This window comes from Syngnathus typhle, linkage group LG18 (genome assembly GCF_033458585.1).
Source record: "Syngnathus typhle isolate RoL2023-S1 ecotype Sweden linkage group LG18, RoL_Styp_1.0, whole genome shotgun sequence".
NCBI classification, from domain to species: Eukaryota; Metazoa; Chordata; class Actinopteri; order Syngnathiformes; family Syngnathidae; genus Syngnathus; species Syngnathus typhle.
Genome location: NC_083755.1, coordinates 10,100,159 through 10,169,136, shown reverse-complemented (window position 1 = coordinate 10,169,136; position 68,978 = coordinate 10,100,159). Strand labels below are relative to the sequence as shown.

At 38.8% G+C, this 68,978-nt stretch overlaps 7 protein-coding genes across 15 annotated transcripts; 4 read left to right on the top strand and 3 right to left on the bottom strand.

The window, feature by feature from the left end:
- Positions 1-29,649: 29,649 nt before the first annotated feature.
- cstf1 (cleavage stimulation factor, 3' pre-RNA, subunit 1) lies at positions 29,650-31,899 on the bottom strand. The gene is made up of 5 exons (XM_061264863.1): positions 31,326-31,899; positions 30,979-31,256; positions 30,699-30,896; positions 30,234-30,624; positions 29,650-30,169 (listed from the first exon to the last, which is right to left on the bottom strand). The coding sequence occupies exons 1-5, from the start codon at positions 31,492-31,494 to the stop codon at positions 29,910-29,912; spliced, it is 1,296 nt and encodes a 431-aa protein (XP_061120847.1). The 5' UTR covers positions 31,495-31,899; the 3' UTR covers positions 29,650-29,909.
- A 325-nt stretch (positions 31,900-32,224) lies between these two features.
- Positions 32,225-35,382, bottom strand: fdxr (ferredoxin reductase). 3 transcript variants are annotated; one of them, XM_061264073.1, is made up of 12 exons: positions 35,001-35,382; positions 34,832-34,920; positions 34,583-34,678; positions 34,342-34,455; positions 34,156-34,269; positions 33,984-34,085; positions 33,760-33,867; positions 33,451-33,535; positions 33,027-33,226; positions 32,784-32,955; positions 32,538-32,711; positions 32,225-32,443 (listed from the first exon to the last, which is right to left on the bottom strand). In XM_061264073.1, exons 1-12 carry the CDS (start codon positions 35,074-35,076, stop codon positions 32,313-32,315), a joined length of 1,461 nt encoding a protein of 486 aa, XP_061120057.1. In that variant the 5' UTR covers positions 35,077-35,382; the 3' UTR covers positions 32,225-32,312. The 3 variants fall into 3 exon arrangements, with proteins under 3 accessions (XP_061120057.1, XP_061120056.1, XP_061120055.1); XM_061264072.1 differs by having other exon boundaries at positions 33,760-33,864; positions 34,333-34,455; positions 35,001-35,381; XM_061264071.1 differs by having other exon boundaries at positions 34,333-34,455; positions 35,001-35,380.
- Positions 35,383-35,908: 526 nt separating this feature from the next.
- pemt (phosphatidylethanolamine N-methyltransferase) lies at positions 35,909-49,308 on the top strand. Of its 2 annotated transcripts, none has more exons than XM_061264078.1 (7): positions 35,909-36,180; positions 36,542-36,649; positions 39,202-39,317; positions 40,365-40,510; positions 41,422-41,533; positions 42,502-42,576; positions 48,349-49,308. In XM_061264078.1, the coding sequence occupies exons 1-7, from the start codon at positions 36,079-36,081 to the stop codon at positions 48,356-48,358; spliced, it is 669 nt and encodes a 222-aa protein (XP_061120062.1). In that variant the 5' UTR covers positions 35,909-36,078; the 3' UTR covers positions 48,359-49,308. The 2 variants fall into 2 exon arrangements, with proteins under 2 accessions (XP_061120062.1, XP_061120061.1); XM_061264077.1 differs by lacking the exon at positions 48,349-49,308 and adding an exon at positions 43,265-43,431 and having other exon boundaries at positions 35,910-36,180.
- LOC133142669 (dexamethasone-induced Ras-related protein 1-like) lies at positions 45,220-46,720 on the top strand. Of its 2 annotated transcripts, none has more exons than XM_061264076.1 (2): positions 45,220-45,629; positions 45,815-45,888. In XM_061264076.1, exons 1-2 carry the CDS (start codon positions 45,359-45,361, stop codon positions 45,886-45,888), a joined length of 345 nt encoding a protein of 114 aa, XP_061120060.1. In that variant the 5' UTR covers positions 45,220-45,358. The 2 variants fall into 2 exon arrangements, with proteins under 2 accessions (XP_061120060.1, XP_061120058.1); XM_061264074.1 differs by having other exon boundaries at positions 45,223-45,629; positions 45,732-46,720.
- Positions 49,309-53,361: 4,053 nt separating the features above from the next.
- LOC133142733 (5'(3')-deoxyribonucleotidase, mitochondrial-like) lies at positions 53,362-56,097 on the bottom strand. The gene is made up of 5 exons (XM_061264206.1): positions 55,453-56,097; positions 54,839-54,939; positions 54,620-54,680; positions 54,413-54,527; positions 53,362-54,328 (listed from the first exon to the last, which is right to left on the bottom strand). The coding sequence occupies exons 1-5, from the start codon at positions 55,732-55,734 to the stop codon at positions 54,189-54,191; spliced, it is 699 nt and encodes a 232-aa protein (XP_061120190.1). The 5' UTR covers positions 55,735-56,097; the 3' UTR covers positions 53,362-54,188.
- On the top strand, positions 55,523-60,871 carry cops3 (COP9 signalosome subunit 3). Of its 3 annotated transcripts, none has more exons than XM_061264203.1 (12): positions 55,523-55,656; positions 57,410-57,539; positions 57,813-57,925; positions 58,168-58,217; positions 58,438-58,530; positions 58,693-58,872; positions 58,991-59,131; positions 59,219-59,392; positions 59,515-59,601; positions 59,690-59,803; positions 59,882-59,962; positions 60,100-60,871. In XM_061264203.1, exons 1-12 carry the CDS (start codon positions 55,653-55,655, stop codon positions 60,151-60,153), a joined length of 1,221 nt encoding a protein of 406 aa, XP_061120187.1. In that variant the 5' UTR covers positions 55,523-55,652; the 3' UTR covers positions 60,154-60,871. The 3 variants fall into 3 exon arrangements, with proteins under 3 accessions (XP_061120187.1, XP_061120188.1, XP_061120186.1); XM_061264204.1 differs by lacking the exon at positions 55,523-55,656 and adding an exon at positions 56,287-56,394; XM_061264202.1 differs by lacking the exon at positions 55,523-55,656 and adding an exon at positions 56,444-56,737.
- A 254-nt stretch (positions 60,872-61,125) lies between these two features.
- usp22 (ubiquitin specific peptidase 22) lies at positions 61,126-67,737 on the top strand. 3 transcript variants are annotated; one of them, XM_061264775.1, is made up of 13 exons: positions 61,127-61,616; positions 62,396-62,528; positions 63,662-63,775; positions 63,950-64,051; positions 64,487-64,653; positions 64,759-64,906; positions 65,046-65,148; positions 65,340-65,501; positions 65,602-65,728; positions 65,842-65,933; positions 66,003-66,065; positions 66,380-66,498; positions 66,586-67,737. In XM_061264775.1, exons 1-13 carry the CDS (start codon positions 61,497-61,499, stop codon positions 66,750-66,752), a joined length of 1,617 nt encoding a protein of 538 aa, XP_061120759.1. In that variant the 5' UTR covers positions 61,127-61,496; the 3' UTR covers positions 66,753-67,737. The 3 variants fall into 3 exon arrangements, with proteins under 3 accessions (XP_061120761.1, XP_061120759.1, XP_061120760.1); XM_061264776.1 differs by having other exon boundaries at positions 66,349-66,498; XM_061264777.1 differs by lacking the exons at positions 63,662-63,775; positions 63,950-64,051 and having other exon boundaries at positions 61,126-61,616.
- Positions 67,738-68,978: the final 1,241 nt, after the last annotated feature.

The following is a 68,978-nucleotide window of genomic DNA, read 5'->3' as shown; positions in this document are numbered from 1 at the left end:
CCTTTGAGTTATTGAGTGAGCTGAGAATACTGGATAACTCTGAGAGCGTAATCTCAGAAAAGGTTAGCTTGTCTGATGAGGGAGTTATAGGTGTGGGTGGAAACGGAGGATCAAAGTGTTCTGTTAGTTCTTTAATAGAGGTGATGAAGTAATTATTAAATGCATTTGCAATCTGTTCCTGATCAGTAGTGAGTGTATTTTGTAAAGATATTTGTATGTTGTTATTTGTATTTTCATAAATTTGCCCAGTGATGGATTTTAGTGTCTGCCAGAGGATTTTGGGGTTCGTGGCGGCCTGAGTGATTTGCTTCTGGAAGTAAGTGGTTTTAGCTTTACTTATCTCTAAGGTGCATTTATTTCTAAGATGTGTGAGAGCTGTTTTATTTTCAATAGTTTTTATTGACCTATACAATTTCAGTGCAGTGGTTTTCTGTGCGATTAGATTGAGAATATCTGAGTTTATCCATGGTAATTTATTCTGTCGTAGACTGAGTTTTCTGGTAGTAGTGTATTTTTTCCGTATGGCTTCTATAAGATTCTGGAAATCTGCTGAGATTTGTTCTGGGTCGGTGAGTGCTAGTTGATTGCTCCAATCAATATTCTTTATTTCGGTTTCATACTGTGGTAGCTTAGATCTTGGTATATTTGAAATAGTGCACTGTTGATGATTTTTCCGAGGTTTCGGGTTTTTCCTAACTGTGTATATGAGACAATGGTCTGATACAGCTACGTGGATGACTCCTGATATGCTATATTTTGCGGGTTGATTAGTGAAGATGAGATCAAGAATAGAGCTGCGAGTGTGACATATTCTAGTTGGTTCTTTTATCAGTTGGTGGAGTCCTAATTTTTCTGCCATGCTTTTTAGCGGTTTGGATGATTTGTCTTTGTAGTCTAGGTTCAAGTCGCCAATTATGATATATTCCTTTGTTTTTATATTTTTTATAATGTTGGATAGATTTTTAATATAATCTGTGGGGTTTGAGTTTGGCGGCCTGTAACTGGCAATAACTGTGATTGCATGTTGGTTGGTAAAGCTGATGACCAGTTGCATTGTTTCAGTTTCTGTTGTGATTGGGGTTACTGTGTGTGCATATAGTTTGTATACTAGTAATAGAATACCACCACCAGGTTTATTTGGCCGGTCTCTTCTGTGTAGTTGATAATTGTCTATGGAGATAAACGAGTCTGGTGTGATTGGAGAAAGCCACGATTCTGTAATAATGAGAAGATGTGGTTTGCCTTGTTCAGTGAGTATTTTTATTTCATCAAGCTTTGATGTGATGCTTCTTGCATTGAGATGGCATATTTTAAAACCTTTAATCTTGCTTAATTGGGATATGGTTTGAATTTGTTTTATGTGATACTTATTTTTCCGTTTTGTCATTTGTACGTTATTATGGGTGCTAGATTGGGTGCCGGCATCTATTTGACTGGAATAAGATTGCGTGTTGGGCTGGGAGCGAACTCCAGAGGCATGTAGTTTTGGGCTAGGGTTTAGTGGGATATTTATGAGGTTATTATAATTGGTTAATTGTGCCTGAGATCGATAGCTGATGGTGGATACTCTAAAGGAAGTGTGGACATGAATTTTTTGCAGTGGAAAGGTAGTGTGTGATAGTGGTGTGGATTTTCCTTTGGTGAAGGTTGGGGGGGTGGAATAAAGGGGCCATGTGTGAGGACTAGCGTGTGGGGAGGCTGAGGGATCTTGGTTAGTCCGAGGTCTGAGGGGAGGTGAACTGTTGTTGTGATGGAGAGAATGGATCGGACTATCCTCGCGTCACGACTCATGGAGCCAGTCCAGGGATTCCAGATATAGGTTGATATATAGACCTAAAATAGACGCCTAAATTAGGTTGATTTATAGACCCTTAGGTTGATTTATAGACCTAAAGTAGACGTTTAAAATAGGTTGATTTTTAGATCTAAAATAGGTTGATATATAGACCTAAAATAGACGCCTAAATTAGGTTGATTTATAGACCTAAAGTAGACGTTTAAAAGAGGTTTAATTATAGATCTAAAATAGACCAGAAATAGACGTCTAAAATAGGTTGATTTTTAGATCTAAAATAGGTTGATATATAGACCTAAAATAGACGATTTATAGACCAGAAATAGACGTCTAAAATAGGTTGATTTTTAGATCTAAAATAGGTTGATATATAGACCTAAAATAGACGCCTAAATTAGGTTGATTTATAGACCCTTAGGTTGATTTATAGACCTAAAGTAGACGTTTAAAATAGATCTAAAATAGGTTGATTTATAGACCAGAAATAGACGTCTAAAATAGGTTGATTTTTAGATCTAAAATAGGTTGATATATAGACCTAAAATAGACTCCTAAATTAGGTTGATTTATAGACCCTTAGGTTGATTTATAGACCTAAAGTAGACGTTTAAAATAGGTTTAATTATAGATCTCAAATAGACCAGAAATAGACGTCTAAAATAAGTTGATTTTTAGATCTAAAATAGGTTGATATATAGACCTAAAATAGACGATTTATAGACCAGAAATAGACGTCTAAAATAGGTTGATTTTTAGATCTAAAATAGGTTGATATATAGACCTAAAATAGACTCCTAAATTAGGTTGATTTATAGACCCTTAGGTTGATTTATAGACCTAAAGTAGACGTTTAAAATAGATCTAAAATAGGTTGATATATAGACCTAAAATAGACACCTAAATTAGGTTGATTTATAGACTCTTAGGTTGATTTATAGACCTAAAGTAGACGTTTAAAATTGGTTTATTTATAGATCTAAAATAGGTTGATTTATAGACCAGAAATAGACGTCTAAAATAGGTTGATTTTTAGATCTAAAATAGGTTGATATATAGACCTAAAATAGACTCCTAAATTAGGTTGATTTATAGACCCTTAGGTTGATTTATAGACCTAAAGTAGACGTTTAAAATAGATCTAAAATAGGTTGATATATAGACCTAAAATAGACACCTAAATTAGGTTGATTTATAGACTCTTAGGTTGATTTATAGACCTAAAGTAGACGTTTAAAATTGGTTTATTTATAGATCTAAAATAGGTTGATTTATAGACCAGAAATAGACGTCTAAAATAGGTTGATTTTTTTAGATCTAAAATAGGTTGATATATAGACCTAAAATAGACGCCTAGATTAGGTTGATTTATAGACCCTTAGGTTGATTTATAGACCTAACGTAGACGTTTAAAATAGGTTTATTTATAGATCTAAAATAGGTTGATTTATAGACCAGAAATAGACGTCTAAAATAGGTTGATTTTTAGATCTAAAACAGGTTGATATATAAACCTAAAATAGACGCCTAAATTAGGCTGATTTATAGACCCTTAGGTTGATTTATAGACCTAAAGTAGACGTTTAAAATAGGTTTATTTATAGATCTAAAATAGACCAGAAATAGACGTCTAAAATAGGTTGATTTTTAGATCTAAAATAGGTTGATATATAGACCTAAAATAGACGGCTTAATTTTGGTTGATTTATAGACCCTTAGGTTGATTTATAGACCTAAAGTAGACGTTTAAAATAGATCTAAAATAGGTTGATTTATAGACCAGAAATAGACGTCTAAAATAGGTTGATTTTTAGATCTAAAATAGGTTGATATATAGACCTAAAATAGACGCCTAAATTAGGTTGATTTATAGACCCTTAGGTTGATTTATAGACCTAAAGTAGACGTTTAAAATAGGTTTAATTATAGATCTAAAATAGACCAGAAATAGACGTCTAAAATAGGTTGATTTCTAGATCTAAAATAGGTTGATATATAGACCTAAAATAGACGATTTATAGACCAGAAATAGACGTCTAAAATAGGTTGATTTTTAGATCTAAAATAGGTTGATATATAGACCTAAAATAGACTCCTAAATTAGGTTGATTTATAGACCCTTAGGTTGATTTATAGACCTAAAGTAGACGTTTAAAATAGATCTAAAATAGGTTGATATATAGACCTAAAATAGACACCTAAATTAGGTTGATTTATAGACTCTTAGGTTGATTTATAGACCTAAAGTAGACGTTTAAAATTGGTTTATTTATAGATCTAAAATAGGCTGATTTATAGACCAGAAATAGACGTCTAAAATAGGTTGATTTTTTAGATCTAAAATTGGTTGATATATAGACCTAAAATAGACGCCTAGATTAGGTTGATTTATAGACCCTTAGGTTGATTTATAGACCTAACATAGACGTTTAAAATAGGTTTATTTATAGATCTAAAATAGGTTGATTTATAGACCAGAAATAGACGTCTAAAATAGGTTGATTTTTCGATCTAAAATAGGTTGATATATAGACTTAAAATAGACGCCTAAATTAGGTTGATTTATAGACTCTTAGGTTGATTTATAGACCTAAAGTAGACCTTTAAAATAGGTTTAATTATAGATCTCAAATAGACCAGAAATAGACGTCTAAAATAGGTTGATTTTTAGATCTAAAATAGGTTGATATATAGACCTAAAATAAACGATTTATAGACCAGAAATAGACGTCTAAAATAGGTTGATTTTTAGATCTAAAATAGGTTGATATATAGACCTAAAATAGACGCCTAAATTAGGTTGATTTATAGACCCTTAGGTTGATTTATAGACCTAAAGTAGACGTTTAAAATAGGTTTATTTTTAGATCTAAAATAGGTTGATATATAGACCTAAAATAGACGATTTATAGACCAGAAATAGACGTCTAAAATAGGTTGATTTTTAGATCTAAATTAGGTTGATATATAGACCTAAAATAGACGCCTAAATTAGGTTGATTTATAGACCCTTAGGTTGATTTATAGACCTAAAGTAGACGTTTAAAATAGGTTTATTTATAGATCTAAAATAGACCAGAAATAGACGTCTAAAATAGGTTGATTTTTAGATCTAAAAAAGGTTGATATATAGACCTAAAATAGACGCCTAGATTAGGTTGATTTATAGACCCTTAGGTTGATTTATAGACCTAACGTAGACGTTTAAAATAGATCTAAAATAGGTTGATTTATAGACCAGAAATAGACGTCTAAAAAAGGTTACTTTTTAAACAAAAAATAGACGTCTAAAATAGGTTGATTTTTAGATCTAAAATAGGTTGATATATAGACCTAAAATAGACACCTAAATTAGGTTGATTTATAGACTCTTAGGTTGATTTATAGACCTAAAGTAGACGTTTAAAATAGGTTTATTTATAGATCTAAAATAGGTTGATTTATAGACCAGAAATAGACGTCTAAAATAGGTTGATTTTTTAGATCTAAAATAGGTTGATATATAGACCTAAAATAGACGCCTAGATTAGGTTGATTTATAGACCCTTAGGTTGATTTATAGACCTAACGTAGACGTTTAAAATATGTTTATTTATAGATCTAAAATAGGTTGATTTATAGACCAGAAATAGACGTCTAAAATAGGTTGATTTTTCGATCTAAAATAGGTTGATATATAGACTTAAAATAGACGCCTAAATTAGGTTGATTTATAGACTCTTAGGTTGATTTATAGACCTAAAGTAGACGTTTAAAATAGGTTTAATTCTAGATCTCAAATAGACCAGAAATAGACGTCTAAAAGGTTGATTTTTAGATCTAAAATAGGTGTATATATAGACCTAAAATAAACGATTTATAGACCAGAAATAGACGTCTAAAATAGGTTGATTTTTAGATCTAAAATAGGTTGATATATAGACCTAAAATAGACGCCTAAATTAGGTTGATTTATAGACCCTTAGGTTGATTTATAGACCTAAAGTAGACGTTTAAAATAGGTTTATTTTTAGATCTAAAATAGGTTGATATATAGACCTAAAATAGACGATTTAAAGACCAGAAATAGACGTCTAAAATAGGTTGATTTTTAGATCTAAATTAGGTTGATATATAGACCTAAAATAGACGCCTAAATTAGGTTGATTTATAGACCCTTAGGTTGATTTATAGACCTAAAGTAGACGTTTAAAATAGGTTTATTTATAGATCTAAAATAGACCAGAAATAGACGTCTAAAATAGGTTGATATATAGACCTAAAATAGACGCCTAAATTAGGTTGATTTATAGACCCTTAGGTTGATTTATAGACCTACAGTAGACGTTTAAAATAGATCTAAAATAGGTTGATTTATAGACCAGAAATAGACGTCTAAAAAAGGTTACTTTTTAAACAAAAAATAGACGTCTAAAATAGGTTGATTTTTAAACCGAAAATAGACGTCTAAAAAAGGTTGATTTTTAAACCAAAAATAGACGTCTAAAAAAGGTTGATTTTTAAACCAAAAATAGACGTCTAAAATAGGTTGATTTTTAAACCAGAAATAGACGTCTAGAATAGATTGATTTTTAGATCTAAAATAGGTTGATATATAGACCTAAAATAGACACCTAAATTAGGTTGATTTATAGACCCTTAGGTTGATTTATAGACCTAAAGTAGACGTTCAAAATAGGTTTATTTATAGATCTAAAATAGGTTGATTTATAGACCAGAAATAGACGTCTAAAATAGGTTGATTTTTTAGATCTAAAATAGGTTGATATATAGACCTAAAATAGACGCCTAGATTAGGTTGATTTATAGACCCTTAGGTTGATTTATAGACCTAACGTAGACGTTTAAAATAGGTTTATTTATAGATCTAAAATAGGTTGATTTATAGACCAGAAATAGACGTCTAAAATAGGTTGATTTTTAGATCTAAAACAGGTTGATATATAAACCTAAAATAGATGCCTAAATTAGGTTGATTTATAGACCCTTAGGTTGATTTATAGACCTAAAGTAGACGTTTAAAATAGGTTTATTTATAGATCGAAAATAGACCAGAAATAGACGTCTAAAATAGGTTGATTTTTAGATCTAAAATAGGTTGATATATAGACCTAAAATAGACGCCTAAATTAGGTTGATTTATAGACCCTTAGGTTGATTTATAGACCTAAAGTAGACGTTTAAAATAGATCTAAAATAGGTTGATTTATAGACCGGAAATAGACGTCTAAAATAGGTTGATTTTTAGATCTAAAATAGGTTGATATATAGACCTAAAATAGACGCCTAAATTAGGTTGATTTATAGACCCTTAGGTTGATTTATAGACCTAAAGTAGACGTTTAAAATAGGTTTATTTATAGATCTAAAATAGGTTGATATATAGACCTAAAATAGACGCCTAAATTAGGTTGATTTATAGACCCTTAGGTTGATTTATAGACCTAAAGTAGACGTGTAAAATAGATCTAAAATAGGTTGATTTCTAGACCAGAAATAGACGTCTAAAATAGGTTGATTTTTAGATCTAAAATAGGTTGATATATAGACCTAAAATAGACGCCTAAATTAGGTTGATCTATAGACCCTTAGGTTGATTTATAGACCTAAAGTAGACGTTTAAAATAGGTTTATTTATAGATCTAAAATAGGTTGATTTATAGACCTAAAATAGGTTGATTTATAGACCTAAAATAGTCAAAACTAAACTGTCGAGGTAGGGTCATTCAACAAAGTTTCCCAACCCTTATTAACTTGCAAAATCTTGATCTTGGCTCAATTTACTAGACGTCTAAATTAAAAACATTAAATATGATCATATTTTGGAATTTTGAAGTCTGAACAAGCCGTAAGTTGTATAAATAATGCACAGAAGTTGTTTGGGTTTAACAAGCATATTGATCCGTACATGTGAATTGGTTATTCCTGTACCACTGATAAAGATAAAATTAAGTTGATTTTCAGACCAAAAATAGACGTTTAAAAAAGGTTGATTTTTAAACCAAAAATTGACTAAACAAGGTTGATTTTTAAACCAAACATAGATGTATTAAATAGGTTGAATTTTAAACCAAAAATAGACGTCTAAATTAGGTTGATTTTTAAACCAAAAATAGACGTCTAAAAAAGGTTGATTTTTAAACCAAAAATAGACGTCTAAAATAGGTTAATTTTTAAACCAGAAATAGACGTCTAAAATAGGTTGATTTTTAGATCTAAAATAGGTTGATATATAGACCTAAAATAGACACCTAAATTAGGTTGATTTATAGACCCTTAGGTTGATTTATAGACCTAAAGTAGACGTTTAAAATAGGTTTATTTATAGATCTAAAATAGGTTGATTTATAGACCTAAAATAGGTTGATTTATAGACCAGAAATAGACGTCTAAAATAGGTTGATTTTTAGATCTAAAATAGGTTGATATATAGACCTAAAATAGACGCCTAAATTAGGTTGATTTATAGACCCTTAGGTTGATTTATAGACCTAAAGTAGACGTTTAAAATAGGTTTATTTATAGATCTAAAATAGACCAGAAATAGACGTCTAAAATAGGTTGATTTTTAGATCTAAAATAGGTTGATATATAGACCTAAAATAGACGCCTAAATTAGGTTGATTTATAGACTTAAAGTAGACGTTTAAAATAGGTTTATTTGTAGATCTAAAATAGACCAGAAAAAGACGTCTAAAATAGGTTGATTTTTAGATCTAAAATAGGTTGATATATAGACCTAAAGTAGACGATTTATAGACCAGAAATAGACGTCTAAAATAGGTTGATTTTTAGATCTAAAATAGGTTGATATATAGACCTAAAATAGACACCTAAATTAGGTTGATTTATAGACCCTTAGGTTGATTTATAGACCTAAAGTAGATGTTTAAAATAGGTTTATTTATAGATCTAAAATAGGTTGATTTATAGACCAGAAATAGACGTCTAAAATAGGTTGATTTTTTAGATCTAAAAGAGGTTGATATATAGACCTAAAATAGACGCCTAGATTAGGTTGATGTATAGACCCTTAGGTTGATTTATAGACCTAACGTAGACGTTTAAAATAGGTTTATTTATAGATCTAAAATAGGTTGATTTATAGACCAGAAATAGACGTCTAAAATAGGTTGATTTTTAGATCTAAAATAGGTTGATATATAGACCTAAAATAGACACCTAAATTAGGTTGATTTATAGACCCTTAGGTTGATTTATAGACCTAAAGTAGACGTTTAAAATAGGTTTATTTATAGATCTAAAATAGGTTGATTTATAGACCAGAAATAGACGTCTAAAATAGGTTGATTTTTTAGATCTAAAATAGGTTGATATATAGACCTAAAATAGACGCCTAAATTAGGTTGATTTATAGACCCTTGGGTTGATTTATAGACCTAACGTAGACGTTTAAAATAGGTTTATTTATAGATCTAAAAAAGGTTGATTTATAGACCAGAAATAGACGTCTAAAATAGGTTGATTTTTTAGATCTAAAATAGGTTGATATATAGACCTAAAATAGACGCCTAAATTAGGTTGATTTATAGACCCTTGGGTTGATTTATAGACCTAACGTAGACATTTAAAATAGGTTTATTTATAGATCTAAAAAAGGTTGATTTATAGACCAGAAATAGACGTCTAAAATAGGTTGATTTTTAGATCTAAAATAGGTTGATATATAGACCTAAAATAGACGCCTAAATTAGGTTGATTTATAGACCCTTAGGTTGATTTATAGACCTAAAGTAGACGTTTAAAATAGGTTTATTTATAGATCTAAAATAGACCAGAAATAGACGTCTAAAATAGGTTGATTTTTAGATCTAAAATAGGTTGATATATAGACCTAAAATAGACGCCTAAATTAGGTTGATTTATAGACCCTTAGGTTGATTTATAGACCTAAAGTAGAAGTGTAAAATAGATCTAAAATAGGTTGATTTATAGACCAGAAATAGACGTCTAAAATAGGTTGATTTTTAGATCTAAAATAGGTTGATATATAGACCTAAAATAGACGCCTAAATTAGGTTGATCTATAGACCCTTAGGTTGATTTATAGACCTAAAGTAGACGTTTAAAATAGGTTTATTTATAGATCTAAAATAGGTTGATTTATAGACCTAAAATAGTCAAAACTAAACTGTCGAGGTAGGGTCATTCAACAAAGTTTCCCAACCCTTATTAACTTGCAAAATCTTGATCTTGGCTCAATTTACTAGACGTCTAAATTAAAAACATTAAATATGATCATATTTTGGAATTTTGAAGTCCGAACAAGCCGTAAGTTGTATAAATAATGCACAGAAGTTGTTTGGGTTTAACAAGCATATTGATCCGTACATGTGAATTGGTTATTCCTGTACCACTGATAAAGATAAAATTAAGTTGATTTTCAGACCAAAAATAGACGTTTAAAAAAGGTTGATTTTTAAACCAAAAATTGACTAAACAAGGTTGATTTTTAAACCAAACATAGATGTATTAAATAGGTTGAATTTTAAACCAAAAATAGACGTCTAAAATAGGTTGATTTTTAAACCAAAAATAGACGTCTAAAATAGGTTGATTTTTAGATCTAAAATAGGTTGATATATAGACCTAAAATAGACACCTAAATTAGGTTGATTTATAGACCCTTAGGTTGATTTATAGACCTAAAGTAGACGTTTAAAATAGGTTTATTTATAGATCTAAAATAGGTTGATTTATAAACCAGAAATAGACGTCTAAAATAGGTTGATTTTTTAGATCTAAAATAGGTTGATATATAGACCTAAAATAGACGCCTAAATTAGGTTGATTTATAGACCCTTAGGTTTATTTATAGACCTAACGTAGATGTTTAAAATAGGTTTATTTATAGATCTAAAATAGGTTGATTTATAGACCAGAAATAGACGTCTAAAATAGGTTGATTTTTAGATCTAAAATAGGTTGATATATAGACCTAAAATAGACGCCTAAATTAGGTTGATTTATAGACCCTTGGGTTGATTTATAGACCTAAAGTAGACGTTTAAAATAGGTTTATTTATAGATCTAAAATAGACCAGAAATAGACGTCTAAAATAGGTTGATTTTTAGATCTAAAATAGGTTGATATATAGACCTAAAATAGACGCCTAAATTAGGTTGATTTATAGACCCTTAGGTTGATTTATAGACCTAAAGTAGACGTTTAAAATAGGTTTATTTGTAGATCTAAAATAGACCAGAAATAGACGTCTAAAATAGGTTGATTTTTAGATCTAAAATAGGTTGATATATAGACCTAAAGTAGACGATTTATAGACCAGAAATAGACGTCTAAAATAGGTTGATTTTTAGATCTAAAATAGGTTGATATATAGACCTAAAAAAGACACCTAAATTAGGTTGATTTATAGACCCTTAGGTTGATTTATAGACCTAAAGTAGACGTTTAAAAGGTTTATTTATAGATCTAAAATAGGTTGATTTATAGACCAGAAATAGACGTCTAAAATAGGTTGATTTTTTAGATCTAAAAGAGGTTGATATATAGACCTAAAATAGACGCCTAGATTAGGTTGATGTATAGACCCTTAGGTTGATTTATAGACCTAACGTAGACGTTTAAAATAGGTTTATTTATAGATCTAAAATAGGTTGATTTATAGACCAGAAATAGACGTCTAAAATAGGTTGATTTTTAGATCTAAAATAGGTTGATATATAGACCTAAAATAGACGCCTAAATTAGGTTGATTTATAGACCCTTAGGTTGATTTATAGACCTAAAGTAGACGTTTAAAATAGGTTTATTTATAGATCTAAAATAGGTTGATTTATAGACCAGAAATAGACGTTTAAAATAGGTTGATTTTTTAGATCTAAAATAGGTTGATATATAGACCTAAAATAGACGCCTAAATTAGGTTGATTTATAGACCCTTAGGTTGATTTATAGACCTAACGTAGATGTTTAAAATAGGTTTATTATAGATCTAAAATAGGTTGATTTATAGACCAGAAATAGACGTCTAAAATAGGTTGATTTTTAGATCTAAAATAGGTTGATATATAGACCTAAAATAGACACCTAAATTAGGTTGATTTATAGACCCTTAGGTTGATTTATAGACCTAAAGTAGACGTTTAAAATAGGTTTATTTATAGATCTAAAATAGGTTGATTTATAGACCAGAAATAGACGTCTAAAATAGGTTGATTTTTTAGATCTAAAAGAGGTTGATATATAGACCTAAAATAGACGCCTAGATTAGGTTGATGTATAGACCCTTAGGTTGATTTATAGACCTAACGTAGACGTTTAAAATAGGTTTATTTATAGATCTAAAATAGGTTGATTTATAGACCAGAAATAGACGTCTAAAATAGGTTGATTTTTAGATCTAAAATAGGTTGATATATAGACCTAAAATCGACGCCTAAATTAGGTTGATTTATAGACCCTTAGGTTGATTTATAGACCTAAAGTAGACGTTTAAAATAGGTTTATTTATAGATCTAAAATAGACCAGAAATAGACGTCTAAAATAGGTTGATTTTTAGATCTAAAATAGGTTGATATATAGACCTAAAATGGACGCCTAAATTAGGTTGATTTATAGACCCTTAGGTTGATTTATAGACCTAAAGTAGACGTTTAAAATAGGTTTATTTATAGATCTAAAATAGGTTAATTTATAGACCTAAAATAGGTTGATTTATAGACCTAAAATAGTCAAAACTAAACTGTCGAGGTAGGGTCATTCAACAAAGTTTCCCAACCCTTATTAACTTGCAAAATCTTGATCTTGGCTCAATTTACTAGACGTCTAAATTAAAAACATTAAATATGATCATATTTTGGAATTTTGAAGTCTGAACAAGCCGTAAGTTGTATAAATAATGCACAGAAGTTGTTTGGGTTTAACAAGCATATTGATCCGTACATGTGAATTGGTTATTCCTGTACCACTGATAAAGATAAAATTAAGTTGATTTTCAGACCAAAAATAGACGTTTAAAAAAGGTTGATTTTTAAACCAAAAATTGACTAAACAAGGTTGATTTTTAAACCAAACATAGATGTATTAAATAGGTTGAATTTTAAACCAAAAATAGACGTCTAAAATAGGTTGATTTTTAAACCTAAAATAGACGTCTAAAAAAGGTTGATTTTTAAACCAAAAATAGACGTCTAAAATAGGTTAATTTTTAAACCAGAAATAGACATCTAAAATAGGTTGATTTTTAGATCTAAAATAGGTTGATATATAGACCTAAAATAGACACCTAAATTAGGTTGATTTATAGACCCTTAGGTTGATTTATAGACCTAACGTAGACGTTTAAAATAGGTTTATTTATAGATCTAAAATAGGTTGATTTATAGACCAGAAATAGACGTCTAAAATAGGTTGATTTTTTAGATCTAAAATAGGTTGATATATAGACCTAAAATAGACGCCTAAATTAGGTTGATTTATAGACCCTTAGGTTGATTTATAGACCTAACGTAGACGTTTAAAATAGGTTTATTTATAGATCTAAAATAGGTTGATTTATAGACCAGAAATAGACGTTTAAAATAGGTTGATTTTTTAGATCTAAAATAGGTTGATATATAGACCTAAAATAGACGCCTAAATTAGGTTGATTTATAGACCCTTAGGTTGATTTATAGACCTAACGTAGATGTTTAAAATAGGTTTATTATAGATCTAAAATAGGTTGATTTATAGACCAGAAATAGACGTCTAAAATAGGTTGATTTTTAGATCTAAAATAGGTTGATATATAGACCTAAAATAGACGCCTAAATTAGGTTGATTTATAGACCCTTAGGTTGATTTATAGACCTAAAGTAGACGTTTAAAATAGGTTTATTTATAGATCTAAAATAGACCAGAAATAGACGTCTAAAATAGGTTGATTTTTAGATCTAAAATAGGTTGATATATAGACCTAAAATAGACGCCTAAATTAGGTTGATTTATAGACCCTTAGGTTGATTTATAGACCTAAAGTAGACGTTTAAAATAGGTTTATTTGTAGATCTAAAATAGACCAGAAATAGACGTCTAAAATAGGTTGATTTTTAGCTCTAAAATAGGTTGATATATAGACCCAAAGTAGACGATTTATAGACCAGAAATAGACGTCTAAAATAGGTTGATTTTTAGATCTAAAATAGGTTGATATATAGACCTAAAATAGACACCTAAATTAGGTTGATTTATAGACCCTTAGGTTGATTTATAGACCTAAAGTAGACGTTTAAAATAGGTTTATTTATAGATCTAAAATAGGTTGATATATAGACCAGAAATAGACGTCTAAAATAGGTTGATTTTTTAGATCTAAAAGAGGTTGATATATAGACCTAAAATAGACGCCTAGATTAGGTTGATTTATAGACCCTTAGGTTGATTTATAGACCTAAAGTAGACGTTTAAAATAGGTTTATTTTTAGATCTAAAATAGGTTGATATATAGACCTAAAATAGACGATTTATAGACCAGAAATAGACGTCTAAAATAGGTTGATTTTTAGATCTAAAATAGGTTGATATATAGACCTAAAATAGACGCCTAAATTAGGTTGATTTATAGACCCTTAGGTTGATTTATAGACCTAAAGTAGACGTTTAAAATAGGTTTATTTATAGATCTAAAATAGACCAGAAATAGACGTCTAAAATAGGTTGATTTTTAGATCTAAAATAGGTTGATATATAGACCTAAAATAGACGCCTAAATTAGGTTGATTTATAGACCCTTAGGTTGATTTATAGACCTAAAGTAGACGTGTAAAATAGATCTAAAATAGGTTGATTTATAGACCAGAAATAGACGTCTAAAATAGGTTGATTTTTAGATCTAAAATAGGTTGATATATAGACCTAAAATAGACGCCTAAATTAGGTTGATCTATAGACCCTTAGGTTGATTTATAGACCTAAAGTAGACGTTTAAAATAGGTTTATTTATAGATCTAAAATAGGTTGATTTATAGACCTAAAATAGGTTGATTTATAGACCTAAAATAGTCAAAACTAAACTGTCGAGGTAGGGTCATTCAACAAAGTTTCCCAACCCTTATTAACTTGCAAAATCTTGATCTTGGCTCAATTTACTAGACGTCTAAATTAAAAACATTAAATATTAGGGGTGTAAATCGCGGGTTTTTTCACGATACGATATAATATCGATATAAAGAACTACGATACGATATTTGCCGATATCTTAAAGCCTGCTGCGATTCATTCACGATATATCGCGATATAGTGCTCTACGATCGATTTTTTTTTTTTTAATAAAAAATATAGAACAATATCCTGATTTATAACAATTCATACGCAAAATCATCAAGGTACTGCAAACTCTTTATTTAGGAAATTACAAGAGTATTGTAGTATACAAAGTGCTTATTTTAACACTGAACTTTGATGTCGTGTTTTTTCTTTAAATGTGCGGCAGGATTTACAAACTGCACGTGTCTTGTCCGTTGAGCCATCTTTTCTTTGGAATCCATAGTGCTTCCAAACGAATGACTTGAAGCCTAAAGGGGAGCAAATTTCCTCGTCTCTTTGGACACTAGCCATAGCACCAGCCCAGGAGCCGCGTACTAGTTGTCGCCTCCCCTTTCACGCGCGTGCTCTGCTCACAACACAACAACGCCGGGCGCACTGCTCCCGGAGAGAGGAAGCAAGCAACAATGAACTGGATTTCAAAATAAAGTCGCGTCTAATGTCCGAGGTCAAACACGGCGATATAAATCGATGTTTACCTTAAGCATCGATGCCAATAAATCGTAGAGCATTATATCGATTAATCGATGTGTATCGATGTATCGTTACACCCCTATTAAATATGATCATATTTTGGAATTTTGAAGTCTGAACAAGCCTCAAGTTGTATAAATAATGCACAGAAGTTGTTTGGGTTTAACAAGCATATTGATCCGTACATGTGAATTGGTTATTCCTGTACCACTGATAAAGATAAAATTAAGTTGATTTTCAGACCAAAAATAGACGTTTAAAAAAGGTTGATTTTTAAACCAAAAATTGACTAAACAAGGTTGATTTTTAAACCAAACATAGATGTATTACCGTTTTTTTCCGTGTATAGTGCGCCCCCATGTATAGTACGCACCCCTAAAAATGGCATGCTGATGCTGGAAAAAAGCTTGTACCCATGTATAATACGCACCGAATTTTTATGAATTTTTTTTAAAAAAAAATTTAATTTCTTTTTTTTTTTTTTTTTTTTTTTAAGTCCCAATGATCATCACACACGCAGGGAGGCAATGGGTCCCATTTTTATAGTCTTTGGTATAGTCTTAACTAGGCTGGATGTAATTTTTTTTGTTGGCGTTGATTTCTCCGACTGCCCGTAAACGCACCACCGCGCTCCGTGCGCATGGAGCGTGTTTGAAGTGAACAGCAGAGAAGAAAGGAACAAGGCAAAGTGTTGTGAAATAAAATATTACCTGTAATACGGATTTAGGTAGAGAACTGAACTCTCGCTCTTTATATAGCTGACGTGTCTTGCTCATCCGTTCTGCGCATCTGTAATGGCGGCCTCCGTATGATATCCGGTTTGCGTGTGTGCGAGAGCGAGAGAGAGCGAGAGAGAGAGCGTGCGAGAGAACGCTCAACCGTAGCGCGCCGCCGACCGCCCAACTGCACCGGGCTGGCCGATTATTGTGATAGAGCCGTCGCTGAAATTTAGAAGATATTTTTAAAGTCCTGATGTACTTTCTAAAATTTAAGTGGACCTCAGTGCGCACTGCGCAGGGAGCTTAATTTGGTGCAGCGCGCCGGGCGCTCACTGTCGCATTGCTTAAAGAGCGCCTTTGTGTTTTAGGATGAACAGCAGAGACCAAAGGAACAAGGCAAAGTGTTGTGAAATAAAATATTACCTGTAATACGCATTTTGTTATTTGCTGATTGAAACTGCTAATTAAACTGTGAATTGAAACTAATAGGAAGAAAACAACTCTCGCTCTTTATATAGCTGACGTGTCTTGCGCATCCGTTCTGTGCATTTTATTTCACAACACTTTGCCTTTCTTCTCTGCTGTTCACTTCAAACACGCTCCATGCGACCGCAATGCTCTCGTATCAGACGCTTGCTCGATCACCTGCTCGTTTGCTGTCCCGTGCGCGCACGAAGCGCGGTGGTGCGTTTACGGGCAGTCGGAGAAATCAACGCCAACAAAAAAAATTACATCCAGCCTAGTTAAGACCATACCAAAGACTATAAAAATGGGACCCATTGCCTCCCTGCGTGTGTGACGATCATTGGGACTTAAAAAAAAAAAAAAAAAAAAAAAATTAAAAAAAAAAAAAATTTTTTTTTTTTTTTTTTGTACCCATGTATAATGCGCACCCCGGATTTTAGGACAATAAATTAGTAAAATTTTGCGCACTATACACGGAAAAAAACGGTAAATAGGTTGAATTTTAAACCAAAAATAGACGTCTAAAATAGGTTGATTTTTAAACCAAAAATAGACGTCTAAAAAAGGTTGATTTTTAAACCAAAAATAGACGTCTAAAATAGGTTAATTTTTAAACCAGAAATAGACGTCTAAAATAGGTTGATTTTTAGATCTAAAATAGGTTGATATATAGACCTAAAATAGACACCTAAATTAGGTTGATTTATAGACCCTTAGGTTGATTTATAGACCTAAAGTAGACGTTTAAAATAGGTTTATTTATAGATCTAAAATAGGTTGATTTATAGACCAGAAATAGACGTCTAAAATAGGTTGATTTTTTAGATCTAAAATAGGTTGATATATAGACCTAAAATAGACGCCTAAATTAGGTTGATTTATAGACCCTTAGGTTGATTTATAGACCTAACGTAGATGTTTAAAATAGGTTTATTTATAGATCTAAAATAGGTTGATTTATAGACCACAAATAGACGTCTAAAATAGGTTGATTTTTAGATCTAAAATAGGTTGATATATAGACCTAAAAAAGACGCCTAAATTAGGTTGATTCATAGACCCTTAGGTTGATTTATAGACCTAAAGTAGACGTTTAAAATAGGTTTATTTATAGATCTAAAATAGACCAGAAATAGACGTCTAAAATAGGTTGATTTTTAGGTCTAAAATAGGTTGATATATAGACCTAAAATAGACGCCTAAATTAGGTTGATTTATAGACCCTTAGGTTGATTTATAGACCTAAAGTAGACGTTTAAAATAGGTTTATTTGTAGATCTAAAATAGACCAGAAATAGACGTCTAAAATAGGTTGATTTTTAGATCTAAAATAGGTTGATATATAGACCTAAAGTAGACGATTTATAGACCAGAAATAGACGTCTAAAATAGGTTGATTTTTAGATCTAAAATAGGTTGATATATAGACCTAAAATAGACACCTAAATTAGGTTGATTTATAGACCCTTAGGTTGATTTATAGACCTAAAGTAGACGTTTAAAATAGGTTTATTTATAGATCTAAAATAGGTTGATTTATAGACCAGAAATAGACGTCTAAAATAGGTTGATTTTTTAGATCTAAAAGAGGTTGATATATAGACCTAAAATAGACGCCTAGATTAGGTTGATGTATAGACCCTTAGGTTGATTTATAGACCTAACGTAGACGTTTAAAATAGGTTTATTTATAGATCTAAAATAGGTTGATTTATAGACCAGAAATAGACGTCTAAAATAGGTTGATTTTTAGATCTAAAATAGGTTGATATATAGACCTAAAATAGACGCCTAAATTAGGTTGATTTATAGACCCTTAGGTTGATTTATAGACCTAAAGTAGACGTTTAAAATAGGTTTATTTATAAATCTAAAATAGACCAGAAATAGACGTCTAAAATAGGTTGATATATAGACCTAAAATAGACGCCTAAATTAGGTTGATTTATAGACCCTTAGGTTGATTTATAGACCTAAAGTAGAGGTTTAAAATAGATCTAAAATAGGTTGATATATAGACCAGAAATAGACGTCTAAAATAGGTTGATTTTTAGATCTAAAATAGGTTGATATATAGACCTAAAATAGACGCCTAAATTAGGTTGATTTATAGACCTAAAATAGACGCCTAAATTAGGTTGATTTATAGACCCTTAGGTTGATTTATAGACCTAAAGTAGACGTTTAAAATAGATCTAAAATAGGTTGATTTATAGACCAGAAATAGACGTCTAAAATAGGTTGATTTTTAGATCTAAAATAGGTTGATATATAGACCTAAAATAGACGCCTAAATTAGGTTTATCTATAGACCCTTAGGTTGATTTATAGACCTAAAGTAGACGTTTAAATTAGGTTTATTTATAGATCTAAAATAGGTTGATTTATAGACCTAAAATAGGTTGATTTATAGACCTAAAATAGTCAAAACTAAACTGTCGAGGTAGGGTCATTCAACAAAGTTTCCCAACCCTTATTAACTTGCAAAATCTTGATCTTGGCTCAATCTACTAGACGTCTAAATTAAAAACATTAAATATGATCATATTTTGGAATTTTGAAGTCTGAACAAGCCGTAAGTTGTATAAATAATGCACAGAAGTTGTTTGGGTTTAACAAGCATATTGATCCGTACATGTGAATTGGTTATTCCTGTACCACTGATCAAGATAAAATTAAGTTGATTTTCAGACCAAAAATAGACGTTTAAAAAAGGTTGATTTTTAAACCAAAAATTGACTAAACAAGGTTGATTTTTAAACCAAACATAGATGTATTAAATAGGTTGAATTTTAAACCAAAAATAGACGTCTAAATTAGGTTGATTTTTAAACCAAAAATAGACGTCTGAAAAAGGTTGATTTTTAAACCAAAAATAGACGTCTAAAATAGGTTAATTTTTAAACCAGAAATAGACATCTAAAATAGGTTGATTTTTAGATCTAAAATAGGTTGATATATAGACCTAAAATAGACACCTAAATTAGGTTGATTTATAGACCCTTAGGTTGATTTATAGACCTAAAGTAGACGTTTAAAATAGGTTTATTTATAGATCTAAAATAGGTTGATTTATAGACCAGAAATAGACGTCTAAAATAGGTTGATTTTTTAGATCTAAAATAGGTTGATATATAGACCTAAAATAGACCCCTAAATTAGGTTGATTTATAGACCCTTAGGTTGATTTATAGACCTAACGTAGATGTTTAAAATAGGTTTATTTATAGATCTAAAATAGGTTGATTTATAGACCAGAAATAGACGTCTAAAATAGGTTGATTTTTAGATCTAAAATAGGTTGATATATAGACCTAAAATAGACGCCTAAATTAGGTTGATTTATAGACCCTTAGGTTGATTTATAGACCTAAAGTAGACGTTTAAAATAGGTTTATTTGTAGATCTAAAATAGACCAGAAATAGACGTCTAAAATAGGTTGATTTTTAGATCTAAAATAGGTTGATATATAGACCTAAAGTAGACGATTTATAGACCAGAAATAGACGTCTAAAATAGGTTGATTTTTAGATCTAAAATAGGTTGATATATAGACCTAAAATAGACACCTAAATTAGGTTGATTTATAGACCCTTAGGTTGATTTATAGACCTAAAGTAGACGTTTAAAATAGATCTAAAATAGGTTGATATATAGACCAGAAATAGACGTCTAAAATAGGTTGATTTTTAGATCTAGAATAGGTTGATATATAGACCTAAAATAGACGCCTAAATTAGGTTGATTTATAGACCCTTAGGTTGATTTATAGACCTAAAGTAGACGTTTAAAATAGGTTCATTTTTAGATCTAAAATAGGTTGATATATAGACCTAAAATAGACGATTTATAGACCAGAAATAGACGTCTAAAATAGGTTGATTTTTAGATCTAAAATAGGTTGATATATAGACCTAAAATAGACGCCTAAATTAGGTTGATTTATAGACCCTTAGGTTGATTTATAGACCTAAAGTAGACGTTTAAAATAGGTTTATTTATAGATCTAAAATAGACCAGAAATAGACGTCTAAAAAAGGTTGATTTTTAGATCTAAAATAGGTTGATATATAGACCTAAAATAGACGCCTAAATTAGGTTGATTTATAGACCCTTATGTTGATTTATAGACCTAAAGTAGACGTTTAAAATAGATCTAAAATAGGTTGATTTCTAGACCAGAAATAGACGTCTAAAATAGGTTGATTTTTAGATCTAAAATAGGTTGATATATAGACCTAAAATAGACGCCTAAATTAGGTTGATTTATAGACCCTTAGGTTGATTTATAGACCTAAAGTAGACGTTTAAAATAGGTTTATTTATAGATCTAAAATAGGTTGATTTATAGACCTAAAATAGTCAAAACTAAACTGTCGAGGTAGGGTCATTCAACAAAGTTTCCCAACCCTTATTAACTTGCAAAATCTTGATCTTGGCTCAATTTACTAGACGTCTAAATTAAAAACATTAAATATGATCATATTTTGGAATTTTGAAGTCCGAACAAGCCGTAAGTTGTATAAATAATGCACAGAAGTTGTTTGGGTTTAACAAGCATATTGATCCGTACATGTGAATTGGTTATTCCTGTACCACTGATAAAGATAAAATTAAGTTGATTTTCAGACCAAAAATAGACGTTTAAAAAAGGTTGATTTTTAGACCAGAAATTGACTAAACAAGGTTGATTTTTAAACCAAACATAGATGTATTAAATAGGTTGAATTTTAAACCAAAAATAGACGTCTAAAATAGGTTGATTTTTAAACCAAAAATAGACGTCTAAAAAAGGTTGATTTTTAAACCAGAAATAGACGTCTAAAATAGGTTGATTTTTAAACCAGAAATAGACGTCTAAAATAGGTTGATTTTTAGATCTAAAATAGGTTGATATATAGACCTAAAATAGACACCTAAATTAGGTTGATTTATAGACCCTTAGGTTGATTTATAGACCTAAAGTAGACGTTTAAAATAGGTTTATTTATAGATCTAAAATAGGTTGATTTATAGACCAGAAATAGACGTCTAAAATAGGTTGATTTTTTAGATCTAAAAGAGGTTGATATATAGACCTAAAATAGACGCCTAGATTAGGTTGATGTATAGACCCTTAGGTTGATTTATAGACCTAACGTAGACGTTTAAAATAGGTTTATTTATAGATCTAAAATAGGTTGATTTATAGACCAGAAATAGACGTCTAAAATAGGTTGATTTTTAGATCTAAAATAGGTTGATATATAGACCTAAAATAGACGCCTAAATTAGGTTGATTTATAGACCCTTAGGTTGATTTATAGACCTAAAGTAGACGTTTAAAATAGGTTTATTTATAGATCTAAAATAGGTTGATTTATAGACCAGAAATAGACGTTTAAAATAGGTTGATTTTTTAGATCTAAAATAGGTTGATATATAGACCTAAAATAGACGCCTAAATTAGGTTGATTTATAGACCCTTAGGTTGATTTATAGACCTAACGTAGATGTTTAAAATAGGTTTATTATAGATCTAAAATAGGTTGATTTATAGACCAGAAATAGACGTCTAAAATAGGTTGATTTTTAGATCTAAAATAGGTTGATATATAGACCTAAAGTAGACGATTTATAGACCAGAAATAGACGTCTAAAATAGGTTGATTTTTTAGATCTAAAAGAGGTTGATATATAGACCTAAAATAGACGCCTAGATTAGGTTGATGTATAGACCCTTAGGTTGATTTATAGACCTAACGTAGACGTTTAAAATAGGTTTATTTATAGATCTAAAATAGGTTGATTTATAGACCAGAAATAGACGTCTAAAATAGGTTGATTTTTAGATCTAAAATAGGTTGATATATAGACCTAAAATAGACGCCTAAATTAGGTTGATTTATAGACCCTTAGGTTGATTTATAGACCTAAAGTAGACGTTTAAAATAGGTTTATTTATAGATCTAAAATAGGTTGATTTATAGACCAGAAATAGACGTTTAAAATAGGTTGATTTTTTAGATCTAAAATAGGTTGATATATAGACCTAAAATAGACGCCTAAATTAGGTTGATTTATAGACCCTTAGGTTGATTTATAGACCTAACGTAGATGTTTAAAATAGGTTTATTATAGATCTAAAATAGGTTGATTTATAGACCAGAAATAGACGTCTAAAATAGGTTGATTTTTAGATCTAAAATAGGTTGATATATAGACCTAAAATAGACGCCTAAATTAGGTTGATTTATAGACCCTTAGGTTGATTTATAGACCTAAAGTAGACGTTTAAAATAGGTTTATTTATAGATCTAAAATAGGTTGATATATAGACCTAAAATAGACGCCTAAATCAGGTTGATTTATAGACCCTTAGGTTGATTTATAGACCTAAAGTAGACGTGTAAAATAGATCTAAAATAGGTTGATTTCTAGACCAGAAATAGACGTCTAAAATAGGTTGATTTTTAGATCTAAAATAGGTTGATATATAGACCTAAAATAGACGCCTAAATTAGGTTGATCTATAGACCCTTAGGTTGATTTATAGACCTAAAGTAGACGTTTAAAATAGGTTTATTTATAGATCTAAAATAGGTTGATTTATAGACCTAAAATAGGTTGATTTATAGACCTAAAATAGTCAAAACTAAACTGTCGAGGTAGGGTCATTCAACAAAGTTTCCCAACCCTTATTAACTTGCAAAATCTTGATCTTGGCTCAATTTACTAGACGTCTAAATTAAAAACATTAAATATGATCATATTTTGGAATTTTGAAGTCTGAACAAGCCGTAAGTTGTATAAATAATGCACAGAAGTTGTTTGGGTTTAACAAGCATATTGATCCGTACATGTGAATTGGTTATTCCTGTACCACTGATAAAGATAAAATTAAGTTGATTTTCAGACCAAAAATAGACGTTTAAAAAAGGTTGATTTTTAAACCAAAAATTGACTAAACAAGGTTGATTTTTAAACCAAACATAGATGTATTAAATAGGTTGAATTTTAAACCAAAAATAGACGTCTAAAATAGGTTGATTTTTAAACCAAAAATAGACGTCTAAAAAAGGTTGATTTTTAAACCAAAAATAGACGTCTAAAATAGGTTAATTTTTAAACCAGAAATAGACGTCTAAAATAGGTTGATTTTTAGATCTAAAATAGGTTGATATATAGACCTAAAATAGACACCTAAATTAGGTTGATTTATAGACCCTTAGGTTGATTTATAGACCTAAAGTAGACGTTTAAAATAGGTTTATTTATAGATCTAAAATAGGTTGATTTATAGACCAGAAATAGACGTCTAAAATAGGTTGATTTTTTAGATCTAAAATAGGTTGATATATAGACCTAAAATAGACGCCTAAATTAGGTTGATTTATAGACCCTTAGGTTGATTTATAGACCTAAAGTAGACGTTTAAAATAGGTTTATTTATAAATCTAAAATAGACCAGAAATAGACGTCTAAAATAGGTTGATTTTTAGATCTAAAATAGGTTGATATATAGACCTAAAATAGACGCCTAAATTAGGTTGATTTATAGACCCTTAGGTTGATTTATAGACCTAAAGTAGACGTTTAAAATAGATCTAAAATAGGTTGATATATAGACCAGAAATAGACGTCTAAAATAGGTTGATTTTTAGATCTAAAATAGGTTGATATATAGACCTAAAATAGACGCCTAAATTAGGTTGATTTATAGACCCTTAGGTTGATTTATAGACCTAAAGTAGACGTTTAAAATAGGTTTATTTTTAGATCTAAAATAGGTTGATATATAGACCTAAAATAGACGATTTATAGACCAGAAATAGACGTCTAAAATAGGTTGATTTTTAGATCTAAAATAGGTTGATATATAGACCTAAAATAGACACCTAAATTAGGTTGATTTATAGACCCTTAGGTTGATTTATAGACCTAAAGTAGACGTTTAAAATAGGTTTATTTATAGATCTAAAATAGGTTGATTTATAGACCAGAAATAGACGTCTAAAATAGGTTGATTTTTTAGATCTAAAATAGGTTGATATATAGACCTAAAATAGACGCCTAAATTAGGTTGATTTATAGACCCTTAGGTTGATTTATAGACCTAACGTAGATGTTTAAAATAGGTTTATTTATAGATCTAAAATAGGTTGATTTATAGACCACAAATAGACGTCTAAAATAGGTTGATTTTTAGATCTAAAATAGGTTGATATATAGACCTAAAAAAGACGCCTAAATTAGGTTGATTCATAGACCCTTAGGTTGATTTATAGACCTAAAGTAGACGTTTAAAATAGGTTTATTTATAGATCTAAAATAGACCAGAAATAGACGTCTAAAATAGGTTGATTTTTAGGTCTAAAATAGGTTGATATATAGACCTAAAATAGACGCCTAAATTAGGTTGATTTATAGACCCTTAGGTTGATTTATAGACCTCAAGTAGACGTTTAAAATAGGTTTATTTGTAGATCTAAAATAGACCAGAAATAGACGTCTAAAATAGGTTGATTTTTAGATCTAAAATAGGTTGATATATAGACCTAAAGTAGACGATTTATAGACCAGAAATAGACGTCTAAAATAGGTTGATTTTTAGATCTAAAATAGGTTGATATATAGACCTAAAATAGACACCTAAATTAGGTTGATTTATAGACCCTTAGGTTGATTTATAGACCTAAAGTAGACGTTTAAAATAGGTTTATTTATAGATCTAAAATAGGTTGATTTATAGACCAGAAATAGACGTCTAAAATAGGTTGATTTTTTAGATCTAAAAGAGGTTGATATATAGACCTAAAATAGACGCCTAGATTAGGTTGATGTATAGACCCTTAGGTTGATTTATAGACCTAACGTAGACGTTTAAAATAGGTTTATTTATAGATCTAAAAAAGGTTGATTTATAGACCAGAAATAGACGTCTAAAATAGGTTGATTTTTAGATCTAAAATAGGTTGATATATAGACCTAAAATAGACGCCTAAATTAGGTTGATTTATAGACCCTTAGGTTGATTTATAGACCTAAAGTAGACGTTTAAAATAGGTTTATTTATAGATCTAAAATAGACCAGAAATAGACGTCTAAAAAAGGTTGATTTTTAGATCTAAAATAGGTTGATATATAGACCTAAAATAGACGCCTAAATTAGGTTGATTTATAGACCCTTATGTTGATTTATAGACCTAAAGTAGACGTTTAAAATAGATCTAAAATAGGTTGATTTCTAGACCAGAAATAGACGTCTAAAATAGGTTGATTTTTAGATCTAAAATAGGTTGATATATAGACCTAAAATAGACGCCTAAATTAGGTTGATTTATAGACCCTTAGGTTGATTTATAGACCTAAAGTAGACGTTTAAAATAGGTTCATTTATAGATCTAAAATAGGTTGATTTATAGACCTAAAATAGTCAAAACTAAACTGTCGAGGTAGGGTCATTCAACAAAGTTTCCCAACCCTTATTAACTTGCAAAATCTTGATCTTGGCTCAATTTACTAGACGTCTAAATTAAAAACATTAAATATCATCATATTTTGGAATTTTGAAGTCCGAACAAGCCGTAAGTTGTATAAATAATGCACAGAAGTTGTTTGGGTTTAACAAGCATATTGATCCGTACATGTGAATTGGTTATTCCTGTACCGCTTTTGCCAATCAACGGAGTGAGTTGAGCCAGTCTTGTTTTTTTCTGCTGCGGCTAGAAGTAGCTAGCATTGTCCACCAGAGGGCAGCCTTGTGCTGGGCCGAGTGCTCGCCGCTGCTGCACGTTCGAGACCCGCTGGAGGTTCGCATGCATGCACGCACGACAAATGACTGATTTTGTCTGGTGACATTTTTTGGGAAACGGGGCGGAATCACGACTGGAATACTGCTTCATGATTGGCTGAGGGCTCTAGAACTGTGTGGAGCAATGAGAATGAAAGGTTGAGAAAATGGGCGTGGAGATGCAAATTTGACAAATATTCTGCCTTTGCAAGCATTTTCACTTTCATCGACAGTGGTCTATTTAATAACCATAGACATTGTAAAGGCAAGATTTTTTTTAATCTCCACAAAGACAAAACAATGTTTAATCAGCAAAAAAAAAAGAAACTTAAGGTCTTGTGTATGACTTTTAAGTTTGACGAAATAGTATCAAAAAGAGAGAAGACAATTCCTAAGATGAAAAATGAAAGAATGCAAGATTTCACACTTCTTTCCATTGGCGTCATAAACGAGTCTTAGGTTTGTAGTGGCGGAGAAGGGGAGAGCGAGAGAGAGCGAGGGGGGGGGGGGAGTCAATCAATCTGTTGTAGGTTTATTTATAAATCTAAAATAGACCAGAAATAGACGTCTAAAATAGGTTGATTTTTAGATCTAAAATAGGTTGATATATAGACCTAAAATAGACGCCTAAATTAGGTTGATTTATAGACCCTTAGGTTGATTTATAGACCTAAAGTAGACGTTTAAAATAGATCTAAAATAGGTTGATATATAGACCAGAAATAGACGTCTAAAATAGGTTGATTTTTAGATCTAAAATAGGTTGATATATAGACCTAAAATAGACGCCTAAATTAGGTTGATTTATAGACCCTTAGGTTGATTTATAGACCTAAAGTAGACGTTTAAAATAGGTTTATTTTTAGATCTAAAATAGGTTGATATATAGACCTAAAATAGACGATTTATAGACCAGAAATAGACGTCTAAAATAGGTTGATTTTTAGATCTAAAATAGGTTGATATATAGACCTAAAATAGACACCTAAATTAGGTTGATTTATAGACCCTTAGGTTGATTTATAGACCTAAAGTAGACGTTTAAAATAGGTTTATTTATAGATCTAAAATAGGTTGATTTATAGACCAGAAATAGACGTCTAAAATAGGTTGATTTTTTAGATCTAAAATAGGTTGATATATAGACCTAAAATAGACGCCTAAATTAGGTTGATTTATAGACCCTTAGGTTGATTTATAGACCTAACGTAGATGTTTAAAATAGGTTTATTTATAGATCTAAAATAGGTTGATTTATAGACCACAAATAGACGTCTAAAATAGGTTGATTTTTAGATCTAAAATAGGTTGATATATAGACCTAAAAAAGACGCCTAAATTAGGTTGATTCATAGACCCTTAGGTTGATTTATAGACCTAAAGTAGACGTTTAAAATAGGTTTATTTATAGATCTAAAATAGACCAGAAATAGACGTCTAAAATAGGTTGATTTTTAGGTCTAAAATAGGTTGATATATAGACCTAAAATAGACGCCTAAATTAGGTTGATTTATAGACCCTTAGGTTGATTTATAGACCTCAAGTAGACGTTTAAAATAGGTTTATTTGTAGATCTAAAATAGACCAGAAATAGACGTCTAAAATAGGTTGATTTTTAGATCTAAAATAGGTTGATATATAGACCTAAAGTAGACGATTTATAGACCAGAAATAGACGTCTAAAATAGGTTGATTTTTAGATCTAAAATAGGTTGATATATAGACCTAAAATAGACACCTAAATTAGGTTGATTTATAGACCCTTAGGTTGATTTATAGACCTAAAGTAGACGTTTAAAATAGGTTTATTTATAGATCTAAAATAGGTTGATTTATAGACCAGAAATAGACGTCTAAAATAGGTTGATTTTTTAGATCTAAAAGAGGTTGATATATAGACCTAAAATAGACGCCTAGATTAGGTTGATGTATAGACCCTTAGGTTGATTTATAGACCTAACGTAGACGTTTAAAATAGGTTTATTTATAGATCTAAAATAGGTTGATTTATAGACCAGAAATAGACGTCTAAAATAGGTTGATTTTTAGATCTAAAATAGGTTGATATATAGACCTAAAATAGACGCCTAAATTAGGTTGATTTATAGACCCTTAGGTTGATTTATAGACCTAAAGTAGACGTTTAAAATAGGTTTATTTATAGATCTAAAATAGACCAGAAATAGACGTCTAAAAAAGGTTGATTTTTAGATCTAAAATAGGTTGATATATAGACCTAAAATAGACGCCTAAATTAGGTTGATTTATAGACCCTTATGTTGATTTATAGACCTAAAGTAGACGTTTAAAATAGATCTAAAATAGGTTGATTTCTAGACCAGAAATAGACGTCTAAAATAGGTTGATTTTTAGATCTAAAATAGGTTGATATATAGACCTAAAATAGACGCCTAAATTAGGTTGATTTATAGACCCTTAGGTTGATTTATAGACCTAAAGTAGACGTTTAAAATAGGTTCATTTATAGATCTAAAATAGGTTGATTTATAGACCTAAAATAGTCAAAACTAAACTGTCGAGGTAGGGTCATTCAACAAAGTTTCCCAACCCTTATTAACTTGCAAAATCTTGATCTTGGCTCAATTTACTAGACGTCTAAATTAAAAACATTAAATATGATCATATTTTGGAATTTTGAAGTCCGAACAAGCCGTAAGTTGTATAAATAATGCACAGAAGTTGTTTGGGTTTAACAAGCATATTGATCCGTACATGTGAATTGGTTATTCCTGTACCGCTTTTGCCAATCAACGGAGTGAGTTGAGCCAGTCTTGTTTTTTTCTGCTGCGGCTAGAAGTAGCTAGCATTGTCCACCAGAGGGCAGCCTTGTGCTGGGCCGAGTGCTCGCCGCTGCTGCACGTTCGAGACCCGCTGGAGGTTCGCATGCATGCACGCACGACAAATGACTGATTTTGTCTGGTGACATTTTTTGGGAAACGGGGCGGAATCACGACTGGAATACTGCTTCATGATTGGCTGAGGGCTCTAGAACTGTGTGGAGCAATGAGAATGAAAGGTTGGGAAAATGGGCGTGGAGATGCAAATTTGACAAATATTCTGCCTTTGCAAGCATTTTCACTTTCATCGACAGTGGTCTATTTAATAACCATAGACATTGTAAAGGCAAGATTTTTTTTAATCTCCACAAAGACAAAACAATGTTTAATCAGCAAAAAAAAAAGAAACTTAAGGTCTTGTGTATGACTTTTAAGTTTGACGAAATAGTATCAAAAAGAGAGAAGACAATTCCTAAGATGAAAAATGAAAGAATGCAAGATTTCACACTTCTTTCCATTGGCGTCATAAACGAGTCTTAGGTTTGTAGTGGCGGAGAAGGGGAGAGCGAGAGAGAGCGAGGGGGGGGGGGGGAGTCAATCAATCTGTTGTGGTGCGCCGGTACCAAAAACGGGCCCTGAAGTCATCGCTGCAAGTCATAAACCCCGGATTGGTGGGCGAGTGGACAATGCAGCGTACGATGTTGTTGTGACCCAGCGACAGCAGGTTTTTCCTCTCGGCCGTACGAGAATCCCAGCAGCACAGGCTGATGGTGCGCTCATCGGGAAGCAGAACGTAATCTTCCGTGTGGTTGAACACGCCCTGCGTGCGATGCATCTGACGACCGCTCAGGCCGGCTCCTAAAAGGCCAAATGCATGAATGACTTGAAGACAATTGCAAATGGAAGAAATTCTGGAAATCACCTGTGTATTTGACCAACATTCGGCCCGTGGATATTTCCCACAGTTTGACCACGGAATCTTTCCCACTGGAAAGGATGTACTTGGAGTTCTTGGTAAAGATGGCTGAGCAGACCTCGGCCCCATCATGAGCTTTGTCGAAGGTGGTCACGCAGCGATTGGAGACACCATCCCATAGTTTAATGTTGCCGTCCTTGCTGCAGCTGACATAGCTGTTGGCTGTCGGGTTGTAACTAACGCCGCTGATGGTGTCGGTGTGTTGGTCCGCCGGGTTGCAGGACACAAAACACTGGAAGGTGTTGACGTCGTAAAGACGCAGGGTGGGGTGCTGTGTTCCAACGAGAAGGTAATCTCCAGATGGGTGAAAAGAGATGGCACGCAGCATCTCTGCTTCCTGAGAAGAGAGGGTTGAATTTTGTTGCAATCATGAGCATATCAAAGCCGTCGGCTTTGTGGACAGTCGCTGACCTGTACGTATTTAAACGCTCGTTTTGCAGAAGGCTTTGAGTAGTCGAAAAGTTTCAGAGTGTAATCTCTTGAGCCAGAAGCAAGGATCTGTTCAGTTGGATGGAAAGCCAGGCATGTAACTTCATCCACGTGGTCATACAGTGTTCGAATCACCGGGTGATTCTCCATGTTTTGCTGAGCTGTCTCATTCATCATAACCTATACAAAAAAAAACAACAACAACATATTAAGGGTTAAGAATACCCTCATATATATATATATATATATTACAGCAACTGACCTCAATTGGCATGGCACTTTTTGCCAGCATACGCTCAGTGTCCAGTATCTTGATGGAAGCGTCAGCTGAGCCCGTGGCAATGAGCTGGCCATCCCGACTGTACGTGGCAACCCGACATGGTCCCTTATGGGACGTAACGTAGCACGTTTCATATTCCGATGCCTCTGGTGACATGGTCTGGACGTCAGCATCAAATTCGAGATCGATTCCCACGCCAGGCGCGACTGTATCAGAGCGCCCAATAGCATATTGCACAGCGCTGTCATCATTCTCCATGCCTGTGACACAAATGAGATGAATGCTTCTTGTCAAGACACACGAGCAAGAAACGAGGTCGAGTAACTTACCGATTTTTACCAGCTGGACAAGCTGTTCAGATGGCGACACCACGTTCGCAGGTTTAATTTCGTTGACTAAACTGTTGGCGATGCCGGTGTAGCCATCGTAGAGGAGCTGGCTTATGATGAGTTTATACAGATGCTGGCGATCTTTCAATGTTGGTTTTTGTCGATACATCTCGTGTCAAAGGCGAAAAAGGTATCCAAGGAAAAGCGAAACACACTGTTGCCAAATTGCTGGCGGCGCTTTAATCATGCACACGTACGATTTGGGATGAAATGACTCCAAATCTCCCTCTCAGCTTCTCTCTCTCCCTGCTAGCTAGCTAGCTAGCTGCACGTCGTATTGTTAGCTTTGCAGCTCGAGTTCAACCAAAAGCCAAGCACTTCCAATGACTTGTATCATGAAATGATCAATCTGACAACGTGTGGGGAAACCTTGTAATGTTTTCTACTCCAGACAAAAGTAAAACGACTTTTTGTCTCGAAATCACGCCTTGGAATTGCACTACAAGATAAGAGCATGCTAGTTGACGCGGTTGTTGCGCAGGCTTCGCTTCTTCTTCGTCGTCGTCAGCAGCTATTTGGGGGATCTAAGCGTATTACCGCCACCTACTGGTGACCTACATTACGCCATTCTATTTGAGATTCTAATTTGAAATGTAAAAACAACTCCAACAACGGTTGGAACTAAGCACGCTATTTGTAGGACGTCAAAGCGGACTTGCATGAGTAGCTTGCATTTTAAAACGTACACCCAGACAGTAAAGTGATTGACAAAAAGATTTGATTGTACATTATTATAATAGGTGCATTCAAATGGAAATATTTTCGAGTTTTCAACTAAAATTGTTGTACAGTTGTACGTTAGAAACAAAGACGACTGTAATGGTAAATGGCAAAAAACATGGTGGCTCAATGCAAATTTATTGAATGCATGATATTGTCATAATACGCATCATAGACAGACAGAATTTGAGAAATGATCCATGATAATCAAGCCCACGCCACCTCAAGCATATTTGCCACAGTCAGCAGTTTTTCTCTGGGTTTTCCAACGGATTCACCCCTTTTCATCTCCACACTGTCAATCTTTTCCCAATCCGAGAAGGTCACAGGCTTCACTCCTTTGGAGAGAACAAAAACAATGCACTTCAGTGACGGGAACGTTTTCCTTTGGAATGAATGAAAATCAATCCATCAGATTGACCAGAAAGGTACCTCTTTCTTCAAGTCGAGTTCTAATACTTTGTGCTCCGGGCTTAGCAGCAGACATGTCCAATTTCCCTGAATCCATGTCTTCCATTAGGGATCTTGCAGTGTCAAAACTATTATTCATTGTGGTGGCGATCACACCGGTCGGGCCTGTCTTCAGCCACCCGCTGCAATATAGACCTAGAGGCAAGGAGCGGTGTCGATCAACGTTTACTTGCTCAATTATTGCTGGTTTCATGTGTGGGGAGCTACCCGGTGCTTGCTGAACACGGCCCAATTGGTTCGGGACGATGGCTTTGCCACAGTCAAATGGGACTGACGGGTCAATGAGGACGCTCTTGTAGCCGACGCTGCTAATGACAAGGCCGCAGGTCACCTCCTCCACCTCGTCAGTGAGCACCGCGCGAGCAGCTTCACCTGAACCCTGCTCACGTGCAAGCAGACAAGTTGATTGAGCACGTCAATTGAGCAGGCAGGCAAGATGTTCAAATCCACCTCCAGTTTGTTGACTGCCAGTCGGATGGCAGCTGTGCCGGTGCCGTCACTATTCGGAAGGACCAGGACAGGGCTCCGGAAGAAGCGGAGTCCCCAACTGCGCGAGGCTTTGCTTCTTCTTTCTTCTTCCTCCTTTGTCGGAAGCTCAAGAGCTGCTTTTAACAGCAACTCTGTGAGACGTTTTCTTGGTCTTGGTAAACCTGAAAGGGCAAAGGCACTCTTGGCTGGACGAGACAGAGCAACACCGAGTAGAAAGTGATTGGGAAGTCACATTTCCTGTAGTGGTGTGAAAGTTGGAGAAGATTTTATTCAAGCACCCCTTATCCAACCACCTACCATCAATCAGCTCCGTTGTTATTTCTCTGGGCAAGGTCAGTTGAACGAGGACAGATAAGATATTGCGAATATTTAGATGACTTATCACCTGGAAGAGCCTCAGGGACACCCTCGAAATCGGATGGCAGCATCTCAGGTCTGGCGCCTGGTAGCTTGACAATTTCTCGAAGCTCCTGTTATGATATGCAGTATCAATGTTAACCTGGCTCTTTATATTCAGACATTTTTTCCGTGTTTCAATTTTCAACAATTTGTAATCATTATTTTCTGCCAGTCTTGTGGCACTACAAATTGGTACGGCAGCAGATGTCTGCTTTTGGGGGAGGAGATTCACCATTGCGTTGTAGGTATGGTAAAAGACTTCCTCATCAGTTGGTGTGATTTGCTACTCGCATACCTTGATCGTGCACGCAACCTGCATGGGTCCTCTTCTGCCGACAATAAGCACCCTGCGGATCTTGCTCTCCATCAGAGCTTCAAGGGCAGGCTGAGTGATGTCAGTCTTCTGCAGATAATCATCATATTTTCATTTGCGACGACGACAACAACAGGAAAACTGGATTCGAAATGCTGATTCAAAGTTGAATCCAACCTACACGATTCCATTATTTACTCACACACCTTTAAAATATCAGTAGGTGACAGTAATATTCGCGCTACGTCCAAAGCCACATTGCCCTGTCCCAGAATGACAGCTGTTTCACAACTCAGGTTAGGGCTCAGCTGAACAGGAGACAAAAAAACTTTATTTACAAAGTGATACTTGAGGATCAAGGAGCAAAAGAAGACGCACCTCTCGACAGTTTGGCAATCCGTTATACCAGCCCACAAAGTCTTTGGCGGAATATACATCAGCCAGGTCTTCTCCGGGTATCCCCATCCTCCTGTTTCCTTCTGCCCCATAGCTCTAATATAACATACAATAAATAAGTACAAATGCTCAAAGCTAGTTCGCCCCCGAGCGTCTTACCAGTATTACCGCATGGTACGCTTGCTGCAGCTCTTGTACGCTCACATCCTTGCCGACGTTGACGTTTCCGTAGAAACTACAGCGTGCGTGTTTTGCCGTCTGCGTGAACGTGTTGATGACATTCTGAGGAGATGAATTTAAATGCTAAATTCAATGAAGTCATGTTACAATCATAATGTGCTAGTATGATGAACTTTTGAGACTGAGAGGCTTTGCCACGGACAAATTCACTCCGTATCATTTATTTGACCTTGACTTCTGGATGATCAGGGGCAACGCCAAATCTGACGAGGCCAAAAGGGACAGGTAGTCGCTCGTAAATATCCACCTCAACATCTTGCCGGGCCTGGGGGGAGGAAAAAAAGCTTTAATTGTAGTTTGTGTTGGCCCCTGGTATCAGATGAGTTTTTAAATGTTTCATATGATCACCTGAAAACACTAGCACCTTGGTGTGACGTTCTATGACGTCATGAAAAGAATACATATGTACAGTATTTACCTTCATCAACTGCTGTGCTGTATAGAATCCTGCTGGTCCGCTGCCAACAACACACACCTTTGGCTTGCATGAGGAAAATGCTGCCACTCCTACAGCCAATACAAATACGTAAATGCGTGATCATTTATTGATAGAGCTCAGTATCAGATCATGCAATAAAGGGACTCACCACGTCGATTTATCCATCTACTTCTCCTCCACGTCCATAATGCGACATCGCTAAACAGCTTTTGAAAGCCAGACATTTTGGAATTTTCGGGCTTCAGATAAACATTGGTGTTCCAGTTAAGCAACACCCACTGCAGGGACCGAGAGCAAAAGCCAAGGTACCACCCAATACAACCCAAACAAGAGTTCTTTTGGTCGGATTTGTCCACTGGACTTGGTTACCGATGCAGCATGTTTTAATGAAACACTTATTAACACCGATGCAGCAAGTTTGAATGAAACACTTATTAACTTGATCACACTATGAAAACTGTATCTTCTAGTTTGCATTTCTTTGCTGTGTACCACCAAAGGTAGTTCCGCGGAAAAATAAAATCAGCGCAAACGTTCCCCCTTGACTACTTTAATCCATCCATCCATTTTCCGTATGAAATATTTAAATAGAATTAATTAATATGGGAAAAAATCTTTCCAAGTCTTTTTGTGGAAGAAATCATTGCAAATGACCCAATTAGAATTAATATGGGAAGAAAATCTTTCCAAGTCTTCTTGTGGAAGAAATCATTGCAAATGACCCAATTAGAATTAACGAGTGTTCATTCCATTCAATCTTGCATTTAAATGCAAACTTACAATTGAATGTTAATTTCTATTATATTATATTTATGAATTTATTTGTGTTATATACAATGTATTTTGTAATCGTACCTGCAATGTTCCTTTGCGATCATGGTTTTTAAGTGTTTACATCATCACAAACTACAATAAATTTCGAAATTTACTTATGACATTCTAATGAGGTTAATTTGTTCCGTTTATCTTCGGGTTATTTAACGCATTTTAAAACAAAACAATCCCCCATTGATTGAATGACAAATGTTGACTCAAGCAACCGTAAGACGAGTCAACTTCATTTCCCATAATGCAACAGCAGCTGCACCAAAAGCTAACTGGCCATGTTGAGCACTGAGTGAATGCTTCTCTTGCTTGAACTTCTATTGCACTTGAGCTTTTGCTCAAGCTATTTTGATACTTTTCAAACATGTGCACTGGTGTGCTTTATTGTTAGCTGAGTGTCCATGAGCTGCGAACCAGCCGGCGGAGTTAGCAACAATCTTCCGGAAAAGAAACATTCCCTGCTGGACTGTTGTGGAGGTCTCGGCAACATCGACTACTCCAAGGTAAATAAATAAATAAATAAATGTCGAAACACATGCGCGCATAATTTAGACCAAATACTTCAAACGGTAGCAGTGAAAATCCACCGAAAAGCTGAAGGGCAGCTTTCACTGTTACGTACGTGGCTTGACAGCCACAAAACATCCGGTCTGTTTTCACGTGTCAAAATAAAAGTATGCATTTTCCACCATCAAATACATTTGGCGATGTGTACACTTCATGTATGGACGTTACATTTGTTAGATGATAGAATGATTGAAAAAAAGAGGTTTTGATATTAAACACAACCAGTCAAAGCAAGACTTGTCTCTTACGGGAGACAAATAAAAGCGAATCTATCCAACTTTATTTTGCTCCTTTCAGATGGACTTGAAGGTGTTTGAGCAAGTCTTAAAACATATCAACGTCCACGACCCCAACTTCCACATTGCTGTGATTGCAATCATTTTCAACCCACTTTTCTGGAATGTGGTAAGTGCTGTGTCTGTTTTGGATTTGCACTCTTGTACTGGTCACACGTTAAAAAGCCCATTTTGTCAAGCTCTGCTTGTACTTGAAGTTGTCTTCTTTGTGTAACTTCTAATGGTGTCACTGACTCACACGGGCAGTGCACACTTGCCCTCAGGTAACTAACTGATGCCGACCGACCGACCGACTGCCTTGTCAATTGGCGCCAGCCACGCCAATTTACTGGACCTTTTGTTTGCAAGCGGCAAAATCGACTCATTGGTCGGCAAATGTTTTTTAAATTTGAGTGAGGTGCAGAAGTAAAATAGAATAACAATTCGGAAGTAGAAACTCTTCTGTTTTGATGACAACATTTTGTCTGAAGGATAACGTGCGGCGTTCCTGTAAGAAAAGGCTGATTGGAGAATGAAATGCTCATTAAAATGGATCACTTGTCCAAATGATGTTTTTGAGTGTTGAGCCTCGCTTCATTGGAAAATTGTACATTGGAATGATTTGTGACAAGTTACAGATGAAATAATTATACACTCGGACCGCTCGCTTCCTTACTTGGAATTGTCTGATTAAAAGCAAATGAAAACGCTCAGGCACCAAATGTAGATCCTGGCACTTTTTGATGTCAATTCAACGATCCATTCATATTCATGCATATTTCATCTTTTAAAAAGGACTGGATATAGTTTCCTGGAAACAGACGTGTGGGTTGGCTGATGAAAACTCACCTTCATGTCCAACTTTCTTCGATGTGTCGTTGTTGGCTTCGTTCGGCTCCTCACTTCATTTTCTTCACTCGCAAAAAAATGTAACCGCCGACCCCTAAATAAGACCTGGCGTATCTCATTTTCAGTCTAATCAACTCCAAGTCATTAGCTTGGCGGCAAGCCCGAGAAGGATGTCAAGCTGACATAAGATAGCAGTAACTGAGCGGTCGGTCGGTCAGTCTGTTCTTTCTCGCTTCATATCGGAACCATCGATAGAGCTTTGAAATATTGTGTGATATTGTCTGATAGAGGCACGGTTTTATTTGATGATTTGCCAATGTCATATCCCAGTCCCAATATATTCTAAATAGACGTACTAATATTCCGTCAAGGTACAGTGCCATCTAGTGGTGATGATACCAAAAAGGTAAAGTCAAGTCTGTATTGAAAAGTGCTCTGTAGTTTTGATTTGATTTTTGCTCCCAAAATATTCATGTCTCCCCAACCAAATGTTTGAATATTCGCTCAGTGCTCCAATTTGATCCGCAGAGCAGCAGAGCAGGGCGTGTGTTTGCATTCACTTCTGCGTTCAACAGGGCTGTGCAAAATCAACCCAATGGACAGCCACATCGATCCCTGTTCATTTCAATCGATTGTCCTGTTGTGTATTCTGAGGAGTTGTGTTTTTTTTTTTACATCAAAACCAAGTGCAGAAGGCAGAAGAACCCAGTTACCTTGGCCTTCGTTGAATCGGTCCGGTCGAGCCGCAAAGCTGCTCCTTACGTGTGTGTGTCTTTGATTGATGACAGAAGTACAGCATCAGATGTCTCTCAGCACCACAACAGTATTTTTAGCGTGCGCTAGCCATCCCTCCATCCCTTCATTCATTCATTAATTCATTCATTCATTCATTCACTGGAGAGTGAGTCTGTAAATCACTTAGGCACATTGAATTTCCGTCGCTGTGTGGCTGGCCGTAAAGGAACGGGGCTGCTAATGTGGCCCTAATGGATAATGGCCCTGGTTTGGTGCACTCTGTTGGTATAAAGATGAAAGGAGGAAATGAATAGTACAGCATGCATTGGCCAGGGAAAGCTTTCTTTTCGGGGGCTAAATTCAAATATATTTTAGAACTCAATAAAGGAAAAAAATGGCATTAATTAACACTAACTCTTTCAAAACATATCGAAATACGTGTCATTGCTGGAATATAAAATGATCTATGTCGATGTAGAATTTGGTCACTAGGGCATAAATAATAGAATAGATCTTTATTATCATTGTCACACATGTACAACAAAATTTAAAATAATAACAATGGATGTCCACAATCATGCTCTGAACATGTTATAAAAAAAAATATATATATATATATATATATATATATATATATATATATATATATATATAACGATATGTAATTGTTCTTCTTCAGCACTGTCATAATAGAATCTCAGTTCAGTTTATTCCGCACCTGAGCAAACCCAGACTGTCTTTTATCACCACATGAAGTCTATTTCTGTTCAAATTTTCCTTTATCCTTTTTTTCCTTTTTCCTTTTTTCCCCCCTTTAAGCTTTTCTTCCTTACAAACAACAACAACAACTGTATAACAAGTTGCCATGACAACTATCGACGCACGCACGCACGCACTTCCTCAACCCACAGAGTGTTATTTGGAGTTTGGCAGCGAAGCCATCCATGCAGTAGTCCTTTTCTTTCGATTGCCTCTGTGCATTCATTCAGGTATAAGCACGTTGCAATGTAAAGTGCAATAGAAATAGAATTGATTCAGATGAAAAAGCAGGTGAAGAAAATGCCTAGCCTGATGTTTTCATCTCCTTTGCTATTTCAGGTAGCAAGATGGGAGCACCGGACACAAAAACTGTCGCAGATGTTTGGAAGCCCCTACCTTGCCTGTTATTTCCTGGCCTTTCTTATCCTCCTCCTCAATGTGTATCGCAGCCACAGGTAGAATGGAAAAAAGACATTTCACGTTGCTTTCAAATTTGGAGTCACACCTGCCATTCACATCCATGCAGTCTTATCGTCCTCATTCACTCAAGCCGGAATGTCGCAACGGCGAGACACAAGCGCTAACCGCAAGGCGAGGGCACCAAGCGGCTGGGCTTTCTTTCTTTCTTTTTTTTCTTGCACTTTTGGATGCCATTTTGTCGTTGACCGTGCATCCTCCCACGCCTCCCACTATGGCTCTTTGGAGAGACTTTCTGCTTCCTTTGTGTTGCCTGGGAACAGCACTTTTGCTCGCAGACAGCAACGTCAAGTGCTTCCAATAGTCTCTCCTATGAGCGTGATTCGAGCTCTTGTTATTCAACTTCTCTCAATCAGAACCTCTCCAGTATTTCATGTACATGTCTAGGATTGGACCTCATCAAATTGTGTTAAAGGTCAGCTTTTGTGTGTCAGTGTCTCACTGACTAATGTGGGGCAAAGGATGATGACAAATGATTTGTATCGCTGGCTCAGGATATCGCTAAAGCTCTCGTGTGTTTTGACTTGTGGAGAAAATGCAGGGCGGCCAAACTAAAATGTTGGCCATCGCATGGCTCTATTTCGCTTCACCCAGCAGCAGCATCATCAGCATCAGCATCATCAGCAGCAGCAGTTCTTTTTGACGGACGTGATGCAACAACACATTGCATCTTCATAAGAGCGAGCCACTGAGCACAGGCGCCCTAATCCACTTATTAAAGCTGCTTTGGATTTGGGACCATTTTGATCTGCTGGACTGCAGCCAGGTATATTCAATTTCAGAAAGTCATTATTTGACTTCAAAGCCCCTGCAGAGAGAAGGAAGCATGTACTCAGCTTGGAGTACGAGGTTGAATATCAGTCTCACACTTGTGATGAAAGTTGCCTCTCTTTTCTTTGAGTAGACGGACGGACGGACAGACGGACTTGCATTTATTACCAGTTGCTAAATGTAACTTTGTATTGGGTTGAAATGTCCTTACTTGAGCTAACATGCGTCATGTGTGTCATCCGCTTTCCTTGCAGCATGGCCATAGTCATGAAGAGCCAGGCCAAGTGGGAGCTACTAGACACCAATGAAGTCTTTCACACGGGCGTACTTCTGGTGGCGCTGGGCTCTCTCCTTGTCGTCAGCAGCTTTCTCGCTTTGGGATTCACCGGAACGTTCCTTGGTAAGTCCAAAGGGTTTCTGTCTTAACACCAGTGGTACTGGAATGACAATGGAAATGGCTCAGCCCTCAATCAGGTTATGTTTGCGCAATTCAAATACACCTACCGACATGAATTTGAATCCCGCTTCGGCGGCGGCGGCGTGATGTCGTCACGCAGCCTCCCACTCACTCGCTCGTTGGCAGATTTAGAAGCCATACTGTTTGTAATTGGAATTGAATTTACAGAGGAGCAAGGGGGGAAAATGTAAGCTCCTCCAACCCACACGCGCCTTAAAGCCTGCGTTGGTTCCATGTGTCCTCTGTGCTCTATATTAAGCCGCCTGGAGTCACCGTGACCTGATGAGTCAAGGTGACGGAGCAGGAAAAAAAGGAGAATCAAACCTATACACAGGTCGCTGATGTGTCAGCCACCTGGCATGGCAACTCGGCCATTGCGCTCCAATTTAGGGCTACGACACACTTGACAGAAAGCAGGTGACCCTTTTTTCCATCATCATAATACCAAACAATGGTGAGAGCAGAAGAAAAACGGCCGCTTTTGTTTGCTTTTGAATTAGGTTCACGTAATGTTGTGCCACATCTCCTCAATTCCAAATCAATTTCCTCCAACTTGCAGGCTCTTTGGAGCGTCGCAACGCTTAACCTGGAAGCCACAGGAGGTTTTTCTTATATTTTTTTACGTTTGCCCTCTTACATTGGCTGGAACTTGGTCGGATTGTGCAAATCAACGGTACGCTGCTCACTTTACAATAAACAGGGGCCGACCGACCGACCGACCGACCGAGTTCACATCCCTGCGCTACAGGTGAACGCTTACGAAATGAGCGTCAAAGAGGCCATCTTTTCTATCCTCCATATGGCTATGATTTTTGGAGATCATCTATTTAACTTTGGAACAATGTGCTCTGCAGGGGACTACTTTGGCATTGTGATGGATGAGAAGGTGACAGGCTTTCCCTTCAGTCTCACAGCAAATCCAATGTACTGGGGCAGCACGGCAAACTACCTTGGCTTGGCACTGATGTGAGTACGCTGTAGAACATCATCAAGCAACTCATCACGACAAACAATTCAGTGCGTGGCTCATTCGTTTGCGTGAAATGGCATTCTGACTCAAGGAAGTGGGCCACATCAAAGTCTGCACATGAATCCAGCTCAATGCCCCTCCACCATTGAATGTCATCAATGTGCATTTTCTTATTACTACAACATTGGTGTTGGGACTGGCAGGCAGGCAGACAGACAGACCAATGAATGGCACAATTTTCTTTCAAGATTTCATGGCAACTTGTTTGACGCAACACAACTCGACTATTCCTAGTCCAGACAAATGACTTTTTTTTTCTTCTGCTGTTTCAGTGACCTCTGTGTCCTCCTTTTCTACCTTCAGTGTCTTTCCTTCCTTTCAAACCCTAGCGAGCCTTCAGTATGAGTTATTTCCTTGAAATGTGTGTCAGTAGTCCACTTTCCAGACAAAATCGTATGTGGGTCACTTTATTGTGCTGTGTGTTCCTTTCATCCGTAGCTGTGAGCAACTTCCGATAGGACACGTCAGAGTCGGCTTTATTGTCAATTCCTTCATGCCGAGACACACAAAGAAATCCAAATGACGTTTCCCCTAGCCCACGGTGACGAGACACAGTACACGATAAACATACAAGTAAATTGGAAAGAAATGCGATACTGACCGGGTGATGTCAAGGTGTAGGCTGCTACAGTGACTTGATGTAAAGCCCTGGTTCAATTTGTTACATCAATGCATCTCTATGATTAGTTCAACCAGCTTGGCTCTATGAGAAATGTACGGATATGAATTTCATGCATGGAGTGGTCATCAGTCCTAGGGTGAAATGTTTTTTTTTTTTTGTCTCTTCCCCCCCCAACCCATCCGAGAGGCCCTTTACAATCAAGTTGACTATGCACTTGTCCAGACTCCATGCAAACCTACGTAAGACACTTCTGTTCTCTCTGCTTTGTTTTCCTCTTCCCAGAGGTGCAAGTCCAGCGGGTCTCGTCTTGACCGCAATTGTCGCCTTGGTCTACAAGATAGCCGTACGCTTTGAAGGGTAAGTCCGTGTCGTCCGTGTGACGGATATCAATGGAAGAAGGTGTTTGAGGCCAACATTGGCGTGTTGTCGGAGATGCCCTACAAACCTCCTGATGTCATTGGAGGCGTGCATGAGTGATGCGGCATGGCTTTTGAAGTTTTGCTGCCATGATCCGGAAATGTCGGAGCATGTCTAGGCTTGGCAATGGCTGCCGTCTATCTCCCAGATGTTGTCACTTTTGCCCCCCTTGCAGACTGTGTGACACTAGGTCATTCATTCTCATTGAGTGAGGGGAATCAATCATACAAATGCGTCGGCTGGGAAATATTTACACTGCTGCTTTTCTATTCGACTGGATCCGAAATGAAGCGAGACCCTTTCACTTGAAAGCCACAGAAGAGCAAAGCTTTCTCGGCCCAACGGCGGTGGAGAACGTTAAGCGGCTTGCCTCACTTGTGGGCGAGCCCTGGTCAAAGTTGCCTTTTTTTTTTCTCTCTTTTCCAAAGAAGACTCGATCATAAGACTCATCAGACAAACAATTCCTCGAAATCAGGTCCGGGTTGAATGTTTCCCAACGGTCAGTCACCAATTGGTATTTGTTCAAATCCTTCTTGGATGGCCGTAGAGTAAAGTCCCGCCCGCTTCATTTCCCGGATCCCGGTACGATGCGGTGTCTCCATCTTTGTTTGTTTCGCTCCATTTGCAGACCTTTCACCGAGCACCTCTATCGGCAGAGGACCCGCAAACGTGAATGATGGCATCATCCTGTTCTGTTCGGCCGTGGGAGCATTTCTTTCTTTCTCTCTCTGTCATCCAGAAGATTGTGAGATGGCGGGCGTTATTGATTAACAAGAGAATTCCAGGGAAAATGAATGCTCCAATCTTTTCGACCAAACTATCAAAGCATTAGGACAATGGAAATAAAAATTCGGCTTCTCCCTCATTAACAAGGAGCTCGCTCGCTCGCTCGCTCGCTCGCTCGCTCGTTTGCCGCAACGCTGAGTGAGTCCGTTTGTTCAAAAGCTGAGGTTGTGACTCGCTCGGGTGGATGGCTCATGTGACTGTGTTGTCTGAGCGAGCAAAAGAAAGCTCAGGAAATCCGAAAGAAAGCTTTGGAGACTTTCAAAGTGCTCAGCAATCCTTTGGCTCGCACGCCAATGGGCGAATGTATGGGTGCCATTGATTTGTCCCATATTTTTGGACAAGTTGCTGATCGTAAGGTCACGCACGATAGGTGAAGAAACTTGAGTACCTTTGGAAGGCATCGATCATTCGCAATAAGATATACTGGTCACGCAGAACCCGGAGGGAATCAATAGGGCAGTAGGGCAGGGCGATCCCGCTTCAAAAAATGGAGAGACGGGCGGGGAATGACGAGAGCATCTGTCGTTCCAAACGGTCCTCGACAAAGGTCACCCCGTCGTGGCCACTCGGTCGGTCACAACATGAGCACGGCCCGACCTGCAAAAATCTCATTTCCTTCTCGTGATCATGATTGAGTGATCTAACTGAGTCCATGGTAATATTTCATGACTGTGTGTAGCCTACCCTCTTTTTTTTTTTTTTCCTTCTCTTTCTTTCGGTTATCTATGAACTAACTGTCACCCTATCTAATGCCAAATCAGCAGTTTGGAAAGTGGATGCATTTGGTTTTGTCTCATGTTGTCTTGTTGGAACATTTTTTCACCTGTGCTTGTCTGTCCAGTCCCTTGTGTCCTCCAATCAGCTCCCTCAGTCTTTGTTCAGGTGTTCCTCATCTCATCAGTCTGCTTGTTGGTTCATTTTCTTTTGTGTCTTGCTCACTGTCACTTGTCACATTGCCAAGTCATCTCATGGTGAGTCTTATCCGATCCATCTATTTGTTGACTGATTGATTGATTGAACGTTATTTAAGAAAATCGTCTCTGAACCCAGTTCGACCAGTTGAATTTGCTCCATCCGTCCGTCCGCCCGTCCAAGAGAGGCTAAATGTGGCTCACCTCTCAATTCAGATGATGAAACGTGCAACCATAAGCAGGTCCATCAATCAAACTTCATTGTGTGACCGCTGCACACATCTGCTTAACATTGTGCTTTTAGCGCTCCCATATGGCCAGTGGGTTAACTGCAGCCATTGTTGGCGTTCAACAAATCCAACCGAGTCATGGGGAGACTAGTTTTTCCCTTTTCACCATTTCACTCCTGTGTGTTACTAATGATGCAAAACGGCACTAGGCATAGTTCATTGATCCAGCTACGTACATTTTGATTGAAACGGAATCATTATTTATTTATGTTTGGATGTATATATGGGTCACGTGAAGACGACGTTCAAGGAGGTGTTTGGTAACTCGTGGAGTATTTGGTGCATATACAAGTGCAGCAAATTCTCCAGTAAGGACAAAAATAATAGAGGAGAAGGGTTAGACTGGCTAAGAGGCATCTCGAAGAATAAGGACTCCCTGTCCTTGCAGATTCCGAAAACTTAATTCCAGTGACATTTAGGGAAATGGAAGATTGACGCACCAGTGGGAGTTTGGCTCAGTTTTTTACTGCGCTCTACGGACGGACGGGCGGGCGGGCGGGCGGACTGACGGACGCACCACCCTCTCATCTCACTGAGTGCTGACGTCCGAGGGAGGAGTGGCCCATCTACTTGGGAGGGAGGGAGGGAGGGAGGCAGGGAGGTAGGAGTGGGCCCCCCACGCGCTTAAATGCAGCTCCCAGGCTCAAGCCAACAGACAGACTAACAGAAAGGCACACGCGCGAGCTTCAAGAAAGCAGCTCTGCAGTCTGTGCACGTTCAAGGAGGAGCGACACTATGATCAAGAAAATGCCCCCCTCGGAAAGCGACTTTGACATCCCGGCCAAGAACTGCTCCAGGATGGTGATTCTGGGCTCCACCAAAGTGGGCAAAACGGCCATCGTGTCCCGCTTCCTCAACGGGAGGTTCGACGAGCAGTACACGCCCACGATAGAGGACTTTCATCGGAAGGTCTACAGCATCAAGGGGGACGTTTACCAGCTGGACATCCTGGATACGTCTGGCAACCATCCCTTCCCAGCCATGCGCAGGCTTTCCATCCTGACAGGTACACACTCACTCACTCATTTGACTGCTCTCTTTCTGACTTGGTTTCCTGCACACATCTTGCAAAAACAACAACTCCACTTGCTCTTTTCGTCCCTCACAGGCGACGTTTTCATCCTGGTCTTCAGCTTGGACAACAGAGACTCCTTCAACGAGGTGCAACGCCTCAAGCGTCAAATCTACGAGACCAAGTTGTGCCTCAAGAACAAAATGAAAGAGAAGCTCGACGTGCCTCTGGTCATATGCGGCAACAAGGCTGACCGCCAATTCCACCGCCAGGTGCAGCGGCCCGACATCCAGCAACTGGTGGACGGCGGCGGCGGCGACGACGACGACAACAAGTGCGCCTATTTCGAGATCTCCGCCAAGCGCAACGAGAACGTCGACCAAATGTTCCAGGCCTTGTTCACCTTGGCAAAGCTGCCCCACGAGATGAGCCCCGACCTGCACCGAAAGGTGTCGCTGCAATACTGCCACATGCTGCGCACAAAGTCCGTCAAGAACAAGAAGATGAAGGACGGCAGCGGCGGCGGCGGCGGCGAGGCCTACGGCATGGTCACGCCGTACGCGCGAAGACCCAGCGTGCACAGCGACCTCATGTACATTAAAGAGAAGGCGGTGGGTGGAGGACAAGCCAAAGAGAAAGAAAGGTGCCTTATCAGTTAAGCGCGAGGGAGGGAGGACTCCGACCATTGGAAGGAAGACGAAAGAAAAGGTGGAAAGGCAAGCAGGTTTGGGACTTTTTGCCACCTGCTTGCACGCGCCTGTCACCATGGATACGGACAGGGTTCCACTCACTGCCCTCCCACACACATTGAAAGAATGCTCCCTTGTTCTGTCCAACCGCGTGTGACTTTTCATCGCCGTACTTTGAAAAATGCGGTCGTCGACGTCATCCTCGACTGGAGCAGCCGCAGCAGCAGCAGCAGCAGCAGCAGCAGCAGCAGCAGGAGTAATGTTTACATTTCTGGGTTGATGTAACCGCTCTCGAATGTTCATTTGCAACCGGCACTATTTTTATGTACTGTATATTTATTGTGACTGACACTTTTTGCAAAAAACAAGACAATAATAAAAACAAAACGACCTACACATCTATGTTGGATTCTTCTATTTCTTTCCAGGTAGCAATTCTGTTGCTTAACATGACATTCCAGATTCTTTCATGGGGGGGGATGTGATGATTGATGTTTCCGTGACAAATACAATCCAGCCGTCAGGTAACGAATGTCCAGGTGGCAAAATGACAAACACTATGCTCGCCGTATTTAAAAGTTTGACGATGATGACGCTCCCTTTCGATTTCAGAAAGCGGTCCCAAACATCTACCCCAAAGTTCCAAAGTGAAATATCCATTCAACCGTATGCAAATGCACTCAAACATGTTGAGTGGTGTTCCAATAGTTGACATTTGAGAAACACCTCCGAATGTTGCATACCAACAGAAATCCCCATCTTTTCATTCGATTCAGGCCAGATTGATTGTCTTTGATTTCGATGGCTTTTTCTTCTCTCTGAATCGTTTGGATATATTTCTTTCTTTCTTCAGCCTTCCTCGCACGTCTTGGTCAAATGACAACTGCATTGGAAAGGAGGAGAAAAAGCAACATTTGCAAAGCCTTCAACCGTGTCTATGTGGCTGAATGAAAGCTGAGGGCTGTTTTTTTTATTCTCCTTTCTTTCTTCAATTGAAGTATGTCACAGCATTGGTTGAACACAAGGATATTAGGTTTGTGCTGGCATGGCAACTGCAGGCCAGGCATCACGTGATTGATTTTTGCAGGTCCATGTGAACGTTGGCAGTATGTGAGGCTGAATTTGGGGGGTAAAAAAACCCTTTTCAAATGTACATATGAAAATGACCTGGCCTCTTTTCAGTGTGAAAATGGATTCAAAACAGGAGGAAGGTGCGTGCAATTCTTCTGGCTACATGTGAGTACTGGGAGTCACGGTCACGGTACAACTCAAGGATGCCGTGTTTGTGCTGGCATGGTAACTGCTGGCTGGCTGGCTGGCACTTTATCTATCAATGTTTGTTTTTGTAGCTTTGTGTGAACATTAGTGTCTGTATGTGAAACTTATTCCAAAGAAATTGGTAGCCATGTAGCCCTTGTCTAGCAGCTTTGACGTAGCATCAGCTTTACACTTGCCTGGTAGTATCTGCAGTAATAGTCCCATTAGGTGTGTGCGCAGCCGATGGATGGCAACAGAAATGAGTCACCCCTGAGTGAAAGTCTTTTCTTTGGCTTGAAGTCACTTTTACATTGAAACTCAGACAACACAGACTAGCAGATGTCAAAGAGTCGGCGCCGTGGTGGGAGTGGACACGACCGACGGCAGTCTTGGCCAATCGAAGCAGTTGATCTGGTTCCCTTTGCCGTGCACCCTAGTCTCAACCGTAGTGTTGGAGCACAGGTCTGTGGCATGAATGAATGGATGAATGAATGGATGGATGAATGAATGAATGAATTGGCCATCGAGATATAACAGAAAAGCTGCAGTTAGAAAAGAACGATGACGAGCTGGGAACATTGCACAAACAGTCCCAATGAACAATTAGATGTGTCCTTGTGGTAATTAGAGATTCAGCTGCAGGGAATATTTCTTTTCATGTTCTTCTAGAGCAGGTGGGCCTCCTCAAACAAAACAGTCATTGGCAAGACGCCTCTCCTGGTTAGTCGTGTCTGTCTTGATGTGTAATGTATTGATTTATGTTGCAGCCAAGCATGACAGCAGAGTCAGACCTTGCCCAGACGCTTGTGATATAAGCCATACACCGGCGGCGGCGGCGGCTGCGGCGGACGTGGTTACGCAGTGAGTGACATAAGCCGGCCGTAAGTGCAGCTTCCATTTCAAGCGCTTTGGCAAAAGCAATTATGAGAAAAACTTCAATGATGAATATTTCATTTATTGCGCTTTGTTTGCAAATGAGATGTCCAAATAATGCGAAGACACAGAAAATGAAGAGGAGACTTGGAAGTGATGTGTGATGTGTACACACATTTCAAAGTAACTGAGTAACCCACTGGTTTCCTTTAATATCCTCCTCGTCCGCCGGCCTCTGCACCTCATCACCGACTTGACTCCGGACGGCCGGACGGCCGGACGGCCGGCTAAGGTTTAACTAAGCCACAGGAAGTCATTTGCAGTGATAGTCATACATTGACTTTTCAATTTGACAACGGGGGCCACTCTTAGCCTTCAGGAAGTCACATTTTGTGTCATTGAAGAAAGAGTTCACATGAAGTCATCACCCCCCCCCCCCTCTTCTAAGCGGCAAATAAACACGGCGTGCGTGTGTGCCGTGTAAGAAGCCTCAAAATTGCGTAATGGGTCCCATGAGGACTTGAGAGCAGCAACATTTTGCGTCCTTTCACCCACATGCACTCTTGTTTAGCTCTTCCTGCGGACTTGTGACTCCTTCTGCCCCCTAAATTTAGCCTTCTGATGTCAGCAATGCGTACTACCTTTGATTTGAGGGTCTTGCTGTTTAGTCAAGGGCATTGTATTTAGTGGCTGCTTGGTGATTTCATAAAGAGTGTATTGAACAGCACAAAGCAGATCTAATGAGGTATGTCTCAGATGACTTGAAGAAGTGATTTGTTTTCCTTCAAGCTGACCAATGGAGGGATGGTTGCTGAAAATGGGCCCAATGGGCTGACAAACGAAGCCCTCGAGCTCATTTGTTGTAAAAAAGAAAAAATGGGAGCTGTCTGGCCTAGCGCCTGCTTCAGTGTCCACTTGTAGCTCGGTCAGCGCTTTTGTATGATTCGCCTGAGTAGTCATGGTACAAAATGGATACCATGCTTCAGTGTCCACTTGTAGCTCGGTCAGCGCTTTTGTATGATTCGCCTGAGTAGTCATGGAACAAAACGGATAGCATCTCTGATAGCATCAACAAAAACAAACACATGCTGTCTTGAAAATCCTCGTCTATTTTGCACATTTCAGGCTACAATCTCATTGAGATGCTCTCCTTCTATTTGCGTCAACGTTCCAACATGTCTTGTGAAAGATTCAATGGCTTTGATTTGATTTGACATTGAGCACACGAATGACTGCTTTGATGGAATGGTCGGTCCTACGGCTCCCACCATGGCCATTGGAAGAATTGGCTCATGAATTACAAGATACATACCGATTATGTCCAGTTGGAATGGATTTATGGAATATCACTACATTTCGATTCATTTTACGAGCGTATCCTTTTTCTCCTCTTTCCACTAATTACCGAGGAGAAAAAAACAGCCTTACTTCACCAGTTAGTTGGTGTCTTTAGTGTACTTGCTCCCTGCAACATCTTCTGTATTAAGTTTCTCCACGTGTCCCATCTGGCTAGTCATTCGTTTCCAAAAAAATAAATAAATCATTCACTCCACAGCATGCGCTTATCATTTTGGCAGACAAGAGGATCATGTGAATGTTGTTGTTTTTCTGTAATGACTGAACCATTCAAAAGTAACTTGCTAAAGTTCCATCGGATGCATTCAGCATTGGACAGGGATCCAGTGGAGTACATGCACGTTGACAATGCATGCTACCCATAAATCCAATCTTTCTATACAGCTGCAATACATGACGAGTTGAAATGGTTTTGAAATGCTCCATTTGCAAAGAAAATAACAGTGTAGCTAGCTCCCTTTAAATGGAGATGATGTTTTTCCCAATACCTTGTCGTACTCCATTTTGATACTTTCATGGACTCTTTGCTAAAAACACAGAGTACGTAACGTAACGTAACGTAGCGTAGCGTAGCTCACCACCTCCATTGTTTTTGTTGCTTGGTGGAACTCATAATATAGCCCAGGAACTTCCTGGAAAGCTGCAAAAATGCCATCTGTGTTGTTGATGTTCTAATGAGCATGTGGGAAAATGAGATTACAACACGCTCCGTGTGTCTCTTTCCATTGCTGCCATAAAGCAATTAGACGGGGAAGTCCATAAACAGACAGGGCTGCGGGCAAAGGAAAGGAAAGGAAGGTCAATAGGAAAAAGTAGCATCGTGTTTGCTCTTCTATTCTGTGCAACGCTGACATTTGTTTGCATTGTGTTTTTGCCTTGCTGCATTTCTTCTTTTTGCTTCTTCTGTGTCATGTCTGCACCTGGTCTTCTCAATCCCGCTCCTCGTTTCAGCCGAGGGAGGATGGGAGGATGGGAGGGAGGGAGGCCTGGCCCGGCCCGGCCCGGCCCGGCCCGGCCCGGCCCGGCCCGGCCCGAACATATCCTGCGCTGGCTATTCTAGCATGACTTTGCGGCCAAGTGTGTTTTGATTTGGCTTTTGTTTTGTGTTCCTGTATCACCTGATTTCTCCATCTGGGCATCAAGTCTGATGCCCCTTATCCCTCGTGATATGCCCAGAGTGTTTGTCGGGCTGTGAGATTGAAAAAAAAAGGCAATCTTGGCTGTTTCTTCTTGTTTTGTTGTTGTTCTTGATTCAATAGCCTTCAGCCTCCGTCAGTCGTTGAAAAAGCAGAGAGCTGCTTGAACCGTTCCCGATGCGAGGCTTTAATGTCATGCTGTCGTGTTTTGTGGTTTGTTTTTGTCTTGTCCTGTTGGTAGTATTGTCACTTGCTCTTTTGTTTTGGTAACTCTCCTCACCATTTCAGTTGGTGGGTCCTTCCTCTTTGTTCTGCTCTGTGTTTTGAAGTTGTCTTTTTTGCCACCGTCTTTGAGGCGCTTTTGGTTTTTGCTGTCTCCAGCCTTGTTGTCCCTCCCTCCTTGTGAGGCGCTTTTTCTTTTGGTGCTGTCTTCAGCCTGTTTATTCCAACACCTTTTGTTGGCACTCTGCATCCGAGTCCTCTCCCTGATCCAAGTCTGACATTTAAGACTTTATTCCAACCAAGCGGGCGGGCCCTGTGATTTCAAACGTTGCCATAAATGAATCGAATCGGTGTGTAATGGGCAGCGGTCAACAACAAGATTGCTTGTGTTTAGTCTTCTTGAAATCTCCTCAGGTTTCTCGGATCTTACGTGATGGCAATGTTGATGATGTGATGTTTCTTCTGAAGAGGGCCACATTTCACATCATGCCGTTGGTTGGTGAGCGCACAGGCTTTCCAAGAAAGAAAAATTCACTTTTCACGCTGGCAACTTCCAAAGAGCAAAGGCTCCCTCTATTAGGAGTCACCGCAGCAAACAAATGGATGGAGTGAAAGGACAAAACGTCTCGAAATCTTCCATTGCCGTTTCGGATGACAGATAGCCAACCTGACCAATTGCATCCATTTGGAAAGCTACAAAGTATGAAATTGACCAAATTTGGACCCGACACTGACCGACCACATAGTACATGTGTGAGTGACAATGACACTAAAGATCGATTCTATTCTACTGAGCAGACTAATGACGCTTTTGATGGCAAAGTATTAAAATGGCTAATGGTGGTGTATTTCCACTCATCTTCTTATCAATTATAGCATTGAGATGATTCATTTGTTAGGTAATAGTCCTGCAGAGGGATTTTAATCACTTCATCAAATTCGGGAAATAAGAGAATTTCCTCAAACATTTTAATTGATGATGGACATTAATATTCAAACTCTTTGGTGACAAATATTATTCAACATTTAAAACACTTATGTAACCTAAGCTGCCGTAATCCAATTTAGAGAGCTGCCAGTATTTTAATCAATAGTTGGAAATCACTGCCAAACTCAAATATGGCTGTTGATTTTATTTGATTTGATTTTTTTCAATTTGACCACAAAGATAATTAAATGCAATTTTCGGTGGGGACGTCACTTTTCTCTTATGAGCTAATGTGTTAATGTTCTTTTCAAATGAGCAAAACAATAGCATTTCAGATCGGTTTGTTCTGATTGAGTTCTTCACCATGCTTTGGAAGGAGGGCAGCACAACATGTCCAGCCAGACATGTTGCGGCCAGGGCACATTGTACATTGTACAAATCAGAAACCCGGAAAAAAAAATAGATGACGTACACATAGCAAATGTCCTTTTGCTCTTCTTTGGAACCAAGTCTATATGTTTTCCGTCGCTATTGTGTTATGAAAATGAGCGCTACATTCAGTTTAAAGTCCAATTTGTTTGATTCCATAGACTACTGCCAACGCAACTCTACGGTTTCTGCCAAATGTGCTTCTTTTTCTCGGACCTTTTCCTTTCTCAGACAGTAGCCTGTAAAAAAAAACACTGCTAATGCACCACACAAACTAGATGTTAATAGAAATAGCCATCTAAAAGTCCACTTAAGAGCATGAAGAAATCACTACAAACATTTACGATGTCAAGTTGTTGGCAGACACATGACCTGCAGGTGAGGTCAAGTGCTCGCTCTCACACTGCAGGCAAGGCAAGGCAAGGCAAAGCACATTTTGCTCTCGAAGGCCTTGATAGATGATTTCATTGTGTGCTGCTCAGATGGGAGGACACCCTGTACCTAATCTTGCATCAAAAGCAGCATTAGAACCTAAGCAAGACTCCATGAGTCACAGTAGTTCATTTTGATTTTGTTTTCTTTTGATCGAGTATTTAAAAAGTCTACGCACCCCTGTTGTAACACCATACAACTAAAACTAATCATTCAAAATGAAAAGTGCCACGAGTGTGTAAATATGCACACCCTCAAACTAATCCATTCTACAACTAGAAATCTAGTTTATATTGAACTCCCCCCAAATCTTTCAAAGTATCACAAAAATAGCAATGAAATGAGAGTGCATTTATCAGATATTCAAACTAAAGTCAGAAAAACTGCAAGACAGACTTGAAATGTGGATTTAGTATAGACGCTATTTTTAATGAATACACATTTACAAGTGTTTGGAGGTATTTTACCACACAATGGTCAATTGTTTAAACACAACCCTAAATTGTTTTTTGTAAATGATGACACGTTACAGTACAGTTGTTTGGGTGAAACACAAAGAAAACTGGACATTCTCAGCATGTACTGTAAATGTAAAACAGATCCTTTCTAAAAAGAAATCACCTCTTAATATTTAGTCGTGAAATGCTTCCAAAAATCACTCGTCCTATTTGACGACCATTTATTCGAATCTAAACAGCATGCATCGCTGCCGCCTTTAACGTTCCGCTATTCAACTTGATTATGAGGCAAAATAAAACAATCAACCAAATAGGCCTTGTTAATGAAATGCATGGGTGTTCAAAAAGCAAAGTAGCACCAAAAAAAGAGCAATCATTTCTCGGCTCTTTTTAGACACGAAATGAAAGCGAAACACAGGCGCGTGTGGTTTTCTTCTCTTTGCGTATTGCGCGTACTGATGAATGCTTTTCTTCAAGCACCTCTGCAAAATTGTTAACTGTCAAACCATTATTCTTACAACCTTGATCTCATTTAGCTGCTAACTTCAGTTTGCTCTATTTCTGCCAGGACAGTAGTGGCCCGGCCGTATGTTTAACTGGATTGAAACATGTTTCAGTCTTAGCGCGCCCACCTGTGGTCGACTACGGTAAGACATCTCAACTCGTGTGCACTCTGCTTGGCACGAAGATGTAGGAAGGAAAGAAGTAAGTAAGTAAGTATGTATGTAAGTAAGTAAGGCTGCTGGTGATGTCGGGGGCCCTACTGAAAGAGCTCACTGCCTTTTGCTGTCCAGGATGGCTCTCCAGTCGTCAGACCAGGACAGCAAGCGTCTCTGCCAAGGCTTGGCGGGATGGTGCTTGTTGTGGCAGGCGCTGAACAAAACGTGCTCCCAGGTGGGTTTGGGCTCCACGCCTGCGCACCACATCGGGACGCTTATGACATATGACGTGACGTACCGATGGACAGAATCAACCAATCGCATTCAAGCTCACTGACCTAAAATATCAGGCTTGTCGTCAATGAGTACGTCTCCGCTGACCACCGTCTTGTCTCTGGTTAGAATGACCTGCTCCAGGAAGTCATGACCCAGATGTTTTTCTACCCACGCATACTAGGAGAGAACACAAACACACACACACACACACACAAGAGAGGAAATGCCATGCTGTTCTAACTACTCAAAGGAAAAATCGGATCGCATACCTTCTCATAAGGGCAGTGCTTGAAATGCTTGATCGGACTGGTGCAAATGAAGACATCTGTGCTGCGGAATGGAAAGGTGGCAAAATGACACGAAACAACAGAATCATTTCATATTAAGCTGCTCATGCACACAGAGTAGATGTCCCCAACTGTTTGGATGTGGATATTGTTAAGGGCTTGAGCTACATTGAGCTACTCGGCGTGTACTTCTGAACCTACTTGTCCATGTTGGCCATCTGCTTGACTGCCTCCACCCCACCAGGAAGTGCCTCCAGCTCACTGAAGAAGCCCTTGGACTCCCAGATGCTAATGGCTTTTTCCTAGAGGTAAAAAGAACAAAACAAACGCGTGCATGATGTTTATTATCAAGAGACAACAATAGTTGCGCATGCAGCATGATTTCGATCCTTAAGTGCTTGTCTTGCGTAATTACTACTATATCTATAACGTCTTCCAATTGCACTTTTCCATTTCGTTTCTTCTGCTGTAATACATCTTCGATTATCCATTGCATTGATGCTGCAAAAATTTGAGCTAGCTCCTTAACTATTTGACGTCATATATTTCCATTCTTTTTTCTACTGTATGAACACCAATCTAAATACGTATTAGGTGCTCCAATAATAGAGATTTAGAGGTATTTGGTAGAAATGAAATAAATGGTCATGCGTCACGTGAATCTCATGACTTTTGAAACTTGTAATGGTGCAGATTGATTGATTGGTTGATGGATGGATGGATTGATGGATGGACGGACTGATGGATGGACGGACTGATGGGTTGATTGATTGATTGACTGACGATACTGAGCAATGGCATGTCGCTTGGCTTACACAGAGATCACTCCGGAGTCTTCCGTACTGCGCGGAAACCCAGAAGCCTCTCCTGTCCTCCAGGGTGATGTAGGGCTCGTTGGGGTACCTGGCCCGGTACTTCTTCAAGAACCCCCCCTCGAAATCGGCCAGCACGCCGTCCATGTCAACCAGCACCCGCAGTCTCTTCCCATGGGTCATGGTTCCACAGCTCCTTTGAAATGTGTGAGTGAGCAGCGCTTTTCCTCTTGCCAGTAGACGACGTGTGGTCGACAGTAACATTGTGACCGACCCCGTTTTCATGCACGATGCATGGATTGCATTCGTCTTCTCTTGACGTTTTGTGTCCGCCGCATAATGTTTCAACGTTCTCTGCACCGCTCGGATGCTATCTTGACGTTAGCTTTGAAGCGGAGTCTACGGCGGCTGCGGCGGCGCACAGGTCAAACGTGACAGGCCTATGCCGCATGGGGTCGGATTGAGTCGCTTGCTAACGTATTGTCAAATGTCCCACGGCTCCCCATAACCCACCGAGTTGTCAGCTTGGAAGACAACAGCAGTTTCGGCATGCAGCGGTATTTTCATAGGTCCAACGCCGTAGTTGGACGAAACTGTTCTGTATTGGCTTGCCTTGCAGAATGCAGAGAACAAAGATGTTCTGTCGAAACGAGATGATACGACGTTGATTCTTGGAAACAAAACAAACGTGATTATTATCATTATTATTGTAACTGATTGTTATTGAGGATTTTTTGTTCGTTTGCATATGTTACTGTGAATAAACAAAGTCAAGTGTAAAAATCAGCACAGTCGTTTCTGTGTTTCGATGAACCATATTTCCAGCAGCATCTCCTCTCTTAGAACATCTTTGTCCAGACGTCAGTTCCTCTTTCTTCAAGTGATTGCCACATGAATCTAGCCGAAATAGGCTTTTATAATCCTTCAGATCATGCGTACTATTGAGTAAGTGACTATTTAACAGACTAACTGATCGCATCTCTGCGACAGAAAGGAGCGCTTTCTGTGAATCGTATGTTGTTGTCGTCGAAGTGCCAAGGTTGGCCCTTTAAAAAAAAAAAATCCCCAAAAGTCGCGTACTTGAAAAATCTCGTCACAGTCCGTTCACTTCATTAGGTATCGCGAGAATACGGAGTGGCGGCTGTGTGGCCCCTGTCTCAGTACGGACGGAGTTGTTTCTGACGTTTGAATGAAAAAGCGTGGAAATTACCCCCATATCGGATCCATTCTATAATGGCTTCAGCCCTGGAGCAGTTTGTAAACAATGTGCGGCAGCTTTCCGCTCAAGGTAGGCTCGCTCAACTCATTCGTAGCAGATAGTTAGCATGCTTATGCTACCCTATGCATTGCCGATAGCCAACTTCTCTTTACCTCATCATTAAAAGAGCCCGATTGAGACTCTTGCTGCCAATAAGAGTATGCATGCTTGTGTTGTTACATATGATGAACGTGGACACATGGGGACTCGGTAGCTATTTCAACAAAATGTTCAAATGATACTTTCTCGGTCTGGTCTGGACTGGAAAATATTTTCTGGGCACTGTCCACCGGAAGTCCCACCCTGGTCTCGCGTAATTGGCTGGCGAACGGAATCAAGTCATTTGATTGGTTCTCGCCTTCTTGCAGCTGGCTTTTGGGAAGGCCTTGACAGGAGAGTTGACCGAGCGAGCGAGCGACTGGTTGAAATGGAAATATCTACAGTTGAATGTTTTCAAATGTTATATAAGTCGAATAATGGGCTGTTGTTTAGCGTGATCTTTAATGACAATAACTCAATTGCGTTAGCACAGAATTCTTGTGTTATTCTCCCCTGCTTTCATTCAGGGCTCACTTTTTCTTCTCAATGGGTGCCTGGAGCTAGTGATGATAAAAACACGCTCAAAAGAGTGGTTGAAAAGTGCATCTCTTGTTTTGAAAGTGCCGATTGTCAAATGTGTCACTGTCATTTGTTCCTCTGTAGGCCAGATGACTCAGCTGTGCGAGTTGATCAACAAGAGCGGGGAGTTGCTGGCCAAGAACCTGTCGCACCTGGACACGGTGCTGGGAGCCTTGGACATTCAGGAGCACTCCCTCGGTGTGCTGGCTGTGCTGTAAGTGCTTCCCCCGTCTGTCCGTCCGCGCAATTCGTTCCATTCCTCGGAGTGGTCTGCCGCGTGCGGTTTTATTGCACCGGTCCAGTATTAGCTGGACTGTCATGGCTCCTGTTTCCATCCTGTCCTTTATTTTCATCAAGCGAATTATTCTGTCAACAGTGTGCCAAAGAATTATCAGACAACAATCACAAATGTGTATGTCTGTGTGTGTGTGTTTTTTTTATTACATTTGTTTTGCTTTGCTGATCTGTCCTTGTGACTGTGTTACAGATTTGTAAAGTTCTCCATGCCAAACATCCCAGACTTTGAGACCCTTTTTTCCCAAGTCCAACTCTTCATCAGTACTTGCAATGGCGAGCACATCAGATATGCAACAGACACTTGTAAGTCCTGTCGACCAAACATTTTGCACTCATCACCTCTGGCACTTATCAAATGATCGCTTAACGGCCTCCGTGACTACTAATAATGGTTAATGTATCAGCCCTGTAAAAAAGAAACATTGGTCTCGCTCTAATTAGTTTATTCATGTTTGTCAGCGATTCACATGATGTCCCTGACCAAATGGATCTCTTTAAATTTGAATGAACCTGACAAAGGTTACTGATTTTGTGTCCTCGCATAGTTGCTGGTCTCTGCCACCAGTTGACAAATGCCCTTGTCGAGCGGAAACAGGTAAGCTTGCACGTTTACATTAGAGGGTAATTATACAGAGATAACGTCCAAAATATCCTTTTTCATCGTAGCATTGTTGATGCTCTGGATCCCACATTGAGTCATGACATAACCAGAATCCTCTCTTTTGTCCTCCTCTGCTAAATATTTGAACACGTTTGAAAGTGTAGCCCTTATTTGAGTTGCAATATTTCAGTCTTTCTTTCCTACCCTGTGACAGCCATTGAGGGGCGTCGTCATCCTAAAACAGGCAATAGACAAAATGCAGATGAACACAAACCAACTTACCTCAGTTCACGCAGACCTGTGTCAGGTGAGTCATCTCATTGTGTGCTTTAAGTCGCACGCAGACGCTTTGCAAAGTGGAGTGTATCTTTTCTAGATGTTTTCTTACAATCCAATTTCATATCTGATTCAATTCTTATTTTTTTTTTCGATACCAAGTTGCCTTTTGCTTGTCCCGTGTTCTCTCCAGCTGTGCTTGTTAGCAAAGTGTTTCAAGCCGGCCCTGCCCTTCCTCGAGCTCGACATGATGGACATCTGCAAGGAGAACGGAGCTTACGACGCAAAGCACTTTTTATGTTACTACTACTACGGTGGCATGATCTACATGGGCCTCAAAAATTTCGATCGAGCACTGTATTTTTACGAGCAGGTACGACACGACTGCTGCCGTATTCCATCCAAAGCGCCGCTGCGACATTTCTTTGTCAATGTTGAATAAGATTTGGTCCAGAAGTGATTTTGATTTGGTTTGCTTTCACCACTTTGAGGCAATAACGACTCCAGCCATGGCCGTAAGCCACATCATGTTGGAAGCCTACAAGAAATACATCCTGGTCTCACTCATCCTTCATGGCAAAGTGCAGCAGCTGCCCAAATACACTTCACAAATTGTGGGGAGGTTCATCAAGGTAAGGGCAAACACTGATTGGAATTGAAAGCCAACGTCCGTGTTGGGACCAGTCGACACTCGTTCCCTTCCTTTTGCTTTTCCTCAGCCCCTGAGCAACGCCTACCATGAGCTGGCTCAGGTTTACACCACCAACAACCCGACGGAATTGCGCAGCGTAGTCAACAAGCACAGCGAGACCTTCACGAGAGATAACAACACGGGCCTGGTCAAACAGTGCCTCTCCTCCCTCTACAAAAAGAACATCCAGAGGCTAACAAAGGTGTGTGTGTGTGTGTGTGGGGGCATCTATGATGTGATGATAAACCTGTCTAAGATAGATCTAAGATCAGTTTTTTGATATTTAGTATATGATAGAGTAAATCGAGTGCCATCTCCCTGCAGACTTTTCTGACATTGTCTTTGCAAGACATGGCAAGTCGGGTGCAGCTTTCAGGGCCTCAGGAGGCCGAGAAATACGTCTTACACATGGTGAGGTCATCCGTTTGCAGCGACAGCATCAATACGCAGACACTTGCGACAGTGAAGTTTGAATTCTTCTCTGTGGGTTTGTGAGCAGATTGAAGACGGTGAGATCTACGCTAGCATTAACCAAAAGGACGGCATGGTGTGCTTCCACGACAACCCTGAAAAATACAACAATCCAGCAATGCTACACAAAATTGACCAAGAGGTGAGAAAGGTCACGAGTGTAACCGTCAGAAATACTCAAAGACCCCCCCTGAAAAAATTCTTGCGCTTTAATTTTCAGATGTTGAAATGCATAGAACTTGATGAGAAACTAAAATCGATGGATCAAGAAATCACAGTTAACCCACAATTTGTGCAGAAGGTGAGAGGCATTATTGTTTGTTTGATCCATTTGCAGTTGGGATATCCACCATTGGCCTTTCAAATGGAACAATCTCAGTTCATTTGGAAGCATTTATACAATTTGAATCTAACATGTGACTTTTATGTTTATTTAAGAGTATGGGAACGCAGGAGGATGATGTTGGCAGCAAAACATCAAGTTACTCCTGAGGGGCCTTAGACTGCCAGAAAATGCTGCAGCCCCCAAGACATTCTTCCATGGATGGGTTGGATTGTGTTTTTTCGTTTTTGTTTTTTTTAAGAGGAAAAACAAATATTCTTTTGCATAAGGACATTGGTTAAGGAAGGTTTAATTGTTTGGTGAATTTGGTTATTCTTTCCTCTCAGTTTCTGAAGGATAACAAAGCGATCTTTACAGGAATTGGAAAAGTTTTGTCAGCGTTTTATTTATCAATGTTGAGGTTAGCGTGACACTGCTACGTTATCACAGAACACAATAATAAAAACTGGACTTTTTTGTTCCAAGCATATTTGTGAATAATCTGCTGCATGATGGATGTAACTAGAAGGTATTAAAAAGTAATACATCTATGGCTGCCAAGGAATCAATCTCCCTACCGGTATAATCTACATTTGTAACGACTGCAATGATAGGTCCCCTCTTGCTTTTGTTTAGAATGCAGGTAATCACTCGCGAATCTGCACACTGAAACTCGAGTCACAATCAGGCTCAGTGTTTAGTTTTTCTTTCTCTTTTGCTTTTTATTTTTGATTTTTAAATAATAGGTCGGCTCCACTAGAGGTCGCTAGAGCACTGTACAGAAAATCGTTTTGACAGCTCGTCATTACAAGAAGTCAATAACCAAACCGTCATGTCATTTGGAAGCTTTGCAGCTGTGGAACTGTAATAAACTGTTGACGAATTGCTTTCAGGCCTCTGTTAAATATGTATCCTAAAAATGTAGGAAGATTGGACTACTATATGCATGCACGCAAGGCAGGTGATTTATGATCTAACCAATGAGTTCCTTCACACAGGCCGATGTGGCCTCTGGAATGAATGGACCAATCCTGACGCATGAGAGGCGGGACTTAACCTCTGCAACAGATGGCATACGCCAATCCCGAGTAGTAGTCGCTCGTGATTGGTCCACCCTTATGAACGGGGTAGGTCCACACACGCACACACACACACACACGCGCGCACACGCACGCACCGTGGAAGCAAGCTACTGTTGAAATTCCAACGCTAAGCAACATTAGCCAGCTTGCTAACATGTCATTTAGCCATCAATGTGGTTAAACTGCATTCATGGCACCACAATGGCTTCCAATTGACAGGTAATATGCTTTTGCCAGTGTGTCGCCGTAACTACAACCAGAACATGCCCACTTAGCCAGAACGCGGCAATTGGTGGACCAACGAAGCTGGCGAGCTAGCCAGCCAGCCAGTCAGCCAGCCAGTCCGTCCGGAGCTTTGGGCTGGCTTGGGGCTTTTTGAACAGGTTTCCTCGGCCGCCCGGTGGACAGCCGAGCCTGATGCTGTGATTATCATGAGTCCCGCGGGCTGCCCCCATGTCAGCTGCTTCAAAGTGGACAACTGGAAGCAAAACCTGAGGGCTATTTATCACTGTTTCGTATGGAGCGGTTCGGCCGAGACCAGGAAACGCAAGGTAACAAGAGACTGGGAAGCCTAGTGGGCTCACCTCACGGAAGAGAGATGTGCTGTGCAGTGAGTGAGTGAGTGAAAGGTCGCCTGTGTGTGTGTGTGTGTGTGCGTGTGTGTGGGCAGTAACCGCTTCCATGAAGGAAAAAACAACAAAAACACACCCGTTCCACAAGTGTCAGAACGGACCTCCGTTAATGGTACTACATGTCCGACAGCATCTTTTTTTCCTCACCACTGCTCCTTCAAGGCGTCTTCCCCGCAACGGCATCTACAGATGGGTCTTCCCTCGCCGCTCATTGTAGGAAAGCATGCAACCGATCACCCACCCCCTACTACCAAATCATGACCACATCTCTTGGATGCAACCCTTTTTTTTGCATCTGTGATTTACACATGTAGATCCATCTGTGTTTGCATGCTTACCACATCCCAGGTGCTGGAGAGCAAACAGAAAATAGGTTAAGCACACATGCATACTAAAATAAGCAGAGTCCATTTTCTTTCCCTCCTAAGGTCTCCTTCATTCCATAATTGGCCATTCCTTCACTTGCACCGGCACCCCAGCCACAGAGCGGACTCTCTTGGCAATCTTGTGTTGCTTGTGCGTCTTGCAGAAAGAAAGGGCGACACACATGATTTCGTAGAAGGGCGGCTAGTGGTGACAGGGGTGGAATGAAAGAATAGCTTTTTCCAATTCCAAGTATGACATGGCTGGCAATATGCTTGCAAGCAGTTCAGGATGTCCACCCGCCGCCACCCTAACGTATCTGTCCCTTTTTGCAGGCCAAGTCATGCATCTGCCACATGTGCGGCGCTCACCTCAGCAGACTCCACTCCTGCCTCTACTGCGTTTTCTTCGCCTGCTTTGCCAAAAAACACATCCATGAGCATGCCAAGAGCAAACGACATAACCTAGGTATGGGGTACACGCACTACAGGACAAGTGATTACCAATCGATTGGTTTCAAATGAAATCAGGAAGCCTTGCATGAATTTGATGTATTACTTTTGATTTTATTGTCCCCCCCCCCCGGCTTAGTGTGTTCCCCCACATGTGTAATTAAGGGAAGTGAAATTGTCTGTCTAATTAGGTTAGCTGTGGCAAAAAAAGTATAACAGAGAAAGTGGGAGGAGGGCAGAGCTCCGTCGACTGTTAAAGAGGTAATTAAGTCGTCTTTAACAAACCCTGTGGAATTAGCCTCCATTGAACAAAGCCCCTCCTCCTCCTCCTTAGTCTCTCTGTTGTCCACGTTGTCGTGTTTTCTGCGGATGCTGGAGTTTCCGCCCGCAGTGCTAAAACAGCCATTAAAGTGGAATGGTTAAATGTCACCCGTGCCCCCAGACGTTTAATGAGCATTTCTTGGGTGAGAAGTGACTTATTGAGGTAGCAACTCCTTGGAAGTACTAGCGCTATTGTTTACTTGGAAGAAAAAGTAGGATTGAACATCCACTTTTCATGATTATGGGAAACAGAAGACGTTTCGACACTGCTATCGTCTGCACGTTAAACTGAAAAAGAATTTTGACGAGACCTTGCGGCGATTGCCTCAGCTCCCTGCATCGAAGGGATTCCATTTCCTTTATGGAGCGGTTGTACTTCTACCACCTCTAATTGGCTATACATCCTCACCTGCAAAGAATGACGGACGGCATGGGCCAAAGGAAGCCGAAGGTCAGGTTGGCACGGCGACCACCAACGTGTAGCAATGATGGGAAGCACAATCGGGCAAACCTTTGGCACTCTCCTCGGTCGCTCCTCACCTTTGCACGGGATGCTCCCGACCCGAGCCAGCGAGCGAGCGGCGCCATTAGCGGATGGTGTTGACAGATAGCGGATATGTCAGCTGATAAGCCCATTTGACTTGGCATTGCGACACCATGGCAACATTGGCTGAAAGACGTGAGATGAATCATCCAGCAGCTCATGCGGCTCGCACCGACTGACTCACAGCCCTGGACAAACCAAGCACCAAAATGGATCAAAGTGGACCCCGCATTTCAATCCAAAAGGCTTCTTTTTCTAACCTTCTCCTTGTCTTGACGTTGCAGCTATTGACTTGCTCTATGGGGGGATTTACTGCTTCGTGTGCCAAGACTACATTTACGACAAAGACGTGGAACAGATTGCCAAAGAGGAGCAAAGGAAAGCCTGGAAAATGCAAGGTGGGTCGGACGGAAGGACGGACAGCATCTTAACAGCCCCTTTGATTTGAAAAGCTCACGCCCAGAAAATGCTCCCATTCAAATTCTGCACGCCTTCCTTCCTATTTTTGGACATGGACAGTGTGCTCCATCTTGTGCTCCATGTTGATACCAGACCTTGAAAATGACTTGCAGGCGTAGGTGAGAAGTACTTGTCATGGGAGCCCACCAAGAGGGAGCTGGAGCTTCTCCGCCACAATCCCAAGAGGAGGAGAATCACCTCCAACTGTACTATTGGTTAGCCACCCCATCCAAAGCGCGTATGCCGTGACCCACTTCCTCGCTTGTGTTTCTTTTGACATCACAGATCCAATGCTTATCATGCCGCATCATCGCTTTCAAATGTGGAATTGACTAATCCATTGCAATCAGATTATTCGATCACCTTCATGCTCATCACATATTTCATGCTACCTGGCCATTGCCGTCAAATGTATCTATAAATAACATTTTGACATTGGACAAAATTCAAACAATATGGGAAGAAATGGTGTCCATTACAATAAGGACAGATGGATCAATGCAATTAGGGAGGGTTGATTTCTTATTTTTGGTTCTATCACATTTGTTGCCCCAAATGGACTTCAGATGACCATGGATACCGTTGGGCGTACAATTGTCAGTCATCTGCAGCTTGTGACGCATTTGGTGTCCCTCCTCCTCCGCTTCCAGGTCTACGCGGTCTGATCAACCTGGGCAACACGTGCTTTATGAACTGCATTGTCCAGGCGCTAACGCACACGCCGCTGCTGCGGGACTTCTTCCTGTCTGACCGACACAAATGTGAAATGCAGAGCAACTCCTGCTTAGTGTGTGAGATGTCACAGCTCTTCCAGGAGGTACCTTTTTTTTTTTTTTTTTTTTCTGCCCAAAGCTAAGAAAAGAGTTCGAGGTGTGTAGGAGCAAGTGGCGATTGTTCAAATGTCTGCACGGTACCTCACCAGTTCTACTCAGGCCATCGTTCACCGCACATCCCGTTCCGTCTGCTCCACCTGGTGTGGACCCATGCCCGTCACCTGGCTGGCTACGAACAGCAGGACGCACACGAGTTCCTCATTGCTGCGCTGGACGTGCTGCACAGGCACTGCAAAGGTCAGGCTAAAACATCTTTTTTTAAAAAATGTTTTTATATGATTTATATATCTCATTCTGAAGTTGCCTTTTTCATCCACATGTATTCTTTTGTCCACATTCCAATTCCTAAGCAGCTTGTGTGTGTGTGTTCATACAGATGACAACGGGAAAAAAGCCAACAACCCAAACCATTGTAACTGCATCATTGACCAAATCTTCACAGGAGGCCTGCAGTCTGATGTCACCTGCCAAGTCTGCCAGTAAGTGTGCTCGTGTGTAGCATTTTGCAACGCAGCCGCCGCAGCCGCAGCAGCAGCAAGAGAAGCGAGAGAAATGAAACTCTTGAAAAGTGATCTGTAGCACCACCAGGTGGATATACAGTATACTAGCTATATACTAGATATTGGCTCTCGTAGATAAATGTTGAAATGCATCTCCATCCTTCTCCTAGCGGTGTGTCAACAACCATCGACCCCTTCTGGGACATCAGCCTGGACCTGCCGGGCTCCTCTACTCCTTTCTGGCCGCTAAGTCCCGTCGGCAAAGATGGCTCAACACTAAATGGAGAGAGTCACGCCACTGGCGCCACTACACTGACAGACTGCCTGCGAAGGTAACCTACATGAACCATGTAACCTCGGTAAAACCCCGTGGAGATGGAGCGCTTTGGCCGGCCGCTAGCGCCATATCCGTCCGTCTCACCCTTGGGTTAGGTTCACCAGACCGGAGCACCTCGGCAGCAGCGCAAAGATCAAGTGCGGCGGTTGCCATAGTTATCAGGAGTCCACCAAGCAACTGACCATGAAAAAGTTGCCCATCGTGGCCTGCTTTCACCTCAAAGTATGACTTGTCTGTTTCACAATGCTCTTGGACCATCCTGTTTACATTTTGTGTGTGTGTGTGTGTGTGTGTGTGTGTGTGTGTGTGTGTGTGTGTGTGTGTGTGTGTGGCAGCGATTTGAACATTCTGCCAAGCTACGGAGGAAGATAACAACTTACGTCTCTTTCCCTTTGGAGTTGGATATGACACCATTTATGGCCTCCAGGTGAGAAGTGTTCTACTTGAAAAAGTTCCCATGTCATGACACGACAACACCGTCCGTCGTGCGTTTCAGTAAAGAGAGCCGGATGAACGGCCAGTACCAGCAGACTGTGGAGCCCTTCAACAACGACAACAAGTAGGCTCATCACAAGCAATCTGCAAATGATATGCTCACCTTCATTCACATCTAGTGTCAAGATCATTAAGATCACGCTGCTCATTCAGACCCTTATTTACATGGAAATGCTAATGATGGTCTGTTTTGTACAGTAACAGACTCTGCACTCCACCCCAGTGAAGGTTAGCTGGGCAGTGGCTTATTGTTGTTTTATTTATGACATGGCCCCCCTCATCAAGATTAAGAAGCCGCTGCTGCCGCCGCCGCTGCCGCTGATTGTCCCACTTCCTATCTCAACCAGATACAGCCTTTTTGCTGTGGTTAACCACCAGGGAACACTGGAGAGTGGCCACTACACCACCTTCATCAGGCAGCATAAGGACCAGTGGTTCAAATGTGACGACGCTATCATCACCAAGGCCAGCATGGAGGCCGTACTGGACAGTGAAGGGTGAGCCATCAGTCATCCACCGCAGCATCATAATGGCAACATTCGATCAACGCTGCTGTCTGTCTGTCTGTCTGCTCCCCCCTCTAGGTACCTTTTGTTTTACCACAAACAATTCCTGGAGTATGAATAGCGCAGCCCTCATCACAACGCATTTGAGCCCTAACGCACTACTGCAAGTCGCAAAACATTTCCACTGGAATTCAGGACGCACACCACAACAACAACAACAACAACAACAACAACAACAACAATAATCTGCTGCCAAGCCAGTCTGCATGCTGCTGCTGGAGGTTCCAACCGACTGGTAGCCATCGTCATTTTCGACTCCCCCCTGGCTTTTTCTTTCACAGACACACAGAAGCAAAGAGGTATGCGGGGCATTTATTCATAAATGCAACATCATTCTGAAGCAGGGATGGGGGGGGAGGACTTATTGTTTATGGGATCTGGGCTGCTATGCAAAAACTCACGAAATGTCAGAGGGACTTTAGATTGTAGAACTTGTAAAAAACTGTGTTAGTATAGCCCCAATTGGAGCTAAGATTTGTTTTCCATGAGGTCAATATTCCATCGTATGTTCCTTTCAGAGATTCCCCAACCACTCACCCACCCCGGTGCTAAATGCTTATCAAAATGACTCCAAGCAGCTTCTTTATTGTTTCCTTGGGTTTGTCATTATGGCTTTTCTCGGCCAGTTTAGAAACATACTGTATATTCATTCATGTTCAAGGTAAGTGCTTGTGGTTAAATGGAAAAAAAACAATCCGGGATGTATTTTCAGAATAGTACAGGATGTACAACGGGTCAAAGTTGATTCTGCAGTGTATTATTGTTGGTTGCGTGCGTGCGTGCCTGTGTGTTCGTCACAACAACAACAAAAAACAAGACCGTGTGGGGAAATGAACTGGTTCTTCAAAAAATGTGTCGTGTGTGTTGGGTTTGTATGCACGTGTGGTGCGCGTGCGTATGTTGTGTGTGTTTGTGTACTGAATCAGTACTTGTGTTCAGCATGCCGCCCAAGCTGAATCTTTTTCTTTTCTACATGTATGTAAAGTATAGAAATGTAGAGGTTGTACGTAAGAGACAAATAATGAAATGTCTATATTGTTTTTGCCACGGCAGTCGAAACGGTGTCTTGCCTTACAAAGTCATTCCTCGAGTACAAAAACTGACTGACAGGACAGGACAGGAAAGGTCGCAGTGATGGCAAGCCACTCAAATAAACAACAAGTAAACAAACGTCTTAGTGATTTTGTATTCGCTTGTTTTCCTGAAGGTCATCGATCGAAAGCTAGCTCCAGCCCATTTTTGCCGCCAGTTAATGAATGAGCTGCTCAAAAAATGTAGATATTTTTGACCCCAAATGGTATGAAAGTTGCGCAATTCCCCCCCCCCCCCCTCAAAATGAAGTAGGAGTTGATTCACAGCTAACTGATAACATTCCAATACACCTTATTAGTGTTGAATGCCATCCAAATATGATTTCCAATTAAAAGAATAGAGATCCATCGATATAGCGTAGCAAAACACAGTCAACCTGGGACTAGCCAAATTGCTGCTTGGTGATTTGTCAAATGGACTTTCCTGAGACTCCAAATTAGGACCCGTGATTACTGAAACAAAGGAGGGAGGTCGAGAGTCCTCAAACAAAAAAGACTGGATTTGGTAGACGGTAGGTAGCTCTGAAATATGCACAACTTTGTCCAGCAGATGGTAACATTGTGCAAGGTCTGAAGAAAACTCTTGGAGTGGCTCAGCAATGATGAATCTGATAGTGGGCTTGCTTTCCCTTAATCGTTTTTTGATATGCCATGTATAGGTTCATCTTAGCGAGCAATGCAATGGTGACGATGAGAATCATTTTTGGGGTGGTCATAATAGTTTGGTCGTTGAAACCGCGAGCGGAGCTACTAACAAACGCAATGCAACGGAACGAACGTGGCCAAGCAATCTCGTGGTTTAGTGTAGCAGGATATATCTGTGACCTCTTTCAAATGGCAGGAAAACGACGAGACATGTCATGACATGTCATCTGCTTGCGTAACCCCGTGTACTTTTAGGAGACGTGCTTTTTGGGGGAGGGGGCAAATTGATTGCACATGAGATCCAGACTGCAGGTAGGTTTTAAGTGGAGCATTTGCCGGCAGGAAAGGCGTCTTCTAAATCCTGCCATCAAGCATGCGCATGTGTGATCAAAGCAGGCCAAAGCCCTCGCTGAGCATCTCTTGATCACACGGCAGGCAGGCAGGCAGGCAGGCAGGCATTTCTTTTTTCCTCCCTCCCTCCCCAGCACAAGGGCATCCATCCATCCGTCTGTGCTGGATCAAACAGACTGTGGTGGCGGCGGCGGCGGCGGCTCACTTTTGGACCTGAGCACTCGCATATCTCCTTTGCTTCTTTTGTTCCATTATGCAGGCAAAGTGGAGTTTGTTTGCCACAATCTCTTTCAAAGTCTTTGAGTGTGTCCACCATGCAACTAC

What these genes read in the sequence shown, in the direction of transcription:
- cstf1 (XM_061264863.1), bottom strand. Translation starts at nt 31,494, where the DNA reads ATGTATCGACAAAAACCAACATTGAAAGATCGCCAGCATCTGTATAAA. An exon ending in TGTCCAGCTGGTAAAAATCG is followed by an intron (nt 31,257 to 31,325) that starts GTAAGTTACTCG and finishes TTTGTGTCACAG; the next exon opens with GCATGGAGAATGATGACAGC. An exon ending in AAAGTGCCATGCCAATTGAG is followed by an intron (nt 30,897 to 30,978) that starts GTCAGTTGCTGT and finishes TTTTTTGTATAG; the next exon opens with GTTATGATGAATGAGACAGC.
- fdxr (XM_061264071.1), bottom strand. Translation starts at nt 35,076, where the DNA reads ATGTCTGGCTTTCAAAAGCTGTTTAGCGATGTCGCATTATGGACGTGG. An exon ending in GATTGCCAAACTGTCGAGAG is followed by an intron (nt 34,086 to 34,155) that starts GTGCGTCTTCTT and finishes TCTCCTGTTCAG; the next exon opens with CTGAGCCCTAACCTGAGTTG. An exon ending in CCGTGTTCAGCAAGCACCGG is followed by an intron (nt 32,712 to 32,783) that starts GTAGCTCCCCAC and finishes CCTTGCCTCTAG; the next exon opens with GTCTATATTGCAGCGGGTGG.
- pemt (XM_061264077.1), top strand. Translation starts at nt 36,079, where the DNA reads ATGAGCTGCGAACCAGCCGGCGGAGTTAGCAACAATCTTCCGGAAAAG. An exon ending in ACCCACTTTTCTGGAATGTG is followed by an intron (nt 36,650 to 39,201) that starts GTAAGTGCTGTG and finishes TTGCTATTTCAG; the next exon opens with GTAGCAAGATGGGAGCACCG. An exon ending in ATTCACCGGAACGTTCCTTG is followed by an intron (nt 40,511 to 41,421) that starts GTAAGTCCAAAG and finishes TGTGCTCTGCAG; the next exon opens with GGGACTACTTTGGCATTGTG.
- LOC133142669 (XM_061264074.1), top strand. Translation starts at nt 45,359, where the DNA reads ATGATCAAGAAAATGCCCCCCTCGGAAAGCGACTTTGACATCCCGGCC. An exon ending in CAGGCTTTCCATCCTGACAG is followed by an intron (nt 45,630 to 45,731) that starts GTACACACTCAC and finishes CGTCCCTCACAG; the next exon opens with GCGACGTTTTCATCCTGGTC.
- LOC133142733 (XM_061264206.1), bottom strand. Translation starts at nt 55,734, where the DNA reads ATGAAAACGGGGTCGGTCACAATGTTACTGTCGACCACACGTCGTCTA. An exon ending in CAGATGGCCAACATGGACAA is followed by an intron (nt 54,681 to 54,838) that starts GTAGGTTCAGAA and finishes TCCATTCCGCAG; the next exon opens with CACAGATGTCTTCATTTGCA. An exon ending in AGCACTGCCCTTATGAGAAG is followed by an intron (nt 54,528 to 54,619) that starts GTATGCGATCCG and finishes GTTCTCTCCTAG; the next exon opens with TATGCGTGGGTAGAAAAACA.
- cops3 (XM_061264202.1), top strand. Translation starts at nt 56,683, where the DNA reads ATGGCTTCAGCCCTGGAGCAGTTTGTAAACAATGTGCGGCAGCTTTCC. An exon ending in CACTGTATTTTTACGAGCAG is followed by an intron (nt 58,873 to 58,990) that starts GTACGACACGAC and finishes CACCACTTTGAG; the next exon opens with GCAATAACGACTCCAGCCAT. An exon ending in TTGTGGGGAGGTTCATCAAG is followed by an intron (nt 59,132 to 59,218) that starts GTAAGGGCAAAC and finishes GCTTTTCCTCAG; the next exon opens with CCCCTGAGCAACGCCTACCA.
- usp22 (XM_061264775.1), top strand. Translation starts at nt 61,497, where the DNA reads ATGAGTCCCGCGGGCTGCCCCCATGTCAGCTGCTTCAAAGTGGACAAC. An exon ending in GTCACCTGCCAAGTCTGCCA is followed by an intron (nt 65,149 to 65,339) that starts GTAAGTGTGCTC and finishes TCCTTCTCCTAG; the next exon opens with CGGTGTGTCAACAACCATCG. An exon ending in GCCGTACTGGACAGTGAAGG is followed by an intron (nt 66,499 to 66,585) that starts GTGAGCCATCAG and finishes TCCCCCCTCTAG; the next exon opens with GTACCTTTTGTTTTACCACA.